The sequence below is a fragment of the Lepisosteus oculatus genome, unplaced genomic scaffold (assembly GCF_040954835.1).
Source record: "Lepisosteus oculatus isolate fLepOcu1 unplaced genomic scaffold, fLepOcu1.hap2 HAP2_SCAFFOLD_103, whole genome shotgun sequence".
NCBI classification, from domain to species: domain Eukaryota; kingdom Metazoa; phylum Chordata; class Actinopteri; order Semionotiformes; family Lepisosteidae; genus Lepisosteus; species Lepisosteus oculatus.
In genome coordinates, this window is record NW_027167655.1 from 309,648 (window position 1) to 376,968 (window position 67,321).

Below are 67,321 nucleotides of genomic sequence, written 5' to 3' on the forward strand. Positions count from 1 at the left end.
GATGTCTAGAAACGGAAGAGTGGTGGAAGATATGTTAACCGTATATTTGAGGGACGGGTGGAAGTTGGTGAAATGGTGCAGGAAGAACTCAAGCTGATCGCTGGAGCATGTGGCGGCACCGACGCAGTCATCAATATATCACTTGTAGAGGTCAGGGACATAGCCAGTGTAGGAAGCGAAGAAGCGTTCTTCTACCCAGCTGACAAAAATGTTGGCATAGCTGGGTCCCATTCTGGTGCCCATGGCCACTCCACTGACCTGTTGGTAAAAAAGATTATTGAAAGAGAATGCGTTCAGTGTGAGGACCAATTCTGCAAGGCGTACCAGGGTGTGGGTGGGTGGATCAAGCACTGTGCGTTTGTCCAGCGTGTGCTTGAGGGCTGTAAGGCCGTCATTATGGGGAATGACGGTGTACAGAGATGTGATGTCCATGGTAAAAATGTGGCATTCGGTACCCTGAAATTGGAAATCATTGAAAAGTTGGAGCGCGTGGTTGGTGTCTTTGATGTATGAGGGAAGATCTTCAACCAGCGGTCTCATGAGGCTGTCGAGAAAGGCTGAGATGTAAGTAGTTGGACAGTTACATGTTGATACGATGGGGCGTCCAGGGGTGTCAGGTTTGTGGATTTTGGGGAGGAGGTAAAATTGAGATACCTGTGGATGTTCCATGATGAGCCGGTTCGCCTCCTGGGGGAGCTCGTTACTGCTGATAAGAAGGGAAATGGTGGATACCACTTCCTTTTGGTAGTCAGTGGTAGGGTCCTGTTGGAGAGGGAGGTAGGCAGAAGTGTCAGTTAGTTGTCTAGAGGCTTCAAAGATATATAGATCCTTACCCACACCACAACAGCACCTCCTTTGTTCGCTGGTTTGATGACGATATCATCCCTGTTGCGGAGAGACTGGAGCGCCTGATTTTCTCCTTGGGTGAGGTTAGACCTATGTTTACTGGGTATAGAGAGTGCCTTGGGAGCTTGATTAGTGCATTGGTTGATGAAATAATCAACTGGTGGAAAACGGCCAGAGGAGGGAGTCCAACAGCTCTGTTTGGGATTAATGTTGTTAATGACTTCAATAACCGGGTTATAAAGGAACAAGTAACAGTGTTCCTGCACCTTTGACCTCATCCGGAATGTATCGTTTTTTTAAAGGGATTGCTGTCAGAATGCACAACTGAATCCCAAATAGAATCTCTAGTCAAATATGATCATTTGTGAAACAGGCAAATGAGTCTCTCAGGTGCCCATTGCTCATTTTCAGACACATTTAGGCAATACTTTCACCATGCGTTGAGCAATAAGGATTAAAGATACCAGAGGTAAGGTTTAAAAGTGATTCTGAGGTGCAACACATCAGCGATACAGCTAGGCATTTGAAATGCGGGGTTTGAGAGCCCTTCAGGGAACACCGTACCCTAAAGGTACCAGAAGTCCACTAGTATAAGCATTAAGTCACTGTCACCCCTGTTACAATGTGATTGCTACATATCTTCATTTCTTTGGTTTTTAAGGAGTAAGAGTGCAGGGGGTCTAAATCTGTGATCCAGTGTGTTGAAGTATTTCACAACACTACCTGTAGCCCGTCTGGAAATAAATCCTCATTCTGATTGTTGCCCTGGGCATGTACCAATAAATCACTGAGCATATATATATATAGCACTGTGTTGAAGCTAGAGACCTGTATGTAATAATATGATGCTAAAATGTTATTTTCACATATATTAATGTAATCAATTATTGCTTATGCTTTATAAACAAATCGAATTTAAATAAAAGCTTAAGTTTTGTATTTATCTTGTACCATAGAACATGATTTTCTTTGTATTTCAAGCCCACAAAGTGTCCAAATGACGCACTACATGATATAAGGAAGATTATCACATGCATATCGGTATTATCTTTCTTATGAAAATGCATTCCTTTCATTACCTTTTACTTTTTAAAATGAACTCAAATTGTGCATAATGTAATAATTTAAGTAGAATAGATTCTAATAATATAATGATCCAGTGTGTTGCACTACTTCACTGCTTCACTGCTCTATGCCGTCTGGAAATAAATCCTCAGACTGCTTACTGCCCTGGGCATGAACCAATAAATTACAGGAGCACATCTATATATCACTGCATTGAAGCAGGAGACACACAATCACTGCAAACACATCCTAAATACAGTGTTCCATCACCTTTGACCTCATCCAGAACATATCATTTCTTGAAAGGGATTGCTGTCCGAATGCACATTCAAATCCCAAACAGAATCTCTAGTAATATACGATCGTTTGTGAAACATGCAAATGACTGTCTCAGGGGCCCATTCCTCATTGTCAGACACATGTATGCAATGCTTTCACCGTGCATTGAGCAATAGGGATTAAAGACGCCACAGGTAAGGTTAGATGTCATGTTCTATGATCATTTCTTTCAGCATTAGGGACTAAATATACTAAACGTATGATGCTTAAATGTTATTTTCACATATATTAATGTAATAAATGATTGCTTATGCTTTATAAACAAATCTAATTAAAATAAAAGCTTAAGTTTTGTATTTATCTTGTACCATAGAACATGATTTGCTTTGTATTTCAAGCCCACAAAGTGTCCAAATGTTCTATGATCATTTCTTTCAGCATTAGGGACTAAATATACCAAACGTATGATGCTAAAATCCTGAAAAAAAAATGTGCTCCATCTCGTCAGTAGATTGGATTCCAAAACTGATTTGGGTCAATATACATTACCTTTGAAGATAAGGTACAGTCTACTGTAGGGAACCATCAACTTAGAAAGCATTGGCCTTCCCTGGGGGTCAGGTAGGTGCAAAAGATAAACCTTTATCCTATCTTTATCTTAAGATAAGTGGCCAAGCAGTATTTTTCCAAGTTTCACCAAGCTCATCATGTTGCCATAGTAGACAAAGTTCTATAAAATGTTAAATAACTTTTAAAAAAAGCATCTTGGTCTTTCAGTACTGTACAAGGTGAATTAAACTGTCCCTGGTAATAAAAAGTAATTAGAAGCATCCCAGAAACTTTATCTCTAGAAACATTAGCTGTTTTATATCATGTAATTTAGTGTGATGTTGTCAGAATTCAAGGACATTATCACACACAGAAATTGGTTCAGTTAAATCTAAAAAACACACCTAAACATGGGTTTAAATGTAAAATAGAAGTCTTACCTCTTGTCAAAAGATTTAATTCAAGAAGCGATGTAATAAATGATTGCTTATGCTTTATAAACAAATCTAATTAAAATAAAAGCTTAAGTTTGGTATTTATCTTGTACCATAGAACATGATTTTCTTTGTATTTCAAGCCCACAAAGTGTCCAAATGACGCACTACATGATATAAGGAAGATTATCACATGCATATCGGTATTATCTTTCTTATAAAAATGCATTCCTTTCATTACCTTTTACTTTTTAAAATGAACTCAAATTGTGTATAATGTAATAATTTAAGTAGAATAGATTCAGGTAGGAAATATAGAGTCATGATGTTTATGGCTGACATCATTTCACATGTGTGAATTTTAAGCTAAGAAATAAAAACATTTACAATGAATATACCATTGCTTAATTTTTAATGCCTTTAAAAAATAAATACCTCCTGAGAATAATTTGCCACTCCCAGATCCTTGGTAAGGTACTGTTTGAATCCAATCAGGAGAGGAGCATCCAGGGAGTGCTTTCTATAGAGTCCAGCTTGGGCCACTCTCTTCCGGCCTGCTGATACTTTTTAACTACTCAGGGCCTGTAAGGATATAAAACACCGGCTTAAACATTTTATACCTATAAGACAAATTAGAATTTTAGTAAAAAAAGATACATCTGAAAAATAAAAAGTCTTACTGCTGATAGAGTTCTTCAGAGCTCACATCTTTCCCTTCCTTATCCGCTTCTGTTTCAGTTTCTAGAGGAGCCTCTGGCATCTTTTCCTCCTGGACAGCGGCCTCTTGCTCAGGGCCGCTGGAATGCAGGTAGATTCTTTTCAACATGCTTTTACATAATATGTTGTAACAATGATTTCAAAAAGAAACTACAGAAGCCTTACAGATTAAAAATATCTCACCTTGCCGATGTGTCTTCAGGCTTCCCGTGTACAAAAAGGCCCAAGGACTCTAGCAGTCTTACAACCACTATCCTGTTTGCCTCACCAGACACGATCTCTGTTCTGTGGTAATCCACGATGACCCCGTTCTTCAGGTGATTCATCATGTCGTCCCTCGCCTGTTGAGAGGCCATCCTGATCTCTTCTGCCGTGGCGTGCTTCATACATGCCCTCTTCAAGTGAGCAGGAAGCTGATCAAAAGTATTCAGGCACATCTTGCACACCAGGGGAATCCTCACGGGTTTCCTTTGAAAATAAATAATACCATCTGTGTATAGAAACAAGCTAAGACTGATTTCTTAAATTATCCTTAAAATTCTCTCTCATAGTTTGAGCATAATGATTTTATTGCATTTATATAAGAATTGCTCATTGCTCCAAAATAAATAATGGTTTCATAAAAAAGTGAACACTTACTTGGTCTCAGTCACAGACTTTCCAATAGAAGCCATTGTGGAGTTCAGCAACTGCAGGTCCTAGAAGTGGGGAAGGAATTTTAAAAGAGAAATTGAATTACAATACAGAAGGAATGGCTGAGGGATCACTGAAACATATATATATATACAAATTCCAAAGACTGAGTCCATATAGAAACACCTACCTTTCATTTTCAGTATAAGAAAAAAAAAACATTATCTTCCAAAGCATCATAAAATTGTCCCTTCTTCCAGACTCTACTTCTCTCTTGTAGTAGTACAGCAGACCTTTCCAGGTGAGCAGATCACAGAGTCCGAAATGAGCTTCCTCCATCAACCAAAGTACCTGAACATGACTCTGTCTTCATAAAAGCGCCCCTGTAATAAAGAAATTCAATCCGAAATAAAGAGGGCAGTTGCCTACTGAAATACAAGAAGTCATCAATTTTAACCTAGCAACACATTAAAGGCTGCATCTATACAAGTACGATTCTAGAAATGCTCACCAGATTACGTTTTAAGAAGGAACTGCGCCTCAGGTTCCGCCGAGATCTTAACTCGGATGGCAGGATTCAGAGTCCGGAGTGTGGACTGATGGCGCACGGAGGGTCCACATACTGTGGATCCCTCAGTGATCTTCCGCGTATTCAAACCGCCAGCGTGTGACTCCCCTGTCCCCGTGACCTCATTGCTCTGCTCTCTCCTCTGTGCAGCCGAGCCCGACTCACGGTAAAGTGAAAAAAAACTATGCCCTCAACGTAAGATTTACTCTGGAGCGAGGATAGATGTTACCTTTTTATCAATGAACAGGATGTATGTGATGTGGCGACTAGGTTCAATTTTGTATCCTCTTTAAAAGATTAAGGACTGGGGTGAGCGTGATTTACCAACCTTTCAGCTAAGAACCTGACGTGCGCACCGTTTAAGCTGCATAGACTCGGTCGTTTAACTCTTCTCCATTAGCAGGGTTAAGGTTAAAGAAAAAAAACATTGCTGACTTCTTTTTTTTTTTGCCTGCCGCTAGCGCTGATTAGCCAGGTTTGTATTTCATGTTTTGCAAGTTGCATCCATTTTAAGAAAAACAAGTCGCGTTAAAGACAGGAAATGAATACTTGTATTTAATTAAGTCTAGCCGTAGGCGGTTGTCCGTAAGGACCAGTTCTGTTAGAGAAGACAGAACAAAGAAGGCACTGCTGGGATTCGGACCCAGGATCTCCTGTTTACTAGACAGGAGCGCGTTACCCAACAAGTTTCGACGAGGTGGCCGAGTGGCCAAGGTGATGGACCGCTAATCCATTGTGTTCTGCACGCATGGGTTCAAATCCCGTTCTTGTCGCTTTCCATGTCTGATATGTGTGCCTGTTCGACGTTGGCCCTCCTGTTGTTTGCTCTGGTACTAGAGCCATACATTTTCTAGCGGTGGCTGAAGAAGGTATAGTAGGCTAACGTCGGTATCGAGCAGTGGCAGTACCAGTATTTACGTGCCGCTGCTGCCAAGTGGCTCTGGGTTGAGACCGCGTTTTCACTTACTTGCAACGCAAACGGAGAAAGCGATTTTTGACAGTCTCTCGAGAGACTGCGCTAGGTGTTTAGGGATAGACTTTGTCAGTTCCCCCTGGGATGATGGCCTCTCAAATAGTTTGTGATTCCTCTAGACGTTTATACACTAGAAGCCTGCTTCGTGGCTTAAATCCAAGCTAAGGAAACGAGTTAGAGGTCTGATGCAGAACTGAGAAATTCAATGAACGGGAACACTACAGTACATTGCACTCTATGTGTGAGGAAAGCTGCCCCCTTCTGTCCCTTGTCGACCGAATAGAGGACTGTAAATGGTACCGCCAAGAAACTTTAGGATGCTGGTTGGAATCCAGCTCCAAAGAAGCCCCTTTGGGTGTTATGTGATCAAAAGCGCAACAGAACTGTTTTCCGTGGAGCAGGTTTCAGCCCGTAGACCTGTTTTATTTGTAGGGCAGGGAGCATTCCCAAACGCGAATCTCCTGTTTTAGAAATGCTTTGGGCGGCGTGAAGTGAAAATAAGAAATGGGCTCCAGATGCACATGGAAGCAATCAAGTGTTTCATCCGAGCTGTTTCAAAGACTGTTCAAGAGCTTTCCTTTCACAGAGGCGCAACGATTAATGATGGGGGTGCACCCTTCAATGCGCCTTACAACTCTAGGGAGTGATTGAGACGATTCGTAGCGTGTGCTCATTTCCCTCTATTCCCCGTGTTGCAGTGGTAGGATGACGTAAATTACTGCTTCGACACGTAACAGCATTATAATCAAGTGCAAGAGCTGAGGGCTTTAGTTTTGTTTCGTTTTCCATGGCGTTCGTAAGCGCGCAAATCAAAGGCAATTCCTGCGGCTAACACGAATGTAAATGCTTTTGAAAGTGCAGTGTGGTGCAGCTTGTAAAATCCTTGTCCACATTTGTGGTTTGTTGATGTTTTTTCTGTCTGCCAAAGTTGCATTTTGACATCCGGACGGGGAGACTTTATCATTTGAACGTGAAGCCAGCCTTAAACCCTCTGAGGCGTGTCTGTCTGCCGGCACGAATCTTGTGAAAGGTATTTTTTTTTAACGGAGAGCGACTTTAAAAAGGTTTCCGCAGCCACCTCGCACTCCGTGTTAGATTATAGGAGGAATGCGGCAGCGGCGAGCTCGCTGTAGTCGTAGCCGAGTGGTTAAGGTGATGGACTCGAAATGCATTGGGGACTCCCCGTACAGATTCGAATCCTGCAGACTACGGCGTCTGCCGCACGTCGCTTTGTGCCTGCGCGGAAAAGGCGTAGTGCTGCTTCTCCTTTCCTCGTGCTATAAAAACGCTAAATCAATTGTCCCCGCTGCCATGGAAATCAATTCTTCAAGTAACCACACACTTTGTGTTCGCACCTCTGGTGCTCTACTTATGCCTTTGAAAACGTAATGAATAAAGCTGAAAGAACCGACACAATATGTAGGTGCTCGTAAAGCACGCAGTAAAGAACTGTTAACAGCAAGGGTTTCAGTGGGTTAACTGAGGAGAAGGCGTGATCGTTAATTGTTGACTTTGTATTTGGTGTTAGAAACACTCTTACTGTGCATGACGTGCAACTAATGTAGCCACAGAAATTGCATCACGCTTTCATGTATGCTATTGCAGACACCAACGTTGCCTAGATAGAAAACCGAAATAGCCGTGGGTTTGCTTGCTGGTCTGAAGGATCTCTCTTCGAATATCTATCATTTGTCAATGGAAGTAAAAGGCGCTGCAATCTCATACGTTCAGAATCAATCTCGCAGCTGTTGTTCGACTTTATTTCTTGATTAATTACAACTGAGTGTTGCATGAGCAGTTACGTAAACTTTTCTGGTATATTTGAACACAGATGCCGTTCTTCAATTAAAACTAACAGTACATTGTCAGGGACATTCAGTTCTATAAAAACATGAGACAGACAAGAGAATATTTCTACCTTTCATGTGGACTACGTGTTGACTTACTGATCGGAATAATTGAAAAGTTCGGGTCATAGCCGATGCAGTGCGTGCTAATAAGAACAACAGCAACGCTGAGCTCTCAGCACCGTACTGAGCCCAGGTGTTTTTCTAAAGCTGTCAGGTGCAGTTCATTTACAGTACGCCCCCTGTCTCAACGGTAGGACGGAGTCAAATACTGCCTCGACACGCAACAGCATTATAATAAACCGCAGGACTTGAGGGCTGTTCTCTTTGAATGTTCCAAGTCATTCGTAAGAGCGTAGGTCAAGGGCCATTCGTGCATCTCCTGTAACTCGAGTAAAAATGCTATTCAAAGTGCAGTGACTGAAATCGTCATCCACATGTCTCCGTTGTTGATTTCTTTCTGTCTAAGAAAGTTCTATTTTCATGTCCGAACGGGGAGACTTTATCATTCCAACTTGAAGCCACCCTTAAGTACTCTGAGGTGTGTGTCTGCTTACACGTATGGCGTAAAAGGTTTCTTAAACGGAGAGCGAACTTGAAAAAAGTTGCCGCCGCCGCCTTGCACTCCTTGTTCGATTGTAGCAAGAAGCCAACAGCTAGCGTACTTACTGTAATCGTGGCCGAGTGGTTAAGGCAACACACTTGAAATCTGTTTGGGTCTCCCTGCGCAGGTTCAAATCCTTTGCATTTGCTCTCGTGCGTGCATGAAAAAGGACCAGCGCTGTTTTGTTTTCGCTGGGACCTTTAACACTCTAAATCGCCTATACCCGCAGCCTGTGAAATCGATTCTTCAGCACCCACGAGTGACGCTTTGCAGCTGGACGCAGATAACGATGCTTTTCTGCAACAAGCTTTCCAGCTGAATTTTCTCGGCAGCTCCGTACTGAACCTGTTCTCCATTGCAACATAGCGGAGGCTCGTCACGTCTATAACAAGGCTGTGTAGGACCGCATACGCCACAGTGACTTGTACACAGACCACATGAAAGGCAAGCAAAATACACTTTTAAAATTCCAAAGACTCACAAGGTCAGAGGAACAGCGATGACCTGAACAGATCTGTTACAGAAGTCTAGGTTGACCTTTTTAGAGCTGTAATTGCATTTTTGTTTAATAGAAGATCAAATCTACTCGCATGTACCAGCACCTTACAGTTTATTGATGTTTATTCTATTTAAGTAATAAGATTGCTAACGATGTTTGACTTTAGCCGGTGTTTTTTAGAACAAATTGCTTACTCTTCTGTAAGGAATACGCAGTACGTGCCTTTGTTAGTCATTGCTCACCGTACCTGTAACTTTCTTATCTAACTCACTTCCTCAAATGGTGGCTCACTTCCTAGTGGCTTAAAGTGCCTGCCTAGTAAGCAGGCGATCCTGGGTCTGAATACCAGCGGTGCCTCTCTCCGTGTCTTGTTGTGCCGAATGTCTCATTTCAGACAAACATGTACAGCTTGGTTCAGTTTAATGCAAGAATTCATTTCCTTTCTGGAATAACTTGTTTTTGAAGAAATCCATACAGCTTGTGAAAGATGAAATCCATTTCTTGGTTGTCAGTGGAAAAAGATTGCCGGCTGCAAGAAGCGCAAGTGATTGTTTTCTTTGACCATAAACCTGCAAATGTAGGGCGCACAAAAGACTGTCAGACTCTGTGGTGCTGAAAAGTTGGTGGTTCAAGCCCCTCCAGTATGCGTGTCTCAGTTTTTCCAATGTAAACATCATCACCATCGCTAAAGAAGATGGCACAGAAGACTCCACAGCCGAAACGTTGTGCTTCTTTTCTTCTCTTTTCAGCATGGAGTAAACCTTTGCTTTATCCTTTGCAGCCTACGCATGCTGACACAGCTACCTTTCTCTTAACGCGCCTCAATCATTATTCACCAAAACCATCAGCAGAATGTGTCGCCTTTGTGGTGATGTCACTCCTCTGCTTCACAAATGTCCTTAGTGACGGGCCATTTCTTTCTGCCATTTTTCCGGAGCAGTTATTGATTGCTCCATCATTTCCCTCTTACTTTCCATCACTAGATTGAAAAGAAAAACAGAAACAGGCTGACAGGACGACAATCAAATTGCAAAAACTCATCAAAGCACTCGATAGAGTATTTGAATCCACAAGTAGCTACGAGCAACTTTGTCCTGGCTTGCATGAAAGTCGGAAAATGTCAAAAAGAAAAAGATGGTGGCTTTTTCATATTCGTTCTTTTATTTTTAGTTCGTTGCTTCTTCTGTCCATTGTCCTCCTGCCTGGCTCTTGACCTGTGACTGTTTGAACGCACACAGTAGACTTTCATGCAGGGGATTTGTCCTGAGCCTCTGTGAAAGACCCACCCACCCCCATAAATAACTGCTCTAGAAACACATGAATGCAAAACTAAACCACAGCTTAAAGAGGAGCTTGTCATGACCGCCAGGCAGTTAAGACCAACTCTTAAGCAATCTAAACAGCACCAGCAGCGGGTGATTATTAACAAACGCCGCCGCACGAGTTAACCCACCTGCACACACTCCACCGTGCGGTACGCAGTGCTATTTTTACCATCTTTACCTGCTTCCCGCTGGTATTGAGTCTACTCCTTGAGAGCTCTACCTGGCGTTTTTTCCATTACCTCGTTTATTCTGGATATTGGACTCCCCTTCTGCCTTTTCGACTTTGGACCTCGCCTCTCACCTCGGACTGTTTGCCACCAGTGTTCTCCCTGGATTACGACTTACCTTACGCCTCTTGACCATGAAACAAAGCAAAGCAGAGCAAAACAAAATGAACAAACGAAAACCCTCACGTCCCGCACTTGCATATAACGCCGTTATGTGCCCAAGCGGTATTGTACGTCATCCTAGCACTGCACCCCGGGGCGTACGGTATATGGGAACGAGCACACGCCACGAATCATCTCGAATCACTCCCTACAGCTGTAAGGCACCTTGAAGCGTGCACCCCCAACATTCTTCTTTGCGCATCTGTGTAAGGTAAACTCTTGAGGAAACTCTGAACCAGCTCTAAGGAAACTAATCCGATTAGACGTTACTTTGACTCATCCTTTAAGGGACCCTTGTTAATTGGAGAAATCAATGATTTCGAATGAATTCTGTATGCGTTAAAAGACAGCTATACACAGAAAACATGCAGGACACTTCTCATGATGTTTCCCAAGCCGAAACACAGTGCGTTTTTCCAAGCCATCTGACAAAGCCCGCCCACTGAAAACTGCAGCAAATCGTGTAAAGACGTTCAACTTTGTAACTACTGCACACACAGGAAGCAGAATAAATTCCTCTTTTCAAACTGTCAAAGGTTTGCTTTGCGAACACTGCAGGACATCGCACAATCTCTTTTGAACGGGGACAAACGATTTCTTATGGGGCACAGTAAGTACAGATGTTTAAAAAGCTCCACTCATGCCGACGATGCAGCATGAAGAAGCGCAACCTAACGTTTGCATTCCTAGCAAATTCCTTTTATTTTTTGATAAATAAAGACAGTCTTGTTTAACAAACAACACACACAACATTTTACATTGTCAATTCAATTCAAATCAATGTATTTCTATATAGCGCCTTTCACAACAAGGTTGTCCCAAGGCACTTAACAATGCAAGTTGTTAAGAGCCTTGTGTCTAATATGCCGCCTAGGTTACGTGCTGTCTCTTTGAGGCAAATGTTTAAATCCTCTGAGTTAAGTGCTGAAGTTATAGTAGTCTTATCAGTATTGTTGCCTCCGATCAACAGATCCTCATTTTTCTCAGAGTTGAGTAACAAAAAGTTTTCACACATCCAAGTATTTCCTTCCTTAATGCATTTAACTAAACTGATAATAGAAGAGTTGTTGTTTGGTGTAAACAAAATGTTTATTTGAGTGTCATCAGCATATGAATGAAAGTTCATATTATTTTTTCATATTATCCTACCTAGCAGCAGCATGTAGAGAGAGAGAGCAATATTGGTCCCAGCACTGATCTTCTGGTACCCCAAATTGAACTGGTGACATTGATGAAGCAGTACAATTATTAGATATTTGAACATAATGAAAACGATGAGTAAAATGTGAAGTAAACCACTGAAGGACGGTTCCAGATAAGCCAACCTCAAACTCAAGCCTGTGTAACAAAACAGAGAGGTCAACCGTGTCAAAGGCAGCTCTAAGATCTAGAAGCACAAGCACTGTTGCATTCCCCGCATCAGTAGCTAAGAGAATATCATTTACGACTCTTGTTAATGCAGTTTCAGAAACCAGAATGAAATTTCTCAAGCATATTATTTGAATCCAGATACGATTGACGTTGGGCAACAACTATTCTCCCAAGACTTTTAGATTGAAATGGGACCTTTGAGACAGGCCTGTAGTTGTTAAGAACTTGTGGATCCAAATTTGACTTCTTAAGGAGCGGTCTAACAACCGCTACCTTAAATTGATCAGGTACAACGCCTGACGCAAGCGATGCATTCATCATACTAATTATAGGTCCTGCCAGTCCTTCGAGGGAATCTTTGACTAGCTGAGTGGGGATGGGATCTAGCGAACAGGTGGTTGACTTTGTCTTACGTCTGTGTTCATGAGTCCACCATAAGAAGAAATCTGAACAGGAGTGGTGATCATGCGAGGTCACCATGGAGGAAACCACTGCTCTCCCCCCAAAAAAAACCACCACTGCCCCTCTCAAGTTTGTTAAAGACCACATGGATGTTCCACAGCAACTCCTGGAACAATGTTCTGTGGACAGATGTGACAAAAGTTGAACTTGTTGGTAAATGTGCACAGCGTTATGTTTGGAGATAACAAAACACTGCATACCAACTCCAAAACCTCATCCCACCTGGGAAGCATAGCGGAGGCTGTACGGCTTGCAATCATCGAGGGACCGATGAATTCCAAGATGTATCAGGAAATTCTACAGCAGAATGTCAGGGTGTCTGCCTGTGATCTAAAACTCTAAAGACGCTGGGTCATGCAGCATGACAAAAACAAAGGAGTACATCAACAACAGAGTGGCTGAAACAATAGAAATTCCGTATTTTGGGATGGCCAAGTAAGAGTCCTGACCCCAATCCCATTGAAGTGCTGTGGCGTGATCTGAAGCAGGCCGTTCAGTGCAAGACATCCCAAAAATATACATGAACTGAAACAGTTTTTCATAGAGGAATAGGCCAAAATACCTCCTAACCGCTGCTCAGGTCTGACCAGCCGCTACAGAAAGTGGGGGTTGAGGTTTTTGTCATAAAGGAGGTTCCACTAGCTCCTTAATATAAGGGTTCATGTACTTTTTCCATCAATGACCTTGATTGTTTAAACCATTTGGTCAATAAAGAAACAGCAATGTCAAATGTTGGGCGTGTGTTGTTTGTTAAATCAGACTCTCTTTATTAATTATTATGACTTAGATAAAGATAAGATCACATGTTAGGAGCCATTCATGCAGAAATCCACATCATTCCAAAGGGCTGTTTACAAAAGTTTTTCTCCCAACTGTATGTGAGAGAAAAGCAGAGACGCTCACTGAGTAAGGTGGGGTTGCAGCTTCACAAATCACAAGGACATTTGTACACTCAAAAAGGGACAGGAGCACCCCAGATGGGACTCGAACCCACAATCCCTGGCTTAGGAGGCCAGTGCCTTATCCATTAGGCCACTGGGGCACATTGGGTTGGGTCGATCACGCTGATGAAGAGCCAGTTTTTTTTTTCCTTTGCTTTTTCAAAGGGATCCCCAAAATTAGGAAAGTTAGGCAGCAGAAGGTTTACTGTGACCTGAGAAGGACCGGCATCCAATCACGGTGGTACACACACACACGCTCTCACTCATCTGAGCTACACGGCTACCAAGATGATCTCAGGTGCGCCGAGCTGGTACGGAACATATTGAACTGATTGACGGCGAATTGTCTCTCAGACAGGCTTTTCACCTCTGAGCTCCCTGACTGACAGTAATCAGCTAGGTAGTGAAACAGTCAGCTGCTTCTAAGCCTTAAACAGCTGCATCTCGGCGCTTCCACAGAGAGATGATTTGAAAGCCAAACATCGCCCATTGGGAACACCTTACTATCACTAGTTTAAGAGACTCTTAAGGTCTTGCAGAGGTGCCTGTCTAATAGCATGCGCTTTGCAAGCTATAGGTGTTTAGGCTGAGGCAGAATGCCTGTTAACAAAATGTTTTTCTAAAGGGGCTGTAGTGGAAATCTAATGAGTTAATTGATTCTTAAAAATGTAGAGAGCTTTACAAAAAAATATATTGGTGCTTTTAGATAATATTTCAAGGATATAACTGCTATGCTACAGTACGTGCAGAATTTTAGAAAACAGTTCGTCAACAAAGTACACTGTTTAGGTTAGTTTAGAAGACAATGTACCAAAACAATATATGCTGTCTGGGTCATTAGAATTAGCTGAAAGTAACTGATAAACTTTGAATAACAAATCTAGTGTTTTTCTCTCGCTCTATGATGTAATTTGTTTTCTTTTAGAGAAAGGGGAAGTTTTAGAAAGGACCAAGTGCTGAACTTTTTTACAGCGCAACGTCTTATAAAAACCCTGTACTGCTTGTAACAAATTGAGTCTCTGATGCACTTTGCGAAGTGGCAGCAGGGCTCCCAATATTGCAATATTGAAATAAAGACCTTACTCAGGTGAGAACTCTCTCTTGTGGCTTCCTTGATAGTTAAATTTCCATGACAATTTGGGGGCTCGTCCGGGATCACAAACCTGAACGCGAACGGCTGCTGAAACTCCATCCGGACCCGGACAATTTTAGCAAATTGGACGAACCTCGGAGGATAAACTGTTTATCCTTCCAGAGACGCGTCTGGAGAATTGGCAGCTGTCTGACGTCAGTAAGTGATCCTTAAAAATTAATAGTTTGAGAAGCGAGCCACAGGGGTGTTCTCACGCGGGTTTGATGAGTCTGGGACTCATATAAAGAACTTATCTTAACACAGACGTGTGGTTTTTGCTCTGCGGAGTAGTTAATGTGATAAGGTTCTAAGTAAGGCACCGATCGGTAAAAATGGGAAATTAAAATTCAGAGACGAAAATGGGACCGAGCAGTCCAGCAAAAGTACATGTACGACAAATTCGGAGAAACAATTATAGCCTGGGTTAGGGAAAAAAATTATGTTCATGAACTGTAAAGCTAGGGTAATAGGTGTAAGGGAACTTGCACATAATTTATATATGATAATTAGGGGCCCATAACTATGAAGGATCTTTGTAAGTGAATCAGAATGGACAGAGGAAAGTTGAATTAGGAAAAAGAAGTTTCCTGAAGAAGGGGAAACTTAGAAGAGAAGGAGAAGAAATGAAAGAAAATGAATTGGAAAACTTATTTAATGGAAAGAGGAATCACAGAAATAATGGGAAGCTTAAAAAAAGACTAGTCTTGAAACTAAAGAACAGCAAACTGCAGCTAAAGTCATGGCCATGCGTACTAAAAAGAAAAAGTCTCCACCGAAATTAGAAAGCGGTCCGGAGCCACTTGTTTGTGAAATACCAATGTGCACTTTTTCAGGTCCAGAAAGAACTCCACCATATGTACAGTACATTGACATTGGTCTCCTAGTGAATTATTTGCATTAGTTAAGTCTTTTCCTTAATTGCCTGATGATCGTAAAGAATTTAGAAGAAAGGCAAGCGCCTTGTTCTTGATTGTCTTAAGCCTAATTACAGTGACATAACCTTGTTGCTAGATCATATTGTTCCTAAAGGTTTTCAACATCCTCTAAAAAGGAGGAGGCAGATTGGCGGATACGTGACCCAAATGATGAAGAAGTATCCATCTAAATTAAACCACACGGACATGGGGAGGAAAAGTTAGGCGGCCGCTTCTAAAAAGAGGTAAGGACTCCTCTTTTCTAAAAAGTCCCTTGTCCTCTCCATGTTGCTGTGGTGGGTTCAGGGTTTTCCTGAAGCTGAAGCGAGTACAACAGAAAAATGAGTTAATGGTGTATGTGTTTTAGATGCCTGTTTTGTGAAGGTGGGGTAGAAAAGGAGGGATTGCTGAAGGAATAGCATCTCGCCCTGCCCGTGCGAAAAAATCCAGGTGTTGCATCCTGGTACACGACTGCAGTACGGCTGAAGGTAGCAACTAGAACTGTACTCGAGGAAGAGCCGAAAATGGTAACTCGATTCAACTGTGTGTTTAAAGCCAGGATTTGGAACCTGGTCCGTGTTCCCGAATTGTGATAGTTCGTCAGTTTGTCTCGACTGGGGGATTCCGCGGGGCGCGTGGGAGACGTGAAAATGGTTTGGTGTGAAGGAAAAAAAAGTTTGATTAATCCAAAGTGAAACTTAAAAGAAATATTGACTGTCAGACGGAATTTAGGCTGAACAGGAATGTAGAAAAGTGTATGAACCTTTGGATAAAAATATTTAGAGGAATATTTGAGAATTCAACAGAATATCATAGATGAGACGCAAAAATCCCTGATGGAAAAGCTAAAAGCAATGGCTGAACGAAACGAAGTTGTATATGTAGAAAAAGAGAAAGCAAAAGAAGAAATAGAACGCCTTAAGAGAGAATCTGGGAGAAGGGTGGGAATTAGTGTGGAGATTTTTGAAAGAGCATTACCCACCGAAAACTGATTAGAGAAAATTAACAGCATGTCAGCAGAAGGAAGTGAGGATGTTTTCAGATTTTACAGAAAGGTTTATAGCTTTATGGATAGTATACTCGGGGTTAGCCGATGAAAAGGAAGTGAATGAAGATACTTCCACAGTAATAAAACAAATTTACTTGAGTGGGTTAAAACCTGATGTTGCCAAGAATGTGCAACTATGCTTTCCTGATATTACGAACAGAGACAGATGTGATTTAATAACTCGCGAAGCATGCATGCAGAACTGCGAGCGCTGCAAATGGGTGGTAAAAAGACTCCCAAGGAGGAGAAAAGGGAGCCGCCAGTTTGTCGAAATTATTGTGCGACTTTAATGTTATACCGAGATATAAAACCTCAAAGACAGAACTACTAATAAGCTGGTGTGCAGTTACTAAAAAAAAAAATGTGTTTTTTGGAGAAATTGTAAGAAAGAGGCTTGATTTCACAATTAAAGAACTTGTCAGAAGCTGAAACGAGAGCCGTGTGTGAACTAACAGTTTTAATCTAGTAAGCCCCTCTGTAGCCTTCCTAAATTTATCTCAGGATTTAAATAAAAGTGAAATAATCTTACAGTGTGCAGTAACTGTGGGGCACAGGAGCACAGCTGTCCTGTTTTTAGACTAAAACAGCATAAAGATGTGATATAACGTTTTCTAACGGATAACAGGAGGCTACAGGAGAAGGAGTGTAAGGGTTGTGTTTAAAGCAAATATAAGCTGTCACAGTCTGCTTGGGTAAAGATGTACAGTTTCAACTACTGATGTGGGTGGGGGACACCCCAGACCTATTTTAGGCCCAGACTGCAGCATTTTATAAGGAATAACTGCATGAAATAGCATTTATGTAAACTAACTCAATAGAGTTATGTGATATTGTGATTGTTTTACCTAATGAGGGAATCCATAAGGCCGGACTACTCCAAGTATTGGATCTTGAGAGGAAAAAAAGGAGTATAAAACCAACTACATGATAAAGCCAGGGTGAATGCCTTCTCAGAACGAGCTTGTCTAGTGACGTACTGGTTTAAGGGGGGTAGTGCAGTCTAAAGACAAAATTGCCTTGACCCCTGCAGCAGAAACCGTTTTTGATGTTTTGAAACAAGCTTTCTTGCAGGCACTGGCTCTGGACTGGATTCCCTCAGACGGATCATCTGTATGTAATCTGTATGTAAGTGAAAGAAATGGGTCGTGAGCTGTTGTGCTGGTGCAGGAGCATGGAGATAGGCATCGTCTGGTGGGTGGCCCGGTGGCCAAGGGGCCGTGTTTATGTGTTGTGCAGGCTACCTGCCTGGCTGTATAAACTGTGAATAATCTGGTGTAGAACTAGCAGACCGAATGAAAAGATTTAATTGAAACTTGTAAATATGCTAAATGGAAAATTGTAGCAATTTATATAGACTGTATATATACATTTGGTGTATGCCACAAGTTTGGATGGCAGTGAAGGAATAGGGATTTCCCCAACATGGCAGGGACTCCAGTTAAGAATGCTGGGTTTGTCTCTGAACTGTTAGAAGCTTTGCAGCTGCTGACTGAAGTAGCTGTGGTAAAGTGTAAATCACATAATAAAGAAATGTTTCCAGTAACTCGAGGGAACAACTTTGCAGATGTAGCTGTCAGGTGAGCAGTACTCGTAGAACAGGAGTCTGAGACCCCTGTGAGACCTCTGTTGGTGAAAAGGGGACAGCTACAGGATATTCAGGCTGAGGCCTCTAAAGCAGAGAAAAGGACATGGTTAGAAAAGAGTGTGGTGCTGCCAGCACACTGGACGCTCTGCATGCCCTCACAGCCTAATGCCCTTTATAGCTCGACAAATGCACTCTGTCGGACACCTGGGTGGGGACCGTGTTTGAAGCAGTACCCACTTATGTGGTATCTCAATGTGATGCTTATCAAAGGAACTCAACTACAGTTCAGGTGCAGGTGCTACAGCTCAAAAGGCCTGCTCCTGAGAAACCTTTCACGCAGTAGCAAATGTTTACAATTTACAATTGTAAAGGGAAACCTTGGCTCTTATCATCTGTTTTCCCAGTGGGTTGCTGTCACTGCCTCTGTGTCTACCAAACACTTGATGATGGAGATAAGCCCTCAGTGGGCACTGACCTACCGCTTGTATTATGATCAAGGGACAGGCTGTGGCTGGATTATTCGGGGTGAGATGGACTGAGATCACCCTCAGTCTGCTGGAACAGTGGAATGAAGGAACAGAACTCTAAAAGATCGACTAGACATCAGAATGAAGGAACGCCATGGAATGCGGGCTGGATCAAACAGAACTGTGTAATAGAGCCTGTTTGATATCATCACAAGCCAATCAACAAAACTTCCTGGAGGGATGAATTTGGCTAATGGATTGTTAAATTTGCTAATTCTCTATTGTAATATTGTAGGTTGTTAATTGAAGTGGTGCATGGGGCTGGTGAACAGGTGCTGGACACTTGGAGACCTCCAGTAGAGGGAAGACACGACCTGATACCTGGCGAGTGGGTATGGTGAGGAAGATATACCCTGCCAGATGTTGCAACCCTGCTGGGAAGGACCATATCAAGTGCAACTGACTACCGACTCTGCCATCTGAGTGACAGGACGAGATCGCTGGATCTACGCATTGCGCCGACACCGAACCACTGCACCAGAGACTGAGTGAACATTAATTATTATATTGTAACTGTTTCTGTGTTTGTTGAGCTTCCTGAGGGGGGGCGACAGTGTACCTGTTAAGTGTAATGAGTTTTACTTTGATAAAATGGGGATATGGAATCAATACTTTATCAGTCAGCCACAAATAATAATCAGAGCTCATGTTGGGATTGTATTGCTATAGAAGATGCTCATGGGAGTAATCCCCTTTGATAGAGGTGATTATTTAGGTTTATTGGCATGGGTAAATAGCCCTTCTTTTAGTCTGAGTGTAACTCAGATATATTAAAATGGAAATAACTGTATGCTCCTCGCTATAATCACAGTTTTAGGCCATTCTCTATTAGGGTGATAGACAGCTGTTTAGGTGAGCAAAGACTAAACAGTACTTGTATTCTAGACAATTATTAGCAAATGAATGACTTAGCAAAGCACATCTATGATGAAGAAAAATATATATCATAATTATAATCCAGATAATTGGGGCATTGGTGCATGGCTACAGTCTGTGCTAGGAACCTGGAGAGGGTCTCTGGTTCAATACATATTTGTGTGTCTGGTATTATTCGTTATGATCATACTGTTAATAACCTGCTTGAAAAACATGTGGACTAAAGCTGCTGCTTCTGTGCTAATTGTACGCCCTGAAGGGATCATGAAGGTCAAAAAATGATTTCATGGGAAAGGTTCTCTTATCTAGTGGCAGAACCTGATGGGTAGAACAATATAGTTTTAAGGGGGGTTACCCTTGGGAGTGATTCCCCTAGATGCACATTATTATTATGGTTTGTTTGTTCTTAATAAGATGTTTTGCAGGAACTGACCAAAGAGAAATTTTACAACTTCAGCTAGAATTGTTCTGCAAAACGGCACAGCTGAGGCAGTGGAACAATGTGTAGATTTTTCTAAGAGTTATTACCCAGCTGTTGACCAATCTTGTAAAAAAAACCCTAAGAAAAATGCTGGGCTCCAGCCCACAGGGATTTACCTGTGCTGTAAGAACTAATGCGTGAATAAGGAGACTGGATTCTGGTGAAAGACAGGAAAAAGAAATGGTGTTCACTCAGGTGGAGGGGGCCGTGCCAGGTGCCCTGAATTCATGCTTCCCACTGTAAAAAGGTCACAAACGAACTGAGCAAAGAGCAGGAGTGATGTCTCCACAGGGATAGATGGGGATCACCTGCTTGGGACTGATGTGCACAGCCTTTTTCCTTTTTATGTGGAAGCCTGTCACCACCCAGAAAGAGGAAGAATCTAAACGTGAAGCCTCTTTGTATACAAACTGGCTGAATGAAACTGATAATGAGGGGGATATGAGTAATTTGTGGTACAAATTTATAAATTATACTGTAAAGTTAAAGAAATTTAATGCATCTTGTTATGTATGTGCTTTAATGCCTCATTCTACAGCCTCACCCATGCAACTTTTCCCCCGACCAGTTGATAGTCACATTTCTGAATGCATAAGTCTAGTGGCAGGATTTCCAAAGCCAGATCCAAGATCTTTTCCCACCTTCACCATAACGTATTTGACCTACTCAAAGGGGCATCCATATGCAGCCGGCCTGAAGATAAATAAGTCTACTACAGTAGCATTAGGCTTTGTTTCTCCCAGTGATCCAGCAGTGCATTTTGCTATTCACTTCAATGTTACCAGTAAAAAAGCAGAATGTCCTCCTTTGTGGGATTACCTAAAGAATCACATTACCTGGACTGATTCTCCTGTTAAAATAGCAGTTTACCTGCCTTCTAAGGTTAATCACTCTTATTGCTATGAGAATAAAGGTCGTGGCCCCTCAGTAGGAAGAACAGGAGGCTGTAGCGCCACGGTTACTAACCATACTTTATCTAATGGAACTATGGTTTTGATGGATTGGTATTGGCAATGTGCTACAAAAGTTTATGATAGCCTTCCTCCCCAGTGGAGAGGAGTGTGTGCTCTAGTCACGCTACACCACTCCATTCTCATTGTCCCAGTAAACTCTTACTTGTTAAATTCAATGAAGCCCCTTCAGAGGGAGTCAAGGGTTAAACGCGCTCTCAGTTGGGCTGACAGATATGGTCCAGATATTTCTAAAGTACCAGAAGACCATAGACTATTTACTGCAGCTGAAATGATTTTTTCCTCAGGACTGAGTATTCAGGCAGTAGATAATGCCCGCTGGTTACAAATTACTCGCTATGAAATGTACTCGTTTATTAACATCACGTTAGAAGGCTTAGACGCTATCAAACAAGAATTAAGGGGAGTTAGATTAATGGCACTTCAGAACAGGTTCGTGCTGGATCTACAAAATGCAGCATCTGGAGGAGTCTGTGCTTTAATAGGAGACTCCTGTTGCACATTTATTCCAGCAAATGAAAATGATTACGGAAATCTTACGCTTGCTATTCAACATTTGAAAGAACTGAGAGACAAGGTGGACAAAGAAAGAGGCATTAAAGATACACCTGCTTTTCTCTCTTGGTTAGAATCACTGTTTGGGCCGGGGGGAATGTGTTTTTTCAAGTTACTAACACCAATTATAGTAGCTGTGATACTTGTCTTCCTGTTTTTGTGTTGCTGTTCGACTTGTATTATTCCAATGCTTCGCAATATGATAATGAATATGTTTGCGCATCAGTATGTTCTGATAAAAACGGAAGAATCTGAAGTATGGGAGCCTCCTGGGAGTCCATATGAAGAATCTAACTTTTAATCATTTTCAAGAATAAAAAGGAGGGAATTGTAGTGGAAATCTAATGAGTTAATTGATTCTTAAAAATGTAGAGAGCTTTGCAAAAAAATATATTGGTGCTTTTAGATAATATTTCAAGGATATAACTGCTATGCTACAGTACGTGCAGAATTTTAGAAAACAGTTCGTCAACAAAGTACACTGTTTAGGTTAGTTTAGAAGACAATGTACCAAAACAATATATGCTGTCTGGGTCATTAGAATTAGCTGAAAGTAACTGATAAACTTTCAATAACAAATCTAGTGTTTTTCTCTCGCTCTATGAGGTAATTTGTTTTCTTTTAGAGAAAGGGGAAGTTTTAGAAGGGACCAAGTGCTGAACTTTTTTTACAGCGCAACGTCTTATAAAAGCCCTGTACTGCTTGTAACTAATTGAGTCTCTGATGCACTTTGCGAAGTGGCAGCAGGGCTCCCAATATTGCAATATTGAAATAAAGACCTTACTCAGGTGAGAACTCTCTCTTGTGGCTTCCTTGATAGTTAAATTTCCACGACAACCCCCTTCCTTGAAATGGACTCCGTGAATGCTTTTACTGCTGCCACCCTGATGAAGGCTCATTCAGAGGATGGCTGGCAGGAAATTGGTAAGAAGAAAAAGAAAAAGAAGAAGGTAACAGGTGAGACCGAAGAGAAATGTGTTTTGTAAAGACTGGTTCCACTTTCTTATGTAATATGGATCTAAACATAAGGCGTGCTGGTCTATGGAGAGAGAGCACGGTCCATCAGCGCTCCCCAATAAAGGCACTGGAAGCAGCTGAATCGCATTGGCGAAGCTCAGCGCTGGGCCGCTGGGCACATCTGACCACAGTTTCCGTAGTGTAGTGGTTATCACGTTCGCCTCACACGCCAAAGGTCCCCGGATCGAAACCGGGCGGAAACAGACCAGACTTCTTCTGTCGCCACGCACAAAAGGGGATTTGGGATTCGCCTAGCGCTGTGATCGAACAGACCCACTCACCTCTTAGTGTGGCGGGATCTGCACAGTGCATGTCGCAGCGCATCCTGCTTTCACTTCAATGCGCGTCCTGATGTACCCCGGTCTCCCGCGTGACAGGTGGGGACAGGTGACAGGTCCACGTGACAGGTCCTATACTAACGAGGAAGACATCTCTCTCTCCGACCCCCGGCATCGTGTCCCGACCCAACGTGCTGGAAGCCGACTCGTGCTGTGATTCCTTTACGGAGCAGAAATGACAACCGAGGAGCCGAGAGATCATTTCAGCATTTCGCGTCTGAACGGAAAACACAAACGACCAACTCGGAATGATTTGCCTTTGACGCTTATCAAAGCGTTCTTTGTGCATCGAACAGACCCACTCACCTCTTAGTGTGGCGGGATCTGCACAGTGCATGTCGCAGCGCTCCCTGCTTTCACTTCAATATGCTTCCTGATGTCGAGTCGTGTGCCGTGCGGAGGCTCTGAAAGCGAGAGCAATGAAAAGGTGCACGACGCTGTGTTAGAAAACAGAGAAGTGAAAGGCAGTCCTTTCTCTAAGGAGGTAAAAGAAAAGCTACTCCCCGTCGGGGAATCGAACCCCGGTCTCCCGCGTGACAGGCGGGGATACTTGCCACTATACTAACGAGGAAGACATCACACGCTCCGACCCCCGGCATCGTGTCCCGACCCAGCGTGCTGGAAGGCGACGCGTGCTGTGATTCCTTTACGGAGCAGAAATGACAACCGAGGAGCCGAGAGATCATTTCAGCATTTCGCGTCTGAACGGAAAACACAAACGACCAACTCGGAATGACTTGCTTTGGACGCTTTTCAAAGCGTTCTTTGTGCACGACAACTGCGCCGCCTAGCAGATACAAATGGGTTGTACAACTTTGAAGTAGCAAATGGAAGAGGGCTAAGCCTCCTCTCTCTTAGCCCAGGTTCGATCTGTCTCCCAGAATCACCAGGGCGCACGCACACACACACACCCGTGCCGTTGAAGTACTCTGCTTCATTTCTAAGGGCAACTCAACATTCACTCCTACCCCGAGTGCAGAAAAGACAGCGTCTGCAGCAACAGCAGCTCAGGTCTCTGCACAGGAGCTAAGCTGCCCCCATCTCCTCTGCTCTGCGGCTCCTACGGAGTGGAGTCCTGCCTGGAGCCGTGTTTGCAGGCGGCGGCTCCCCGCACCCTGTCTGTGCGTCGTGTCCAAGAGCTCCTGGGAGGAAGAGAGAGCCCTCCGACTCGGGGGCTTTTCCACGGTCTGTGTGAGGAGGGGCGGGTGTGTCCAGCAGCTTATCAAGCGGAAGCCTGGGGCGGCGGAGAGCTGTGATCGTGCAGACCTTGAGGTGTCACCTCTTTGTCTGCTTTCCCGCCCTCCCTCCACCCAAGCTCTGCTCCAAAGTAGCCCGGCAACCCCTCACACCTGCACGTGTCACAACCTAAGGTGTGGTCATGAGACACCCATGGGGTGTTGTTCTGTTCTTGCTAATTGTTTCCTGCCCGTCGCAGGCAGGAGTCCATGCGAGGAAGAAGCGCTGGACAGAGCTCAGAGGGCGCACCTGGGTGGCTTTCCTTCTGAGTGACGTTCCTGCAACACTCTCCCGCTACTCTTGGTGCGCTCATGCCGCAACACAGGAAGGCTGGAGCAGGTGGCTGTGGGCTCTGTGCACCGCCGAAATAGCTCAGCTGGGAGAGCGTTAGACTGAAGATCTAAAGATCCCGGGTTTCGGTGTTTTGTTTCATCGCGCCCTTTGTTCCTCTCTCCAGCGCCCCCTGCCTAAAGTGACGCGTCCCTTTCTCAGCCCGAAACGCAAGCGAGACACCAGCAGCAGTCCCTGCAGGTTTCCGTGGTGTAGCGGCTATCACGTTCGCCTAACACGCGAAAGGTCCCCGGTTCGAGACCGGGCGGAAACAGCCTCGTTTTGCACGCTCCTGTACTTCACAGAGGTATTGAGCGACCGGTCATTTGTTCCCAATGTATTTCCGGTGCCTTCATGCACTCTTGTACCAAACGCACGTTCCTTCTGTATGCGGAGCCGATCATTTGCAATTGGGCTGTGCCGACAGATCAGGACGAGCTCTGTCGGCTCAAAAGCAGCGCAGGACCTGCAACAACAACAGAAAGATTAGCATCCAGCGGGGGCTTCTTAGTGAGCCCAAGATCTCATCAAGAATCGGCTCCAGCAACAGGGCTGGGCGCATTGTTCCATTCTCCGACCACTCTCGGTGTAAACAAGTCCCTCCTGGTCTCTGCTTGAATTGCACTTTCCTGCGTTTGCTTTGGTGTAACTGGCTTCCCCTGCATGGGTGAATGTGAAGAAGATCCTTAGTAAGTCATTGAAGAAACCCGAGAAGAGGTCGGAGTGGTCTCTGTCGTTCATCAACGATCCAGTCAGGCAGTACTCCTCTGTAAAGCGCCGTTCGTTCACATCAATTGGCTTTTTTTTGCCTTCATTCGTGCAAGTAGTAAAAGCAGACACCCCTATTCTGCCTTGACCCGGATTCGAACCGGGGTTGTTGCGGCCACAACACAAAGTACTGACCACTATACGATCACGGCGAGTTACCGATACACACGTGGCAGGGCGGAAAAGGCTGTGCTCTCTTCGTGTGACATAATTCGGGAAAGTCCTGACGTTGCATTTCAACTGAGCCCCAGTATACATCGACCCTTCGACACTCTGAGTGACAACTCTCTTGCGTGTTTTCTCATATTTCTGTAGTTTGCTTGCATGATGCCCGGAACAGAAGGGTTGTGCACTCCCATATGGTCTAGCGGTTAGGATTCCTGGTTTTCACCCAGGCGGCCCGGGTTCGACTCCCGGTATGGGAACGTGTAAATTTTGCCTCCTGCTTTCCAAAAGATCAGCACTGTGTACGAAGGAGCCGCATTAAAACTACTCAACGTGCAAAACGTGCGAGAAGAGGGGGCGCTTGTTTCCAGCCGAAACTTCTCTCGTGTGAGACGAGCTGACCATCGCTGCAGGAGGTGGGAGGGTCACTCTGGTAGACAGGGCTGACCTTCGGCAATAGGATTTATACTCTCCAAGATGATATTTGCACTTTCTGGAGAGGCGATTTTCTCCACTTCAGTAGCCCGATTTCGTCGATTGCGTGGAGAGGGCTGTAGAATGTGGCGCCATCTTTCCTGCTCCGTCCATGACAGGCGTGCTGGTCTCTGGAGAGACAGCACGGTCCATCAGCGCACCCCAATAAAGGCACTGGAAGCAGCTGAATCGCATTGGCGAAGCTCAGCGCTGGGCCGCTGGGCACATCTGACCACAGTTTCCGTAGTGTAGTGGTTATCACGTTCGCCTCACACGCGAAAGGTCCCCGGATCGAAACCGGGCGGAAACAGACCAGACTTCTTCTGTCGCCACGCACAAAAGGGGATTGGGGATTCGCCTAGTGCTGTGATCGAACAGACCCACTCACCTCTTAGTGTGGCGGGATCTGCACAGTGCATGTCGCAGCGCATCCTGCTTTCACTTCAATGCGCGTCCTGATATACCCCGGTCTCCCGCGTGACAGGTGGGGACAGGTGACAGGTCCTGTACTAACGAGGAAGACATCGCTCTCCGACCCCCGGCATTGTGTCCCGACCCACCGTGCTGGAAGCCGACTCGTGCTGTGATTACTTTACGGAGCAGAAATGACAACCGAGGAGCCGAGAGATCATTTCAGCATTTCGCGTCTGAACGGAAAACACAAACGACCAACTCGGAATGACTTGCCTTTGACGCTTATATACCTCTTAGTGTGGCGGGATCTGCACAGTGCATGTCGCAGCGCTCCCTGCTTTCACTTCAATGTGCTTCCTGATGTCGAGTCGTGTGCCGTGCGGAGGCTCTGAAAGCGAGAGCAATGAAAAGGTGCACGACACTGTGAAATAAACATTAATAAACGCATATATAACGTCGAAAACACATCTAACACTAGGAGTATACAGCACTCTGCACAGTGTACGAAGTAAATTATTTTCGCAGTAATTAATTATATTTACTATATTTATTATACACGTGTAAATTAATTACTGCGAAAATAATTTACTTCGTACACTGTGCAGAGTGCCGTATACTCCTAGTGTTAGATGTGTTTTCGACGTTATATATGCATTTATTAATGTCGTCGATTTTACGGTTGCAATTCGACGTTGATTATACGTCGAGGCGACGTATATATACGTATAGCCGTATTTTCGGTGTGAATATACGTATATTCGACGAATCAATGCCCACAGCTTGGCATACAAGGGTTTTGCGGAGGGGTCTTGCCACCTGCCTGAAAAAAAAAACAGTAAAATGTTTGAGTGCCTATAGAGTTTCTATTTTTATTTTCTTGAGAAAAGTTGATACCATTTCCTGGAAACCCCGTCCCCCATCAGTGCGCGGTGCCCGGGGAAAAATCTGTAGGGGGGCGTCTGATATTCTGAGCGGGGGTGATATTTCGGTTGAAACGGAGCTGTACGGTGCAGCTACCCAAATGAAATCTCGCAGCTATGCCATTAATTAGTGCTTTATGATAGAAGATATCGACTAGCAATCTGGTATTTGCGATGAAGTTCAGTTTCACATTTTTCGTCACTCTCACTGGAGAGTATTGCCTGGAGCGAAAAGTACCATAAGCGTTCATTTTTGCAGCTACATGGACGTTCTGAATTGTTAAGAAAAAATGTTGTAAAACCAACAGAAAGCACAGACTGCTATAACTAGTCCTAGTTATATAACGATTTTAAGTATAATGATAAACTACTGCAAGGAATCGGTCCACCTGAGCAAACAGGATCGTAATGTTGACACTCAATAACGACACTGATATGTGCAGCTCCTGGACGGATAGCCCTCCTGCCCATCAAACAGACTGAGTGACTGTTCGTGTCATTTAGTGTTGTCTGACCATTGACAAAGTACAACTATTTTTTAGGGCGCAAATTAAGTTAGGTAAATCTTTTTGCCCAAAACTGAAGGGGCAACATTCCCCCCTCCCCCCGTGATGCCAGGCCTGTCCCCATCCTATTCCATAATGTCATTATATATAATACCATACAACAGTGACCGATCCTTACTAACTACATGCGTTAAAATTGCACATCAGCTCATAGCAGGGGGCACATAGCCGCGATGTATTATCAATGTTATATTTCAACCATAATATCGACAACATTAATAAACGCATACGTTGAGAAAATATCGAACCCAGCATATTTTCCGGTTATATACCACAATGCATTGCTAGTATTCGTTGGTCACAATTTTGGACACGTTTTTCAAACATAGAAGTATATCCGCAAATATCTCAGCAATCCTCTTTTGACGAGTAAGTATGAACAATAATAATACTATCTGAATACATACAGATCTTTCTTAATATTATTTTGATAAAAATAGTACGTGAATAAGCAAAAAATGGCACATAAAATAGTGTGAATGGGGAAGATGACACAAAATTGTTTTGCCGTTTCTCTATTCTTATTCTATGTTGTACTTTCAAACTTTGGGTACTCTTTAATTAGGACAGACTTTATTGCTCAACTGCTATGATGCAAGCCAAATTTTATACATTTATTTCAGTTTTGAGCTTAGTAAACCGTTCACTTTTTAGATTATACTAAAGAAGATAATCATCATTTATTTGGGAAGTAATATTATACAATTTTCTCCTAGCTGCGGTGCTGAAGTCCCACCCTACATCAACAGAAAAAGAAATAAAGGAGCATGCAATGTGTTACTTGAAGAATGCATATGAAAGACGGGGGGCCAGGAGATCTGGACACTGAAAATAATAGGTTTTTGGTTCTAACTGTTAGGACAATTAGACAGGGTTTGCAAATAGTGGACAAAAATCGTCTTAACTTCCATTGTAATATTTTTTTTCTTGGAAATATAGAAGTTGTACATTTTAAAATGTATATTTGAATCAAAATGTGGTTTTGAGTTAGTGTGTTAATGTAATTAGTTTTGTGTTTGTCATTACTATACTGTATATTGCCATGTTACCAGAATTTGTAGCTGAAGTTTAAGACTAGTTGTGTTTTTTATGATTATTGCCCATATGTTGATTGTTGATTGATTGTATACAATGTATAATTTGAAATACATATGTTTCAGGTGTGAATGTGTATTTTCAGAATACATTTCTAAACCTAATCATTGGCTTGGTTTACTTGTTTCTACGCCTATAAAATCTATCTTTGATGTATAATAGACCTCTACCCATATACGTATAATAGACCTTTAATGTTATCCGTATAACAGACCTCTACCCATATACGTATAATAGACCTCTAAAGTTATACGTATAATAGACCTCTAAAGGTATACGTATAATAGACCTCTAACCATATTCGTATAATAGTCCTCTAAAGTTATCCGTATAATAGACCTCTAAAGTTATCCGGAACTCCAACCATATATGTATAATAGTCCTCTAAATTTATCCGTATAATAGAACTCCAACCATTTATGTATAATGAACGTCTAAACATAGACGTATAATTGACGTATAACTTTAGACGTATATTAGAATTTCATTCTAGACGAATTGTAGACCACATTTAGACGTCTAAGGTATGCGTTTAATAGACGTATATTATACGTCTTTTGCCCACTGGGACTACTGAATGGCGTAGACCTGAAAATAAAACTCACGCGCAACAGAGATGCTTTCTGCTTAATGAACAACATCGGAGAACACAAACTGAGCGTACTCTCTGCATCTTTGTTTGTGAACGCCGAAGCACTCCTGACGGTCGCACCACTAAATACCTAAATACCCCATAGACCGCGTACAGATGAAAGTCTTCAGCCTGCCTGCAGGGAGCCATGTGTGTAACCAAGAAAACCTCTTTCTCGGACAGTTACCCAAAGTGGTAATTTTGGGGTTTGTGGACAAAGCGGCATTCAGCGGCAGTTTTACACAAAACCCCTTCAAATTTAAACACTACAACATTAACTTTCTGGCTCTCTACACGGACGGTGAACAAATCCCGACTAAACCGCTTCAACCGCTTCAACCAGACTTCCAGAATGGACATTGCGTCGGTGAATATTTTAATCTGGTGGAAACATCCGGGAAGCCTCTGAAAGTCTTTTTTTGTGTGTAACAAAGTTGCATTTTCATGTCCGGACGGGGAGACTTTATCATTCCGACATGAAGCCACCCTTAAGTCCTCTGAGGCGTGTCTGTCTGCAAGGCTTGTATTTTGGAAATGTTTTTTTGAAACGGAGAACGACTTTGAAATAGGCTTCCGCCGGCGCCTCGCGATCCAGGTAAGATTGTAGCAAGAACGCAGCGGTGGCGGGGTTTGCTGTAGTCGTGGCCGAGTGCTTAAGGCGATGGACTAGAAATCTATTGGGGTCTCCCCGCGCAGGTTTGAATCCTGCCGACTACGTTGTCCACCTCCTGTCGTTGTGTTCTGGCGCAAGCAAAGAAGCGCACCTCTTTGCTGTTCCTGGTGGTTTTAAAACGCCAAATCGCTTGTACCCGCTGCCTTGGAAATAAATTCTTCAGCGTCTGCAAATGGCATTTTGCAGCTGGAAGCAGATGTCGACGCGTTTTGCACAGAGCACCAAAAAAGCGTCTTTTTTGAAGGTCCAGGCACTGAGCATTGGTGATTTAGTGGTAGAATTCTCGCCTGCCACGCGGGAGGCTCGGGTTCGATTCCCGGCCAATGCAGTAGCTTTTGCAGCGAGCGGCTCCATCACTTGCATCCCCTTGCAACTTGCAACTGAAAACCCACTGAAGCTAAGCAGGTGTGAGCCAGGTCAGTACCCGGATGAGGGTGAGCTACAGGGAAAAACAAAGCTTCCAGCTGGAAGCGGTGTTAATGGTGCCGGCGGGGGGGCATTCACCCTGAGGTCTGTGCGGGTCCCAATTCCCCAGCATAGTGACAGAGAAATAAACATATTTTGGCAACTTTGGTCACCCCCATTTAACTTCTGGGGCAGGAAAAGCACACTTTTCAAAACTTGTTTTTCAGCTCGAAATAAACGTATTTTTTCAAACCTTGGAATCCCAATGTAGCTGCCTGGCTCATTAGAGCCCACTGAGTCAGCCCTTAACCCCACTGTGCAGAAGCTGTCAAAACGGGTTTTTCAGCAGAAATAAACACGTTTGGGCAACTTTGGTCACCCCCATTTAACTTCTGGGGCAGGAAAAGCACACTTTTCAAAACGTGTTTTTCAGCTCGCTGTGACCTCTGTTTTACATCTCATCCAAAAGACAGCGCCCTTTTACAACACAGCGTCTCTGTCACTATCATAAGTGACTGCCATCATAAGAATATGAGTCCAATATTTTAGAATATAGTCGGAATGACTTCTAACCTTACCTGTGGTGTCTTTAATCCCTATTGCTCAATGCATGGTGTACGTACTGCATAGATGTGTCTTGAGAATGAGGAATGGGCCCCTGAGACCGTCATTTACCTGTTTCACAAATGATCGTATTTTACTAGAGATTCTGTTTGGGATTCAGATGTGCATTCGGACAGCAATCCCTTTCAAGAAATGATACGTACTGGATGAGGTCAAAGGTGCTGGAACACTGTATTTAGGATGTGTTTGCAGTGATTGTGTGTCTCCTGCTTCATCGCAGTGATATATAGATGTGCTCCTGTAATTTATTGGTACATGCCCAGGGCAGTAAGCAGTCTGAGGATTTATTTCCAGACGGCATAGAGCAGTGAAGCAGTGAAGTAGTGCAACACACTGGATCATTATATTATTAGAATCTATTCTACTTAAATTATTACATTATACACAATTTGAGTTCATTTTAAAAAGTAAAAGGTAATGAAAGGAATGCATTTTCATAAGAAAGATAATACCGATATGCATGTGATAATCTTCCTTATATCATGTAGTGCGTCAGTTGGACACTTTGTGGGCTTGAAATACAAAGCAAATCATGTTCTATGGTACAAGTTAAATACAAAACGTAAGCTTTTATTTTAATTAGATTTGTTTATAAAGCATAAGCAATCATTTATTACATTAATATATGTGAAAATGACATTTTAGCATCATAATATTACATAAAGGTCTCTAGCTTCAACACAGTGATATATATATATATATGCTCAGTGATTTATTGGTACATGCCCAGGTCAATAATCAGAATGAGGATTTATTTCCAGAAGGGCTACAGGTAGTGTTGTGAAATACTTCAACACACTGGATCGCAGATTTAGACCCCCTGCACTCTTACTCCTTAAAAACCAAAGAAATGAAGATATGTAGCAATCACATTGTAACAGGGGTGACAGTGACTTAATGCTTATACTAGTGGACTTTTGGTACCTTTAGGGTACGGTGTTCCCTGAAGGGCTCTCAAACCCCGCATTTCAGATGCCTAGCTGTATCACTGATGTGTTGCACCTCAGAATCACTTTTAACCTTACCTCTGGTATCTTTAATCCCTATTGCTCAACGCATGGTGAAAGTATTGCATAATTGTGTCTGAAAATGAGCAATGGGCACCTGAGAGACTCATTTGCCTGTTTCACAAATGATCATATTTGACTAGAGATTCTGTTTGGGATTCAGTTGTGCATTCTGACAGCAATCCCTTTCAAAAAACGATACATTCTGGATGAGGTCAAAGGTGCAGGAACACTGTATGTGTTTGCACTTATTCTGTGTCTCTAGCTTCAACACAGTGATATATATATATATATGCTCAGTGATTTTTTGGTACATGCCCAGGGCAATAATCATTATGAGGATTTATTTCCAGATGTGCTAGGGGTAGTGTTGTGAAATACTTCAACACACTGGATCGCAGGTTTAGACCCCCTGCACTCTTACTCCTTAAAAACCTGAAGCGTCTGGCGTCTCGCCGACGTCGAACACCCCCCTCAGGCTGTACTCGTACTCGGCTAACTGCTGTGGAACCCTGTGTGAGAAGCCGTTGGCCACGGTGACGGCTGGCGACCCACGGACGCCCCACTATCGGCCGGCTCCAGCCCCAGCTGGTCCTCTAGAGCCTCCCCACACGGCTCCTCCTCCCGGGCCTGGTAGGGGGCCAGCCGGTCTTGGTGCAGGACCACCACTCTCCCCCGTGTTCGCAACCGGACACGGTAGCAGACCTCGCCCACCACCCAGAGTACCTCAGCGGGCCCCTCCCACGACGGCGCCAGCTTAGGGCTGAGGCATTTGCGGCGGCGCGGGTTGTACACCCAAACCGAGTCCCCGGGCTGGAAGGCAGGCCCCCTGCAGCGCAGGTCGTAGTGCCGCTTCTGCCGGACCCCCGCCTGTGTCAGGTGGGTCCGTGCAAAGCTGTGCACCTGCTGCATCCGCTGCCGCAGGTCCCATTCGTAGTCCGGTCCAGCCAGCGGTGCCGACCCGTCTCCGGGCGACGGGCCGAAGACCAGGTCCACCGGGGTTCACATTTCCCGGCCCAGCATGAGTGAGGCTGGGGTGCACCCGGTGGATTCCTGGACCACGGTCCTATACGCCCAGAGTGCAAGGGGGAGGTGGCGGTCCCAGTCCCGTTGGTGCCGGGACACCAGGGTGGCCAGCTGGGTGGTGAGCGTACGATTAAACCGCGCCACCAACCCGTTGCTCTGGGGATGCAGAGGTGTGGTCCGCGTCTTAGTGATCCCCAGGCACTGGCACACTCTGGCGAAGACCTGGGACTCGAAGTTACGCCCCTAGTCACTATGTAACTCCTCCGGCACCCCCAGCCTGGCAAACATCCCCTCCAGCAGTGCATCGGCCACCGTGGGGGCACTCTGGTCCGGGAGGGCGTAGGCCTCCGGCCACTTCATAAAATAATCCATGGCCACCAAGACGTAGAGGTTCCCGGCCTCGGTGCGCAGAAACGGGCCCAAAACGTCCACCCCCACCCGCTCCATAGGAGCCCCCACCTGGTGTTGTTGGAGGGGGGCCCGAGAGCGCTCGGGGGGACCCTTCTGCGCCACGCACACTGCATACGTTCGGCAGTACCACTCCACGTCCCGGTGGCAAAGACCCCAATAAAAATGGCCTCGGAGGCGCTACAGGGTTTTTTTACCGCCAAAGTGCCCCACGCCCGGCTGGCCATGCACTGCTCGGAGCACCGCCCCGCGGAGCGACCAAGGCACCATCAGCTGCCACCGTACCTCGCCACTGGAGGGTACCCGGCACCCCCGGCGCAGCACCCCGTCCTTTACCTCCAAGGCCTCCCACAGGGCGCAGGGGGCCTTGACGGACTTTGGGTGTGGGGCGAGCTTCTCTCGCGTAGACCGCACTCCGGCTACCACTCCTAGCATGCCCAGCGGTACTACGAGCGCCTAGGGGCGCTTCCTCCTCACCACCAGGCGAGGGCGTTACAATACATAGAATATGCATGTAAAACGAACAGATCTTATCGAGAGGGTTATCAGAATACAAAAGGTATATATTCAGTCAGTTACAAAGTGTTACACATATCAAGAGGACATACATTCAGTATATCATTCATTTAGACCATTTCATAAATGAACCTGGTAATAACTTCTACATTAGATACTGAAAACAAGTACATAACTCTTAGGAATTAAATTGATATCAACTGGTTGGGATAACAATTGAATTCGCGAGCAGTAATGCAGTGAAGTTGAATACTCATCCAATCTCTGGGGATTCAGATCTCCTGCGGGCACAAAGAAACAGTTGCAGGCTTGTTGCTGTCCAATCCGTGCTCTCTGTCTAGGTGCCAGGCTGTGCTGTGCGGGTTGTGACGGTGCGCTGCTGATGCTCACTGACCGGCTAGTTAGTGTTGGCTTTAACTAGCAAAGTTTGTGCACAGGAGAAAAGATGACTGTGGGTCCCAGCAAGTCAAGAAGAAGACCGGTTCGTTCCTGATGAAGAGCTAGTTCTGAATAGTGATTCAACTGTCCACAGTTCCGACCTGTTCACGAGGCCTGCTGCTGGTGCTAACCTCGGGTGGATCCTCTGGTTACTCTCTGGCAACCTCCGCTTTAGACTCTTAGAACAAAGGAAAGTTCTGGCACTCGGACACACTGGCCGTTCCGTGGTTGTCCGGGCTGAGTCTCAGGATGGTCAGGAGGCGCGCTGTGAGAATGTCCTGCCCTTGGGAGCCTTCTGCTCCTGGGCTGTCCTGCCCTGGAATTCTCCTTTGAATTCCCTTTAGAAAACTCCACAGAAATCTCTACTGAATTCCCACTGAATCTCTCAGGCTCTCTGTGTTGCCTGTTTTTACCTGGAGGAACTTCAGCTCGTTGATTGGCTGAAAGTTCCATGGGCATCAGAGTCCCACGTGGGTTACTCGGCCCTACCAGTCCCTGATTGGTTGATCAAGGTGAGATATGAGTCACTTACTCCTGACACTTAGGAATGCAGTCCAGATGTCCATCTGGCACTCCCTAGACAGATAGGCGCCAATGGATGACCATTGATCATGATAGCCAGGCTTAGCTAAGTGCATCCCCCTTTGGGAGCTGTCCCTTATCAAGGGAAACCTTAAATCAGCCTGCATGAATAGTTTCTCTGTGGCTGCACCACAGAGATGAACAGAGAGATGAGGCCTAATTTGGGAAAGCTCAGAAACACTTAATTCTTTCTTATTAATAAGCCTCGCCGCTACACCGCCCAAAGCACTTCTAAAACAGGAGATTCGCGTTTGGGAAAACAGGTCTACGGGTCTGAAACCTGCTCCACGGAAAACAGCTCTGTTGCGCTTTTGATCAAAGGGAGATTCGCTGTTCTTACTTTTTGATGACATAACACCCAAAGGGGCTTCTTTGGAGCTGGATTCCAACCAGCATCCTTAAGTTTCTTGGCAGTATCCTTTACAGTCCTCTGTTCGGTCGACAAGGGACTGAAGGGGGCAGCTTTCCTCACACATACAGTGCAATGTACTGTAGTGTTCCCCTTAATTGAATTCGCAGTTCTGCATCAAACCTCTAACTCGTTTCCTTAGCTTGGATTTAAGCCACGAAGCAGGCTTCTACTGTATAAACGTCTAGAGGAATCACAAACTATTTGAGAGGCCACCATCCCAGGGGGAACTGACAAGTCTATCCCTAAACACCTAGCGCAGTCTCTCGAGAGACCGTCAAAAATCGCTTTCTCCGTTTGCGTTGCAAGTAAGTGAAAACGCGGTCTCAACCCAGAGCCACTTGGCAGCAGCGGCACGTAAATACCGTTACTGTTACTGCTCGATACCGACGTTAGCCTACTATACCATGTTCAGCCACCGCTAGAAAATGCACGGCTCTAGAACCGGAGCAAATGACAGGAGGGCCAACGCCGAACGGGCACACGTGTCAGACATGGAGCGCGACGAGGATGGGATTCGAACCCATGCGTGCAGAGCACAACGGACTAGCAGTCCATCGCCTTAACCACTCGGCCACCTCGTCGAGGGATCTGGGCTGTCCGGACATGGGTTGGCGCGCTCCAGATGATCTTTTTCTTTTTTTTCCCTCGTACTCGAGGGTCATTTTCCTGTTCCACGTGCGATTTCAACATTTTCCTTGGGAGATGCCAAGCCAGGAATTAATTCTCCAGGACCTTAATTCTCTTCTCTTGCAGCCTGAGATCATGTCCTTCTTTTGGCTCCCTCCAGTTCTGATAAAAAATCTCATTCTTAGATTTGTTAATTTTTGCAGAGGAAGCCAAAGAGAAACGCTCACAACACTGCAGAGCTCTGCTAATTGAGGTACTGTCAGAGAGGAGCAGGGTGACGTCATCCATGTATAGAGATGTCTTTACCTCTCCTCCCCCACTTCCAGGCACTGGTATCCCATTAATGGCCTGATCCTGGCGCAAGGCACAGGCTAAGGGCTCCGTAGCCAAAACGAATAACAAAGGGGATAATGGGCAGCGCTGCCTCACTACTGAACAGACTTCAAAGGGGTGTGATCTATTGCCATTAACCATTACTCTGCTGTTGCTACCTGTGTACAGCAGGTTAATCCACTTTCTCATGATGGGGCCAAAATTCATGTGCTCAAGTACCGATGTTAAGTACTGCCGGTTTAGGCGGTCAAAGGCCTTTTCTAGGTCTACACCTAAAACGCACAGAGGGAGGGAGCGATCCTCTGAGTACAGACAGACATCCCTCAACAAGGCCAGGTTGTCGCTCATCAGGCGTCCTACTATCCCACAAGTCTGTTCTTTCCCTACCAGTGAGGCCACTACATTTTGTAGGCGCAGGAAAAGGGCTTTGGACAGGATCTTAGTGTCCACGCCTAACAGGCTGAGGGGTCTCCAGTTCTTTATGTCATTCTTTGCTCCTTTCTTAAACAAGAGAGAGATAGTGCCTTCTCTTAAAGAGTCAGGCAGCAATTCTGTCTTATAGCTTTCCTCGAATAGGAGCAGTAGCGGATCCTGAAGCAGATCCCAAAAGGTGCAATAAAATTCTTTAGGGAGCCCGTCAGCACCCGGAGTTTTCCCCTTCTGTAAGCTCTCCATAGCCTGTCTCAGCTCTTCTACTGTCAAATCCCTCTCAAGTACTTCCCTATCTTCTTCACTCAAAACGTTTTCTAGCTTTGAGGTAAAAAAATGAATTTCTTCATCCTTTACCTCTGTAGAGCTGTACAGTCTTGAGTAGAAGGCCTCGGTGCAGGAGAGGATAGCACTCGGCTCTGTTCTCTCTCGTCCCTCCTCATCAACTACACTTTCCATGACAGACTTGGAGCCTACCACTTTCCTGAAAACGAAGCGAGTACACTTCTCATTTTCTTCCAAGAACTGCACTCTGCTTCTTAACAGCACTCCTCGACTACTTTCTTGGCTATGCTCCGGATGTCCTTTTTTAAAAGGGTGATATCCTCGAGCACATCGAAGCCACTGTGCAGCATCGTGTAGAGACGCTGCAGCTGCCTCTGTTTCCTGGCTAGCACTCCTCTCCGTCTGGCAGCAGCCTTCCTTCCCTCAGCCATGAAAAAGGCCTTTGTCCTCATCTTCACCTCCTCCCACCACTCTCCTACTGACCCGTACAGACACTGCAAGGACAGCCACTGTGATAGTTTCTCCTTGTAGCGGGATACTACCCCCTCGTTCTCTAGCAGCTTTGTGTTGAGTTTCCAGAGGCCTGGGCCAAAGACAGTCCCGCCCTGGAGTTCCACTCTACACCCTAAAGCCTGATGATCTGAGAAGAAGACAGGCTGAAGAGTGACCCCAACAACTTTCACTCTCTCTGAGACAAAGCAATAGTCAATTCTGGAGCTGCTATTCCTCCCTGACCATGTATATCCTGCTGTTGTGGGATATATACATCTATATGTGTCTGAGAGTTTAAAGTCTTGAACTAAGTTTTGCAGGGCCAGTGAGCTGGAATCCAATTTTATCGGAGAGCTAGACTGCCTGTCTGTGTGCTCTAAGATACAATTAAAATCCCCTCCCACTATCACGTCTGTGCTACTTAACAATAGGGGAGAGAGTGCCTTGAGTAGCTCCACCCTTCCTCCCACGTCAGTAGGACAATACACATTGATTAGCGGCAGGTTAACGGTCCCCCATTCCACATCCACACACAGCAACCTGCCATCTATGACCCTCTGAATACTTTTCAATTTGAAAGCCCATCCTTTGAAAAGAATGGCCACGCCAGAGGCTCTGTTGTTATTGTCCCCTGACCAAAAAGAAGGCCCTTTATCCCACCTATCTTCAAAGCTTTTATACCTCTCTTGATAGGCTAAAGCACACTCCTGCAACATCAACACATCTCCCTCTCTCTGCTGGAGGTAATCAAAGACACACTGGCATTTAACTCTGTCATTGATACCTCTGGTGTTAAGAGAAATTATGTTTAGAGCCATATTACATAAGAAAGTGGAACCAGTCTTTACAAAACACATTTCTCTTCGGTCTCACCTGTTACCTTCTCTTTTTCTTTTTCTTCTTACCAATTTCCTGCCAGCCATCCTCTGAATGAGCCTTCATCAGGGTGGCAGCAGTAAAAGCGTTCACGGAGTCCATTTCAAGGAAGGGGGTAGAAGGAGGGGTGGAGGGGTTCCAGCTGTCCCCATCGCCATGCTCTCCTTCCTCCTCGCTCGGGGAGAAAACAGAGTCATTTTTCCTTTTCCTCAAGTCCAGCTCCTGGGAGCACCGAGGGGAAAGGGGTGCAGCCGATGCACCAGTCTCCTCTTCCCCCTCAACCACCAGCTGTTGCAGATCCTCCGTGATGGACTGGATGGAGGAGAGGAGGGCATCTGTAGCACTTGCAGAGTCTGAGAAAAGCAGCTCCGCTGAATCCTGGGTATCCTCGCTGGACCCGCTCCACCGGGGGGCCCCACACTGGCCCTCGTTCTGAGGAGCAGGAGTGGGGGAGGGGTCCTCGCTGTTCTCTGGGGTTTTCAAACCCTCGTGCTTGTCTGGTGCAGTCTGCGGTTGTGGGGGCGTAGTGGATTTCTCTTCCACCGGCCCCGGAGCCACAGCAGGACTGATCCTGGCTGGAGGCTGAGACTCTTTGTCCAACAAGGGTTCTTTGTTTGACTTGTTGTTTGCTTTGGCTTTTTCAGGCCGGTTTGGCTGAAACAAGCACTGCCTCATCCTTTCTCATTTTGAGTTTATAGGCGTAGGCGTGAGGGCAGTTCTTAAAAACGTGTCCTTCCGAGCCACATAAATTGCACTTTGGCAGCATTGAACAGTCAGAGGCTTAATGTCCCTGTTTGCCACAGGTCTTGCAGCATTTCACAGTGCAGGACGATGCCAGGTGTCCCACAGCACCACAGCGCCGACACACCTTTGGTTGTCCCACATAAAAAACATAGCCATTGCAGGCGCCCAGCCGGATTGTAGAGGGCAGGTGCCTTAAGCCTCCATTTACATTGTCCGGTAGCAAGCGAACCTCGAATTTCCTTGTTCCTGTTTTTATACCGTCAACATCTCTAACCTCAGTTCCATGGTGGACGGTGCAGTACTGCTTAAGCCAGGTGTGAATGTCCTCCGTCTTTGCCATTTCCGAGAACATAACAACCTCTCTCTCTGTGTCAGAGGCTGCAAGTTGATCTTCTCAAGGGCAGGAACTTTCCCTCTTTTTGCCTCAAACACATCCACACATTGTTCAAACGGAGAATAGGTAGCAAAAACAACCTCAAATGCTTTCTGACCTGGGAGAGCGAAGATGAAATCCAAGTGCCGAGGTTCAAAGCCAAGTTCCTTCTGTAACACTTTTCTGCTGAACTGCATACGATCCATGAAGAGGTCATCCAAAAGCTCAAAACGTACAGCATTCTTGCGGGATCCAAAGGTTGCCATCTCAAACTGCAAAACAAACACTGCTTCCACAAAACAAGAAAACAATCCAACTACTCCAACTACAGGCTGATCAAGGTATCTCCCCTGCCAGATAAGCAGAGAGCCGCAGGCGATGAGCCCGGAGCTGAACGGGCCCCACTGGCTCGTTTGTAAGGCCAGGTGCATTGCCAACCACGACCGGCAGGGCAGAGGACTTGAAGGCGGCCTGGGCTCCTGCAGCTGTCCAGCCACGCACTCTGGTTTCTCTTCATCTCGTACAAATCTTTTGCCTTTTACTAAAGATTTCCATGGAGAGGAGCATGAATGAGTTCCATACAATTTTTGTGCTTCCCTGCCTTTGGGTGGGGCGCAGCTGGGCTGGTCAAAGAGAGAAAACAAAACCGCTCACAATCGCTCTTATTACGGCGACTGTGGCCTTCTGCTCTGCGAGTCCTCGGTCTCAGCCTGTCTGATTGGCGCTCTTTTCTTTGGGGGGCGGGAAGTGTCCGGCCGCAAATATGAAGCGTTACAGCAACGACATGCCATGAGACGATTGATAACGATTTCCATAGGATCCCCGCGGTTGCCTGGCTACCGTCAGCTTTGCGCAGTGGCAGTATCGTAGCCTGTGAGGTTTAGCCGAGGCGCGATTATTGCTAGTTGAAAACTTTTCCCAATACCCCGCTTCCGCCGGTTTCCAATACAATCGGCGAAAGCAATTTTTGAGCAAGGTGTTTAAAGACAGATTTTGTCATGGTAACATCATGGTAGAAAGAAACAAGCTTGTTACGTCTCAACAGAAACGCTCTTTAGCTCTTTCAGCGTTATGCAGAGAACAGCGTCTGTCGAGATCACTTTTGAGTCAGCGCGAAACGCCGTGTGCTGTCAGTTTGATTTCATATTGCTCGTAGCGGCGCCCGGCTTTTGTCTGTCAAACGTTAGGTTGCGCTTCTTCATGCTGCATCGTCGGCATGAGTGGAGCTCTTTAAACGTCTGTACTTACTGCGCCCCATAAGAAATTGTTTGTCCCCGTTCAAAAGAGATTGTGCGATGTCCTGCAGCGTTCACAAAGCAAACCTTTGACAGTTTGAAAAGAGGAATTTATTCTGCTTCCTGTGCGTGCAGTAGTTACAAAGTTGAACGTCTTTACACGATCTGCTGCAGTTTTCAGTGGGCGGGCTTTGTCAGATGGCTTTGAAAAACGCACTGTGTTTCGGCTCGGGAAACATCATGAGCAGTGTCCTGCATGTTTTCTGTGTATAGCTGTCTTTTAACGCATACAGAATTCATTCGAAATCATTGATTTCTCCAATTAACAAGGGTCCCTTTTTGAACCTGCGAGAAGCATTCTTTCAATGTAACAGATTTACTCCGAGGAAAGGCAGCATGACATTAAGAGTAGCTCAAGCTTTCAGCACCCGTATCGGACTGCGTGTATGCAGACACCGCTCAGAATCCCCTGTAAGATTCTCCCTCAATTCCGTTGTGCAGTGCTTTACCTCTTTCAAAAGGCTTCACTTTCCTAGTCACATTCCAAGACTCATCGAACCCGGGCTGTTTCCTCCAGCGGTATAGTATTGCAGTGAGACAGCACGATGCCTGCAAGACTATGTCACGCTAAACGCCACAGATTGTTTGTCCCTTCGTGTCAGTCGTCCTGCAGCCACGGGAAGTGGGACACAAACATGCTGCAATGCTTTCAGGACGTTTGGATTTGTTTGTGCAACATCCGAGAAGAGTACTTGTGGCTTGAATGTGAACTGTACGTGCCCGCCCCCTTTCCTCTGTAGTGCATGAGTTCCTCCCGGCATGCCCTTCGTCATTGTTCTGTCATCTTGTATTTAAAGGGTTGTATTTCTGCTGCTGAAAATAAGCAACGGTTTTCTCACAACGCCCTTTGTTCCCGACGGAGCCCTTGTCTGTCATGAAATTCTTTAAAACCTCAAGCTAGAAGAAGAAGACGACAAATATGAAGCGTTACAGCAACGACATGCCATGAGACGATTGATAACGATTTCCATAGGATCCCCGCGGTTGCCTGGCAACCGTCAGCTTTGCGCATTGGCAGTATCGTAGCCTGTGAAGTTTAGCCGAGGCGCGATTATTGCTAGTTGAAAACTTTTCCCAATACCCCGCTTCCGCCGGTTTGCAATACAATCGGCGAAAGCAATTTTTGACAGTCTCGTCAGAGCGCGACATAGTCTTGCAGGCATCGTGCTGTCTAACTGCAATACTATACCGCTGGAGGAAACAGCCAGGGTTCAATGAGCCATGGAATGTGACTAGGAAAGTGAAGCCTTTTGAAAGAGGTAATGTCGACGCTTTTTTTTTTTTGACGTGGTACTAATAACGCCAAGGCTGGGGTTCGAGCCCCGTACGGGCCAGGTCCTTTTCTCCTCTCTTACAAAAGCTGTTAGGTTCCTTTCCGTGGTGAGATGGGTTGTGATGCAACGCTACCACATAGTGCCGACAGACAATTAAATGACAAAAATGAAGAGAGTTAAAGCAGCTGGAGAGGTTTTCTTACAACTTTTGAGCTGACACAGTTTTGGAAAATGTTTTCTTCACGCTGCACTGTACCACATAGGCAGCCAAGAGTCTCCAAAACAAAACAGAATTGACAGTCATATAATGTCCATTAACCCCGGTTTTAAACACAGTATCATGTCTGCCATCATAAGAATATAAGTCCAATATTTTAGAATATAGTCAGAATGTCTTCTAACCTTACCTGTGGTGTCTTTAATACCTATTGCTCAATGCATGGTGTACGTACTGCATACATGTGTCTTGAGAATGAGGAATGGGCCCCTGAGACATTTACCTGTTTCACAAATGATCGTATTTTACTAGAGATTCTGTTTGGGATTCAGATGTGCATTCGGACAGCAATTCCTTTCAAGAAATGATACGTTCTGGATGAGGTCAAAGGTGCTGGAACACTGTATTTAGGATGTGTTTGCAGTGATTGTGTCTCCTGCTTCAACGCAATGATATATAGATGTGTTCCTGTAATTTACTGGTACATGCCCAGGGCAGTAAGCAGTCTGAGGATTTATTTCCAGACGACATAGAGCAGTGAAGCAGTGAAGTAGTGCAACACACTGGATCATTATATTATTAGAATCTATTCTACTTAAATTATTACATTATACACAACTTGAGCTCTCAGCACCGTACTGAGCCCAGGTGTTTTTCTAAAGCTGTCAGGTGCAGTTCATTTACATGAAGGAAATCTCTTACTGGGTACGATTACAATGCAGTAAGTAGCACAGGCTACTTAGGGAGTAGGCTGATGTGTTTAAAAACGACCCGAGCCAGCAGGAGTCGAACCTGCAATCTCCTGATCCGTAGTCAGACGCGTTATCCATTGCGCCACTGGCCCTGGTGTGACACTGCAGGACTGTAACCCAGTGAGCTTAGCACTGCAACTAGTAAAATATTACCCCCGGTCCATTCTTTTCCAAAAGTGAGAAACACCTGTTTTCTACATTTTGTCTGTTTTAAAACCATATCTCTTTAAACCAAACCAAGAGTTTGTCTTTTGCACTGATATTCTGATTCATTTCGATTTCAAAGAAAAAAGAAACATTACCTTCCAAAGCATCATAAAATTGTCCCTTCCTCCAGACTCTACTTCTCTCTTGTAGTAGTACAGCAGACCTTTCCAGGTGAGCAGATCACAGAGTCCAAAATGAGCTTCCTCCATCAAGCAAAGTACCTGAACATGACTCTTTCATCATAAAAGCGCCCCTGTAATAAAGAAATTAAATCCGAAATCAAGAGGGCAGTTGCCTACTGAAGTTCAAGAAGTCATAAATTTTAACCTAGCAACACATTAAAGGCTGCATCTATACAAGTACGATTCTAGAAATGCTCACCAGATTACGTTTTAAGAAAGAACTGCGCCTCAGGTTCCGCCGAGATCTTAACTCGGATGGCAGGATTCAGAGTCTGGTGTGGAATGATGGCGCACGGAGGGTCCACATACTGTGGATCCCTCAGTGTTCTTCCGCGTGTTCAAACCGCCAGCGTGTGACTCCCCTGTCCCCGTGACCTCATTGCTCTGCTCTCGCCTCTGTGCAGCTGAGCCCGACTCATGGTAAAGTGGAAAAAAATATGCCCTCAACGTGAGATTTACTCTGGAGTGAGGATAGTTGTTACCTTCTTATCGTTGAAACGGATGTATGTGATATGGCGACTAGGTTCTTCTCCATTAGCAGGCTTAAGGTTAAAGAAAAAAACATTGCTGACTTCTTTTTTTTTTGCCAGCTGCGAGCGCTGATTAGCGAGGTTTGTATTTCATGTTTTGCAAGTTGCATCCATTTTAAGAAAAACAAGTCGTTCAAGACAGGAAATGAATACTTGCATTTAATTAAGTCTAGACGTATGCGGTTGTCCATAATGACCAGTTCTGTTTGAGAACACAGAACAAAAAAAGGCACCGCTGGGATTCGGACCCAGGATTTCCTGTTTACTAGACAGGCGCTTTAACCAACTAAGCCACGGCGCCCCGGAAGTGCTGTCCTTTTGCAGCCACTTGGACACACCACTCAGACACATCTGCATTCGGTGTGTGCTCCGCCTGCTCGCTGAGCAAGTTGCCACCTTTACATACAATAGCAACATCGACACCAAGAGAAAGGATGACAAATGGCTTTTATTGGACTTTTCATGTCCAAGGAGCTCAATGTGCTTTCTGTGTACAGCAGGGCCACTGAACTCCACACTGGCCACTGAACCACAGCAGTGGCTTGCTGGCTTGACATCTCCCAAGGAAAATGTTGAAATCGCATGTGGAACAGGAAAATGACCCTCGAGTATGAGGGAAAAAAAAGAAAAAGATCAACTGGAGTGCGCCAACCCATGTCAGGACAGCCCAGTTTTGTTGACGAGGTGGCCGAGTGGTTAAGGCATGGGGTCGAATCCCATCCTTGTCGCTCTCCATGTCTGACACGTGTGCCCGTTCGGTGTTGGCCCTCCTGTTCTTTGCTCCGGTACTAGAGCTGCACATTTTCTAGCGGTGGCTGAACATGTTATAGTAGGCTAACGTCGGTATCGAGCAGTCACAGTAACAGTATTTACATGCCGCTGCTGCCAAGTGGCTCTGGGTTGAGACCGCGTTTTCACTTACTTGCAACGCAAACGGAGAAAGCGATTTTTGACAGTCTCTCGAGAGACTGCACTAGGTGTTTAGGGATAGACTTTGTCAGTTCCCCCTGGGATGATGGCCTCTCAAATAGTTTGTGATTCCTCTAGACGTTTATACAGTAGAAGCCTGCTTCGTGGCTTAAATCCAAGCTAAGGAAACGAGTTAGAGGTCTGATGCAGAACTGCGAATTCAATGAACGGGAACACTACAGTACATTGCACTGTGTGTGTGAGGAAAGCTGCCCCCTTCTGTCCCTTGTCGACCGAACAGAGGACTGTAAAGGATACCGCCAAGAAACTTTAGGATGCTGGTTGGAATCCAGCTCCAAAGAAGCCCCTTTGGGTGTTATGTCATCAAAAAGTAAGAACAGCGAATCTCCCTTTGATCAAAAGCGCAACAGAACTGTTTTCCGTGGAGCAGGTTTCTGACCCGTAGACCTGTTTTATTCGTAGGGCAGGGCGCATTCCCAAACGCGAATCTCATGTTTTAGAAATGCTTTGGGCGGCGTGAAGTGAAAATTAGAAATGGGCTCCAGATGCACATGGAAGCAATCAAGTGTTTAATCCGAGCTGTTTCAAAGACTGCTCAAGAGCTTTCCTTTCACAGAGGCGCAACGATTAATGATGGGGGTGCACCCTTCAATGCGCCTTACGACTCTAGGGAGTGATTGAGACGTACGTAGCGTGTGCTCATTTCCCTCTATTCCCCGTGTTGCAGTGGTAGGATGACGTAAATTCCTGCTTCGACACGTAACGGCATTATAATCAAGTGCAGGAGCTGAGGGCTTTAGTTTTGTTTCGTTTTTCATGGCGTTCGTAAGCGCGCAAATCAAAGGCAATTCCTGCGTCTAACAGGAATGTAAATGCTTTGGAAAGTGCAGTGTGGTGCAGCTTGTAAAATCCTTGTCCACATTTGTGGTTTGTTGATGTTTTTTCTGTCTGCCAAAGTTGCATTTTGACATCCGGACGGGGAGACTTTATCATTTGAAAGTGAAGCCAGCCTTAAACCCTCTGAGGCATGTCTGTCTGCCGGCACGTATTTTGTCAAAGGTATTTATTTTTTTTTAACAGAGAGCGACTTTGAAAACGTTTCCGCAGCCACCTCGCACTCCGTGTTAGATTATAGGAGGAATGCGGCGGGGGTGAGCTCGCTGTAGTCGTGGCCGAGTGGTTAAGGCGATGGACTCGAAATCCGTTGAGAACTCCCTGCGCAGGTTTGAATCCTGCCGACTATGGCGTTTGCCACACGTATCCTTGTGCCTCTGTGGCAAAGGCGAAGTGCCGCTTCTCCTTTCCTGGTACTATAAATACGCTAAATCACTTGGCCCTGCTGCCATGGAAATGAGTTCTTCAGACCTCTGGTGCTCTACTTATGCCTTTGAAAACCTAATGAATAAAGCTGAAAGAACCGACACGATATGTAGGTGCTCGTAAAGCACGCAGTAAAGAACTGTTAACAGCAAGGGTTTCAGTGGGTTAACTGAGGAGAAGGCGTGATCGTTAATCGTTGACTTTTTATTTGGTGTTAGAAACACTCTTACTGTGCATGACGTGCAACAAATGTACCCACAGAAATTGCATCACGCTTTCATGTATGCTATTGCAGACACCAACGTTGCCTAGATAGAAAACCGAAATAGCCGTGGGTTTGCTTGCTGGTCTGAAGGATCTCTCTTCGAATCGCTATCATTTGTCAATAGAAGTAAAAGGCGCTGCACAGAGAGGATCACTGTCGTGAGGCCGGTTAGCTCAGTTGGTTAGAGCATGGTGCTAATAACGCCAAAGTCGTGGGTTCGAGCCCCTTACTGGCCAGGTCCTTTTCTCCTCTCTTACCAAAGCTGTTAGGTTCCTTTCCGTGGTGAGATGGGTTGTCATGCAACGCTGCCACATCGTGCCGACAGACAATTAAATGACAAAAATGAAGAGAGTTAAAGCAGCTGGAGAGGTTCTCTTACAACTTTTGAGCTGACACAGTTTTGGAAAATGTTTCCTTCACGCTGCACTGTACCATATAGGCAGCCAAGTGTCTCCAAAACAAAACAGAATTGACAGTCATATAATGTCCATTAACCCCGGTTTTAAACGCAGCATCATGTCTGCCATCATAAGAATATGAGTCCAATATTTTAGAATATAGTCAGAATGACTTCTAACCTTACCTGTGGTGTCTTTGATCCCTTTTGCTCAATGCATGGTGTACGTACTGCATACATGTGTCTTGAGAATGAGTAATGGGCCCCTGAGACAGTCATTTGCCTGTTTCACAAATGATCGTATTTTACTAGAGATTCTGTTTGGGATTCAGATGTGCATTCAGACAGCAATCCCTTTCAAGAAATGATACGTTCTGGATGAGGTCAAAGGTGCTGGAACACTGTATTTAGGATGTGTTTGCAGTGATTGTCTGTCTCCTGCTTCAACGCAGTGATATATAGATGTGCTCCTGTAATTTATTGGTACAAGCCCAGGGCAGTAAGCAGTCTGAGGATTTATTTCCATACGGCATAGAACAGTGAAGCAGTGAAGTAGTGCAACACACTGGATCATTATATTATTAGAATCTATTCTACTTAAATTATTACATTATACACAACTTGAGTTCATTTTAAAAATTAAAAGGTAATGAAAGGAATGCATTTTCATGAGAAAGATAATACCGATTTTTCATGTGATAATCTTCCTTATATCATGTCGTGCATCATTTGGACACTTTGTGGGCTTGAAATACAAAGAAAATCATGTTCTATGGTACAAAACAAATACAAAACTTAAGTTTTTATTTTAATTAGATTTGTTTATTAAGCATAAGCAATCATTTATTACATTAATATATGTGAAAATGACATTTTAGCACCATAATATTACATACAGGTCTCTAGCTTCAACACAGTGATATATGCTCAGTGATTTATTGGTACATGCCCAGGGCAATAATCAGAATTAGTATTTATTTCCATACGGGCTACAGGTAGTGTTGTGAAATACTTCAACACACTGGATCGCAGATTTAGACCCCCTGCACTCTTACTCCTTAAAAACCAAAGAAATGAAGATATGTAGCAATCACATTGTAACAGGGGTGACAGTGACTTAATGCTTATACTAGTGGACTTCTGGTACCTTTAGGGTACGGTGTTCCCTGAAGGGCTCTCAAACCCCGCATTTCAGATGCCTAGCTGTATCGCTGATGTGTTGCACCTCAGAATCACTTTTAAACCTTACCTCTGGTATCTTTAATCCCTATTGCTCAACGCATGGTGAAAGTATTGCATAAATGTGTCTGAAAATGAGCAATGGGCACCTGAGAGACTCATTTGCCTGTTTCACAAATGATCATATTTGACTAGAGATTCTGTTTGGGATTCAGTTGTGCATTCTGACAGCAATCTCTTTCAAAAAATGATTTTACCTTATCGCAGCTTTGCCCTTCTTGCCTCTTTGGACAATATCTCCATCTTGTGGTCGTTGTTGGTAATGTCTAGACAATATCTCCATCTTGTGGTCGTTGTTGGCAATGTTTTCTTATGCCCTTTTTTATTTCAATTCTCTATTAGTTGATTCTAGAATCTCTACAATAGAGTTGAAAACATCAGTTTTATAGCAGACAATATGACATTATTTATAGTCCAATTAGAAATTTATTACCCTGTTTTTAACATAATAACAAATTAAAATTGATTAAAACTAAGTTTGGAACACCAGGGAACATAAAAAATGATTTTTAGGAAAACCATGAGGTTCTCTGTGTCCGATGCCTGCAAGGGGAGAAAGCTAGAATCCTTTGATTTTTCAAAATTTGAAAATAAACATTATATAACAACAGCTTTCATTCCTAGGAGTGAAAAACAACCATTTTTGAAGACATATTAGTTTCTAAAACACTACAATAAAGTTAAAAACATCCATTTTATATCACATTATTTTTTGTGAAATAATTAAATTGGCTTATTTCTCTCGCATTAAATTGGCTACAAATGCAAGAATTCAACCAGATATTCTTGTAAAATGTATACTGTTGCATTGCAGTTAGTTAATGTAGTTAGTCCATAGTCAGCAATCTAAACTTTATTGTTAAGCTTTAATGATTGATGTTGTACCAGTAACCTTTAGAAATACTATAGTACTTCACAAATGCTTTGTGTGTTTGGAAATCTTTTGAGTAAAAGCCTTATAAAAATAGGTTTAGTTTTTACAGGACATCACAAAGAAATAGGATGGTATAATTCTTATAATTGCTTAGTGATTGTATTTGGAAGATTATGCACTAAACAGACTTCAGGAATGCCAGTGGATCATTGTGCTATTTGGAATTATTCCAAAAATCAAGTGACCTCTTTGCTGAAGTATTTTTAGTATTATTTATTTAGTATTAATAAAGAATAGATTTATTAAAGTCATGCGATGTGCAAGCGGGATATGTAAAATAATTGAAAATAAAGTTTTTTATTATTGTTATAGAGAAACATGATCAGATTTTCCCTGGTTCAGAAAAAAAAACGATTAAAATCTGTAATCTTTCCACTTGTATGTCATCAGACATTAACGAGTACAACCCCCCTCTCTGCCGGAGTGCTGGCTGTGACGAATTAAACCAATTTCACAGGTATTTTCAAAGTAGGAAGTACAGTGTTAACTAGTAGATGGCCTCCTCAATGAAATCGCTTCAACATGCTAATGCGTTGGTGTAACAGTCCGGGCGTGGCAAGCTTCCAATGTCAACTCGACTCGATTGGAAGACAATGAACGTATTTTAGCCCTAAATGAATTAATAGCAAACATGGTTTACATAAAAGACATTTTTCCAAGAAAGTTCATAATAATACGATCTATAGTTGAAATCTGAGCCTAAATATAAAGAAAAAAGCATTTTCAGAGAGCAATCACGCTGTGTTTATGTAGAAAAAGCGATTAGGTTTATGAGCAATCTAATTATCTATTCGCTTAAAACGCTATATAAAATAAAGTTTATTTAAAGATGAATGATAAGTGTCGCAGTTTAAATAATTTTCGTAGTAGGGCTTGGACAGATTCCAAGTGCATTTTTGCAATTTACGTTGCATTGTCCAATGTGATGTTGTAATACAGTTTAGAATACAGTAAGTCTAAACTGTATCAGCTTTATTTATGGGTTGCAATTTAGAAAAAGTCAAAAACCGCACTCAAAATGCAATTTAGAGCTTTCTGGCAAGAGGAGACACCCAAATTATAATGTAACATGCCACTGTTTGTGCATGAACAAAGTTATACTGCAATTTTCCTTAGATTCGCAATTAAAAAAAATAATTTTTTTGAATCCCCGGCCGAACACATTCCATTAGAATCAGCACTTTTATACAGTATATCGCCTTTAAACACATATATTTAAACACGCGTTTACGATTTAAATCAAAACGCGATTCAAATCAATATAAATGTTTATTTTGTAACGCATAGGTGACTATTCATTGTTATTAAAAAGACGTAAATTCGATCATGTTGTGATATTTAGAAATATAAATTTGTTTTGATGCGAGTGAGGTTTTATTTAATCTCTGACCAAGGGAAATGTTTCATTTTTTCAAAGAAATGTTTGTTAAAAATTAAAGTCATAGTTCCATGAGATTCAACCACAGACCATGTGACATAGGAGTCAGGAACCTAACCCACAGCACCACCAGCGCAGACACATGCTGAGGGCTGAAAAAGCACTACAGAAACATTATCGACTATAAAATAATGTAATTAGGCACAGAAGAAGTTTACAGCACAGTACAATAATAAATGCTGACCATGACTTTAGAAGCATAAATTACCTTACACTCAATTTAAACACAAGCTGTCTTTAGCCCTCTAAGCTGGTTCATACAGAAATGTAGAGAACCAGGCTCAGAACACACAGCTTCATTAGCGAATACATATGCAGAACAACTAGAGAAGATGTTTTACAGAGGATGGATTTTTAGAAACATCCCATCAGTGACATCACTGAAGTCAACTCCTAGGTAACTGTCGTGTGGATAGTTTCACAAGAATCAGACAAAGGTTTAAGCATCGCTTATTTTAGATAAAACTGCAAAAAAACAACAACAACCCATAATGTACTTCTTTGCGGCTCTGTTTGCCCAAATCATATATTCACAACGTGAAATTAGAAAATAATATTACGTAACCAAAAACCGCAATATGGAAACAGAACCTGTGTAATTGTTGACAGATGATGTACTCGTAACATTTTTACAAGACGAACTACAACATTTAAAAAATGACTTGTATGTACTTGATATCTCTAATCAATCCACTGCACTGCATTAAAACAAAACGAAAACTAAAACGCCCTGGGCATACCGTTTCGCGCTTCTTATCAGTTGCTCAAAAGCAATTTGACCGTATGAAATGCATAATATAAACCTAGAAACATATACGTGAGGAGTATTTACGTAGTATCGGTGTCAAGACATACCTCTCAAATACTGTAAATCAAGTTAAAAATATCTCAAGACCGATTCTGGTCATAATGAAACCATGTTTCGTGTATGTTTTCTTTAAAGTACCGAGACCAGCCATATACTGTATGTTTATGTTCCAAAATTAATATCGTTTATGGCCTTCACACGTGTTGCAGTATGCTCCTATTCTTTTTATGCTCAGGCACTAAGATTTCCCTTCAGTGGTAAAATTCCAAATAAATATTCAATACTTAAACGGGCACAGTTAAGACATTACATATACATATACATATACATATACAAACTGTATACAGTACAGTTTGCATACGGTAATATGTTTATGTTCCTAAATCAACCTCTTTTATGAGCATGTGAAAGGCATGGTGAATCGATTCTCAAAAATTACTGTACTTTGCATGATTGGAAAAAAATGCGTGATTGCGAAATGCTGTGGTGTTACTTTTACAAAGACGGTCAATGAAAAAAATAATGTGGACCAGGGCAATACTTTGAGTTTACAGCTTGTCCAAGTTCATTTATTATTAATACTATTAGTAATATCTTCATTAAAGACTTTGATGGCTACAGCTCAAACATGAGAAGTTGAGCTTTATTAGCGCCACCTTGCGGAAATTCCGGATACTATTATTTTGCTAGCGGTATTTACCGGTAACTCGCGGTATTTACCGGTAACTTGTGGTAGACTGCGTACAGCGTACGCCCGCGCATTTTGAATGGCTGCATCTGTAGCAATCATATTGTAGCAGACACTCAATTGCCTGTTTCACAAATGATCATATTTTACTAGAGATTCTGTTTGGGATACGGATGTGCATTCTGACAGCAATCTCTTACAAAAAATGATTTTACCTTATCGCGGCTTTGCCCTTCTTGCCTCTTTGGACAATATCTCCATCTTGTGGTCGTTGTTGGTAATGTCTAGACAATATCTCCATCTTGTGGTCGTTGTTGGTAATGTCTTCTTATAGATAGATACTTTATTGATCCCGTGAGGGAAATTGCAGTGCAACAGCAGCTTAACACACACAACACAGCCACAGTGTAACGAATTATATAATAATAGTACAATACTGTATATATACTGTATATATATATATGAAACAGAAATAGAAACAGAAACAGGAATCGCTTACTACCTGGAGAATCTCTGTAGGAATATCTAGCATTTATCAATGGAAATAAAAGCTGCTTTAATACAGTGCATGTTCAAACTCAAACCCTCAGCTGCTGTTCTTGTTTGTTTTGGGACAAATTGCAACTGAGCATCGCATGAGCCGTTACGTACCCTTATCTGTTAGGGAATTTCAAGGGAGGAGTTAGGTCAGAATGGGTAGGCTGCAAAACAACAAGTAAAGATTTATTCCGAGATGAAACGTTGTGGCGGTTTTCTTATCTTTTCAGCATGGACTAAACTTTTACGTGTTCCTTATATGCTATATATGTATATATTAGCACCAATGTCGTTCTTAAAAACTAACATGAAATTGTCAGGGACATTCACCTATATACAAAGACGAGACAGACAAAGTAATAATTCTATATTAACGTGGCCTACATATTGACGCAATGATCGAACTAAGTGACGTGTTCTGATTCAGATCCCCTGCAGTTCATGCCAATTAGAACAATAGCAATGCTGAGTCCTCCCCACCCTACTGAGCACAAATTCAGCTGCTCTCCAGTTCTGTTCTGCATGTTTTTTCATTGCAATTGAGCTCGGAGCTGGAGATGATCTCCATACAGTTCTGTGTTAACTAGCCCGCACTTGCGTGCTAATTTACGGGTTGTGGCAGATGCTTTTCTATAGTTCATATACATGACGGCAACCTGTTACCGAGGAACCTGAGAGGTTTAAAAGCCTCACAAACCAGGCAGGACTCGAACCTACAATCTTCTGATCCAAAGTCAGACGCGTAATCCATTACGCCACTGGCCCATAGAACATGTGTTTGCATTCCACCACAGAGAGCTCTACACTGCTACCAGTAGTACACTTCCCCATCTAAATTTTCACAGCAAGAAACTTGTGTTTCCTACTATTTTTATCAGGTTTAAAATATCATCTCCTTAAAACAGAAAAAGTGTTGGTGTGTCGTGCTGAAATTCTGATTGATTTTGAATTCAAAGAAAAAAGGTTTTCTTCCAAAACACCGTGAAATTGTCACATCTTGCAGACAATAGGTGTATTCCATGTTGAAAAGAGAAGAAAGAAAACCATGGAGCCTTTTACAGGTGTGAGGCTTCTTCAGGTGTGAGAAGACCTCACGGCCGAAACGCTGTGTTTCCGTTCTTCTCTTTTCAGCATGCAATAAACCTATTACTTGTTCCTTTGCAGCCGAGGCATGCTGACGTAGCTACCCAGCTGAACATCTTGCAGACTCTACAGTACTTCTCTCCTGTAGAAGTAAAGCAGGGCTTGCTGGGTGAGCTTTTGCTCCGGTAAATTAGGTCACGTGTCATGTTAAATCACTTCTTCTAAACACAACATTTGCTGGTGCTAGCTTTCCCCATGAAAACAGACATTTCCCTTACAGTACATGACATATCGTTTTTATTCTATCAATAAGTATAGAAATAAAACAAAAGAAAAAATGTTGTCGCCAAAGAATGCACAGTCCTGTCGCCTTGGGGAGGTGTCAAGGGCATTGAGCTCCTTGGACATGAGAAGTGCCAGATAAATGCCATTTCTCATCATTTCTCTTGGCGTCAGTTCTGCTATTAAATGGGACGGAGGCAACGGGCTCAGAGAGCAGGTTAAGTGCACACCGAACGCAGATGTGTCCAAGTGTCTGTAAAAGCACGGTGCTCTGCTGGCGCTGTTCCCTAGTGGCTTAAAGTGCCTGCCTAGTAAGCAGGCGATCCTGGGTCTGAATACCAGCGGTGCCTCTCTCCGTGTCTTGTTGTGCCGCATGTCTCATTTCAGACAAACATGTACAGCTTGGTTCAGTTTAATGCAAGAATTCATTTCCTTTCTGGAATAACTTGTTTTTGAAGAAATCCATACAGCTTGTGAAAGATGAAATCCATTTCTTGGTTGTCAGTGGAAAAAGATTGCCGGCTGCAAGAAGCGCAAGTGATTGTTTTCTTTGACCATAAACCTGCAAATGTAGGGCGCACAAAAGACTGTCAGACTCTGTGGTGCTGAAAAGTTGGTGGTTCAAGCCCCTCCAGTATGCGTGTCTCAGTTTTTCCAATGTAAACATCATCACCATTGCTAAAGAAGATGGCGCAGAAGGCTCCACAGCCGAAACGTTGTGCTTCTTTTCTTCTCTTTTCAGCATGGAGTAAACCTTTGCTTTATCCTTTGCAGCCTACGCATGCTGACGCAGCTACCTTTCTCTTAACACGCCTCAATCATTATTCACCAAAACGATCAGCAGAATAAGTCGCCTTTGTGGTGATGTCACTCCTCTGCTTCACAAATGTCCTTAGTGACGGGCCATTTCTTTCTGCCATTTTTCCGGAGCGGTTATTGATTGCTCCATCATTTCCCTCTTACTTTCCATCACTAGATTGAAAAAAAAAAACAGAAACAGGCTGACAGGACGACAATCAAATTGCAAAAACTCATCAAAGCACTCGATAGAGTATTTGAATCCACAAGTAGCTACGAGCAACTTTGTCCTGGCTTGCATGAAAGTCGGAAAATGTCAAAAAGAAAAAGATGGTGGCTTTTTCATATTCGTTCTTTTATTTTTAGTTCGTTGCTTCTTCTGTCCATTGTCCTCCTGCCTGGCTCTTGACCTGTGACTGTTTGAACGCACACAGTAGACTTTCATGCAGGGGATTTGTCCTGAGCCTCTGTGAAAGACCCACCCACCCCCATAAATAACTGCTCTAGAAACACATGAATGCAAAACTAAACCACAGCTTAAAGAGGAGCTTGTCATGACCGCCAGGCAGTTAAGACCAACTCTTAAGCAATCTAAACAGCACCAGCAGCGGGTGATTATTAACAAACGCCGCCGCACGAGTTAACCCACCTGCACACACTCCACCGTGCGGTACGCAGTGCTATTTTTACCATCTTTACCTGCTTCCCGCTGGTATTGAGTCTACTCCTTGAGAGCTCTACCTGGCGTTTTTTCCATTACCTCGTTTATTCTGGATATTGGACTCCCCTTCTGCCTTTTCGACTTTGGACCTCGCCTCTCACCTCGGACTGTTTGCCACCAGTGTTCTCCCTGGATTACGACTTACCTTACGCCTCTTGACCACGAAACAAAGCAAAGCAGAGCAAAACAAAATGAACAAACGAAAACCCTCACGTCCCGCACTTGCATATAACGCCGTTACGTGCCCAAGCGGTATTTTACGTCATCCTAGCACTGCACCCCGGGGCGTACGGTATATGGGAACGAGCACACGCCACGAATCATCTCGAATCACTCCCTACAGCTGTAAGGCACCTTGAAGCATGCACCCCCAACATTCTTCTTTGCGCATCTGTGAAAGGTAAACTCTTGAGCAAACTCTGAACCAGCTCTAAGGAAACTAATCTGATTAGACGTTACTTTGACTCATCTTCTAAGGGACCCTTGTTAATTGGAGAAATCAATGATTTCGAATGAATTCTGTATGCGTTAAAAGACAGCTATACACAGAAAACATGCAGGACACTTCTCATGATGTTTCCCGAGCCGAAACACAGTGCGTTTTTCCAAGCCATCTGACAAAGCCCGCCCACTGAAAACTGCAGCAAATCGTGTAAAGACGTTCAACTTTGTAACTACTGCACGCACAGGAAGCAGAATAAATTCCTCTTTTCAAACTGTCAAAGGTTTGCTTTGCGAACACTGCAGGACATCGCACAATCTCTTTTGAACGGGGACAAACGATTTCTTATGGGGCACAGTAAGTACAGACGTTTAAAAAGCTCCACTCATGCCGACGATGCAGCATGAAGAAGCGCAACCTAACGTTTGCATTCCTAGCAAATTCCTTTTATTTTTTGATAAATAAAGACAGTCTTGTTTAACAAACAACACACACAACATTTTACATTGTCAATTCAATTCAAATCAATGTATTTCTATATAGCGCCTTTCACAACAAGGTTGTCCCAAGGCACTTAACAATGCAAGTTGTTAAGAGCCTTGTGTCTAATATGCCGCCTAGGTAACGTGCTGTCTCTTTGAGGCAAATGTTTAAATCCTCTGAGTTAAGTGCTGAAGTTATAGTAGTCCTATCAGTATTGTTGCCTCCGATCAACAGATCCTCATTTTTCTCAGAGTTGAGTAACAAAAAGTTTTCACACATCCAAGTATTTCCTTCCTTAATGCATTTAACTAAACTGATAATAGAAGAGTTGTCGTTTGGTGTAAACAAAATGTTTATTTGAGTGTCATCAGCATATGAATGAAAGTTCATATTATTTTTTCATATTATCCTACCTAGCAGCAGCATGTAGAGAGAGAGAGCAATATTGGTCCCAGCACTGATCTTCTGGTACCCCAAATTGAACTGGTGACATTGATGAAGCAGTACAATTATTAGATATTTGAACATAATGAAAACGATGAGTAAAATGTGAAGTAAACCACTGAAGGACGGTTCCAGATAAGCCAACCTCAAACTCAAGCCTGTGTAACAAAACAGAGAGGTCAACCGTGTCAAAGGCAGCTCTAAGATCTAGAAGCACAAGCACTGTTGCATTCCCCGCATCAGTAGCTAAGAGAATATCATTTACGACTCTTGTTAATGCAGTTTCAGAAACCAGACTGAAATTTCTCAAGTATATTATTTGAATCCAGATACGATTGACGTTGGGCAACAACTATTCTCCCAAGACTTTTAGATTGAAATGGGACCTTTGAGACAGGCCTGTAGTTGTTAAGAACTTGTGGATCCAAATTTGACTTCTTAAGGAGCGGTCTAACAACCGCTACCTTAAATTGATCAGGTACAACGCCTGACGCAAGCGATGCATTCATCATACTAATTATAGGTCCTGCCAGTCCTTCGAGGGAATCTTTGACTAGCTGAGTGGGGATGGGATCTAGCGAACAGGTGGTTGACTTTGTGTTACGTCTGTGTTCATGAGTCCACCATAAGAAAAAATCTGAACAGGAGTGGTGATCATGTGAGGTCACCATGGAGGAAACCACTGCTCTCCCCCCAAAAAAAACCACCACTGCCCCTCTCAAGTTTGCTAAAGACCACATGGATGTTCCACAACTCCTGGAACAATGTTCTGTGGACAGACGTGACAAAAGTTGAACTTGTTGGTAAATGTGCACAGCGTTATGTTTGGAGATAACAAAACACTGCATACCAACTCCAAAACCTCATCCCACCTGGGAAGCATGGCGGAGGCTGTACTGCTTGCAATCATCGAGGGACCGATGAATTCCAAGATGTATCAGGAAAATCTACAGCAGAATGTCAGGGTGTCTGCCTGTGATCTAAAACTCGAAAGACGCTGGGTCATGCAGCATGACAAAAACAAAGGAGTACATCAACAACAGAGTGGCTGAAACAAAAGAAATTCCGTATTTTGGGATGGCCAAGTAAGAGTCCTGACCCCAATCCCATTGAAGTGCTGTGGCGTGATCTGAAGCAGGCCGTTCAGTGCAAGACATCCCAAAAATATACATGAACTGAAACAGTTTTTCATAGAGGAATAGGCCAAAATACCTCCTAACCGCTGCTCAGGTCTGACCAGCCGCTACAGAAAGTGGGGGTTGAGGTTTTTGTCATAAAGGAGGTTCCACTAGCTCCTTAATATAAGGGTTCACGTACTTTTTCCATCAATGACCTTGATTGTTTAAACCATTTGGTCAATAAAGAAACAGCAATGTCAAATGTTGGGCGTGTGTTGTTTGTTAAATCAGACTCTCTTTATTAATTATTATGACTTAGATAAAGATAAGATCACATGTTAGGAGCCATTCATGCAGAAATCCACATCATTCCGAAGGGCTGTTTACAAAAGTTTTTCTCCCAACTGTATGTGAGAGAAAAGCAGAGACGCTCACTGAGTAAGGTGGGGTTGCAGCTTTGCAAATCAAAAGGACATTTGTACGCTCAAAATGGGACAGGAGCACCCCAGATGGGACTCAAACCCACAATCCCTGGCTTAGGAGGCCAGTGCCTTATCCATTAGGCCACTGCGCCACACTGGGTTGGGTCGATCATGCTGATGAAGAGCCAGTTTTTTTTTCCTTTGCTTTTTCAAAGGGATCCCCAAAATTAGGAAAGTTAGGCAGCAGAAGGTTTACTGTGACCTGAGAAGGACCGGCATCCAATCACGGTGGTACACACAGACACGCTCTCACTCATCTGAGCTACACGGCTACCAAGATGATCTCAGGTGCGCCGAGCTGGTACGGAACATATTGAACTGATCGACGGCGAATTGTCTCTCAGACAGGCTTTTCACCTCTGAGCTCCCTGACTGACAGTAATCAGCTAGGTAGTGAAACAGTCAGCTGCTTCTAAGCCTTAAACAGCTGCATCTCGGCGCTTCCACAGACAGATGATTTGAAAGCCAAACATCGCCCATTGGGAACACCTTACTATCACTAGTTTAAGAGACTCTTAAGGTCTTGCAGAGGTGCCTGTCTAATAGCATGCGCTTTGCAAGCTATAGGTGTTTAGGCTGAGGCAGAATGCCTGTTAACAAAATGTTTTTCTAAAGGGGCCTCGCACTCTTTTCCAAGCAATGGTCACCATCCCCACCGAGTGTCACAACGTAGTCATGTCCTAGGACATCACCTGTTAGTCTCCATTTGTCTGCCACCAACACTTTAGGTTACGGAGTCACAACCGCACCCCGGAGACCAGAGGAGCCGTTGGCGTTCTGGCGGCGCAGATTGGGCTGAAGGTGGGGCGCTTGAATCTCGCTGTTGGAGGCCGTCTGAAACTGACCCAAGCCTTTCCCTTGAATTAAATGTAAATAAGAAATGAACCCCAGATGCACATGGAATCAATCACGTGTTTCCTTTGAGCCGTTTTAGAGACTGCTCCAGAGTTTACCTTGCACAGATGCGCAAAGATTAATGATGGGGGTGCACGCTTCCAGGCGTCTTACAACTGTAGGGACTGTTTAGAGACAATTCGTAGCTTGTGCTCATTTCCCTCTATTCCCCGTGTTGCAGTGGTAGGATGACGTAAATTCCTGCTTCGACACGTAACGGCATTATAATCAAGTGCAGGAGCTGAGGGCTTTAGTTTTGTTTCGTTTTCCATGGCGTTCGTAAGCGCGCAAATCAAAGGCAATTCCTGCGTCTAACACGAATGTAAATGCTTTTGAAAGTGCAGTGTGGTGCAGCTTGTAAAATCCTTTTCCACATTTGTGGTTTGTTGATGTTTTTTCTGTCTGCCAAAGTTGCATTTTGACATCCGGACTGGGGGACTTTATCATTTGAACGTGAAGCCAGCCTTAAACCCTCTGAGGCGTGTCTGTCTGCCGGCACGAATCTTGTGTAAGGTATTTTTTTTTTAACGGAGAGCGACTTTAAAAAGGTTTCCGCAGCAACCTCGCACTCCGTGTTAGATTATAGGAGGAATGCGGCGGCAGCGAGCTCGCTTTTGTCATGGCCGAGTGGTTAAGGCGATGGACTCGAAATGCGTTGGGGACTCCCCGCGCAGGTTCGGAACTTGCCGACTCCGGCGTCTGCCGCAAGTCGCCTTGTGCCTGCGCGGCAAAGGCAAAGTGCCGCTTCTCCTTTCCCGGTACTATAAAAACGCTAAATCGCTTGGACCCGCTGCCATGGAAAGCAGTTCTTCAGATTACCACACATTCTGCGTTCGCACCTCTGGTGCTCTACTTATGCCTTTGAAAACCTAATGAATAAAGCTGAAAGAACCGACACGATATGTAGGTGCTCGTAAAGCACGCAGTAAAGAACTGTTAACAGCAAGGGTTTCAGTGGGTTAACTGAGGAGAAGGCGTGATCGCTAATTGTTGACTTTTTATTTGGTGTTAGAATCACTCTTACTGTGCATGACGTGCAACAAATGTAGCCACAGAAATTGCATCACGCTTTCATGTATGCTATTGCAGACACCAACGTTGCCTAGATAGAAAACCGAAATAGCCGTGGGTTTGCTTGCTGGTCTGAAGGATCTCTCTTCGAATCTCTATCATTTGTCAATGGAAGTAAAAGGCGCTGCAATCTCATACGTTCAGAATCAAACCCGCAGCTGTTGTTCGACTTTATTTCTTGACTAATTACAACTGAGTGTCGCATGAGCAGTTACGTAAACTTGTCTGGTATATTTGAACACAAATGCCGTTCTTCAATTAAAACTAACAGTACATTGTCAGGGACATTCAGTTCTATACAAACAAGAGACAGACAAGAGAATATTTCTACCTTTCATGTGGACTACGTGTTGACTTACTGATCGGAATAATTGAAAAGTTCGGGTTCATAGCCGATGCAGTGCGTGCTAATTAGAACAACAGCAACGATGAGCTCTCAGCACCGTACTGAGCCCAGGTGTTTTTCTAAAGCTGTCAGGTGCAGTTCATTTACATGAAGGAAATCTCTTACTGGGTACGATTACAATACAGTAAGTAGCACAGGCTACTTAGGGAGTAGCCTGATGCGTTTAAAAACGACCCGAGCCAGGCAGAAGTCGAACCTACAATCTCCTGATCCGTAGTCAGATGTGTTATCCATTGCACCACTGACCCTGGTGCAACACTGCAGGACTGCAACCCGGTGAGCTCAGCACTGCAACTAGTAAAATACCCCCGGTCCATTCTTTTACAAAAGTGAGAAACACCTGTTTTCTACATTTTGTCTGTTTTAAAACCATATCTCTTTAAACCAAACCAAGAGTTTGTCTTTTGCTTTGATATTCTGATTCATTTCGATTTCAAAGAAAAAAAAACTACCTTCCAAAGCATCATAAAATTGTCCCTTCTTCCAGACTCTACTTCTCTCTTGTAGTAGTACAGCAGACCTTTCCAGGTGAGCAGATCACAGAGTCCGAAATGAGCTTCCTCCATCAAGCAAAGTACCTGAACATGACTCTGTCATCATAAAAGCGCCCCTGTAATAAAGAAATTCAATCTGAAATCAAGAGGGCAGTTGCCTACTGAAATACAAGAAGTCATCAATTTTAACCTAGCAACACATTAAAGGCTGCATCTATACAAGTACGATTCTAGAAATGCTCACCAGATTACGTTTTAAGAAGGAACTGCGCTTCAGGTTCTGCCGAGATCTTAACTCGGATGGCAGGATTCAGAGTCCGGAGTGCGGACTGATTGCTCACGGAGGGTCCATATACTGTGGATCCCTCAGTGATCTTCCGCGTGTTCAAACAGCCAGCGTGTGACTCCCCTGTCCCCGTGACCTCATTGCTCTGCTCTCTCCTCTGTGCAGCCGAGCCCGATTCACGGTAAAGTGAAAAAAAATATCCCCTCAACGTGAGATTTACTCTGGAGCGAGGATAGATGTTACCTTTTTATCATTGAACAGGATGTATGTGATGTGGCGACTAGGTTCAATTTTGTATCCTCTTTAAAAGATTAAGGACTGGGGTGAGCGTGATTTACCACCCTTTCAGCTAAGAACCCGACGTGCGCACCGTTTAAGCTGCATAGACTCGGTCGTTTAACTCTTCTCCATTAGCAGGGTTAAGGTTAAAGAAAAAAAACATTGCTGACTTCTTTTTTTTTTGCCAGCTGCTAGCGCTGATTAGCAAGGTTTGTATTTCATGTTTTGCAAGTTGCATCCATTTTAAGAAAAACAAGTCGTGTTAAAGACAGGAAATGAATACTTGCATTTAATTAAGTCTAGCCGTAGGCGGTTATCCACTGGGATTCAGACCCAGGGTCTCCTGTTTACTAGACAGGCGCTTTAACCAACTAAGCCACAGCGCCCCGGGAGTGCTGTCCTTTTGCAGCCACTTGGACACACCACTCAGACACATCTGCATTCGGTGTGTGCTCCGCCTGCTCGCTGAGCAAGTTGCCACCTTTACATACAATAGCAACATCGACACCAAGAGAAAGGATATCAAATGGCTTTTATCTGGAACTTTTCATGTCCAAGGAGCTCAATGTGCTTTCTGTGTACAACAGGGCCACTGAACTCCACGCTGGCCACTGAACCACAGCAGTGGCTTGCTGGCTTGACATCTCCCAAGGAAAATGTTGAAATCGCATGTGGAACAGGAAAATGACCCTCGAGTACGAGGGAAAAAAAAGAAAAAGATCATCTGGAGCGCGCCAACCCAGTTGGGACAGCCCAGTTTTGTTGACGAAGTGGCCGAGTGGTTAAGGCGATGGGTTGCTAATCCATTGTGCTTTGCACGCATGGGTTCAAATCCCATCCTCGTCTGTTTCCATTCTGTTTTTGATCCCTATTGCTCAATGCACAGTGAAAGCATTGCATACATGTGTCTGACAATGAGAAATGGGCCCCTGAGACAGTCATTTGCCTGTTTCACAAATGATCGTATTTTACTAGAGATTCTGTTTGGGATTCAGATGTGCATTCGGACAGCAATCCCTTTCAAGAAATGATACGTTCTGGATGAGGTCAAAGGTGCATCATTTGGACACTTTGTGGGCTTGAAATACAAAGAAAATCATGTTCTATGGTACAAGATAAATACAAAACTTAAGCTTTTATTATAATTAGATTTGTTTATAAAGCATAAGCAATCATTTATTACATTAATATATGTAAAAATAACATTTTAGCATCATACGTTTAGTATATTTAGTCCCTAATGCTGAAAGAAATGATCATAGAACATGACTTCTAACCTTACCTGCGGTGTTTTTGATCCCTATTGCTCAATGCACAGTGAAAGCATTGCATACATGTGTCTGACAATGAGAAATGGGCCCCTGAGACAGTCATTTGCCTGTTTCACAAATGATCGTATTTTACTAGAGATTCTGTTTGGGATTCAGATGTGCATTCGGACAGCAATCCCTTTCAAGAAATGATACGTTCTGGATGAGGTCAAAGGTGCTGGAACACTGTATTTAGGATGTGTTTGCAGTTATTCTGTGTTTCTAGCTTCAACCCAGTGATATATATACAGTGCCTTGCGAAAGTATTCGGCCCCCTTGAACTTTTCAACCTTTTGCCACATTTCAGGCTTCAAACATAAAGATATACATTTTTTATTTTATGTGAAGAATCACCAACAAGTGGGACACAATTGTGAAGTGGAACGAAATCTATTGGATTTTTGAAACTTTTTTAACTAATAAAAAAATGAAAAGTGGGGCGTGCAAAATTATTCGGCCCCTTTACTTTCAGTGCAGCAAACTCACTCCAGAAGTTCAGCGAGGATCTCTGAATGATCCAATGTTGTCCTAAATGACTGATGGTGATAAATAGAATCCACCTGTGTGTAATCAAGTCTCTGTATAAATGCACCTGCTCTGTGATAGTCTCAAGGTTCTGTTGAAAGCGCAGAGAGCATCATGAAGACCAAGGAACACACCAGGCAGGTCCGTAATACTGTTGTGGAGAAGTTTAAAGCCGGATTTGGATACAAAAAGATTTCCCAAGCTTCAAACATCCCAAGGAGCACTGTGCAAGCGATCATCTTGAAATGGAAGGAGTATCAGACCACTGCAAATCTACCAAGACCTGGCCGTCCCTCTAAACTTTCAGCTCAGACAAGGAGAAGACTGATCAGAGATGCAGCCAAGAGGCCCATGATCACTCTGGATGAACTGCAGAGAACTACAGCTGAGGTGGGAGAGTCTGTCCATAGGACAACAATCAGTCTTACACTGCACAAATCTGGCCTTTATGGAAGAGTAGCAAGAAGAAAGCCATTTCTCAAAGATATCCATAAAAAGTCTCGTCTAAAGTTTGCCACAAGCCACCTGGGAGACACCCCAAACATGTGGAAGAAGGTGCTCTGGTCAGATGAAACCAAAATCGAACTTTTTGCCCACAATGCAAAACGATATGTTTGGCGTAAAAGCAACACAGCTCATCACCCTCAACACACCATCCCCACTGTCAAACATGGTGGTGGCAGCATCATGGTTTGGGCCTGCTTTTCTTCAGCAGGGACAGGGAAGATGGTTAAAATTGAGGGGAAGATGGATGCAGCCAAATACAGGACCATTCTGGATGAAAACCTGTTGGAGTCTGCAAAAGACCTGAAACTGGGACGGAGATTTATCTTCCAACAAGACAATGATCCCAAACATACAGCAAAATCTACAAAGGAATGGTTCACAAATAAACGTATCCAGGTGTTTGAATGGCCAAGTCAAAGTCCAGACCTGAATCCAATCGAGAATCTGTGGAAAGAGCTGAAAACTGCTGTTCACAAACGCTCTCCATCCAACCTCACTGAGCTCGAGCTGTTTTGCAAGGAAGAATGGGCAAGAATTTCAGTCTCTCGATGTGCAAAACTGATAGAGACATACCCCAAGCGACTTGCAGCTGTAATCGCAGCAAAAGGTGGCTCTACAAAGTATTAACGCAAGGGGGCCGAATAATTTTGCACGCCCCACTTTTCATTTTTTTATTAGTTAAAAAAGTTTCAAAAATCCAATAGATTTCGTTCCACTTCACAATTGTGTCCCACTTGTTGGTGATTCTTCACATAAAATAAAAAATGTATATCTTTATGTTTGAAGCCTGAAATGTGGCAAAAGGTTGAAAAGTTCAAGGGGGCCGAATACTTTCGCAAGGCACTGTATATATGCTCACTGATTTTTTGGTACATGCCCAGGGCAATAATCATTATGAGGATTTATTTCCATATGTGCTAGAGGTAGTGTTGTGAAATTTTTCAACACACTGGATCGCAGGTTTAAACCTGCACTCTTACTCCTTAAATACCAACAAATGCAGATATGTAGCAATCATATTGTAGCGGACACTCATTTGCCTGTTTCACAAATGATCATATTTTACTAGAGATTCTGTTTGGGATACGGATGTGCATTCTGACAACAATCTCTTTCAAAAAATGATTTTACCTTATCGCAGCTTTGCCCCTCTTGCCTCTTTGGACAATATCTCCATCTTGTGGTCATTGTTGGTAATGTCTAGACAATATCTCCATCATGTGGTCGTTGTTGGTAATGTCTTCTTATGCCCTTTTTTTATTTCAATTCTTTATTAGTTGATTCTAGAATCTCTACAATAGAGCTGAAAATATCAGTTTTGTAGCAGACAATATGACATTAGTTATAGTCCAATTAAGACTTTATTACCCTGTTTGTAACATAACAAATTAAAATTGATTAAAACTAAGTTTGGAACACCAGGGAACATAAAAAATGATTTTTAGGAAAACCATGAGGTTCTCTGTGTCCAATGCCTGCAAGGGGAGAAAGCTAGAATCCTTTGCTTTTTCAAAATTTGAAAATAAACATCATATAACAACAGCTTTCATTCCTAGGAGTGAAAAACAACCATTTTTGAAGACATATTAGTTTCTAAAACACTACAATAAAGTTAAAAACATCCGTTTTATATTACTTTTAGTATTTTTAGTGAAATTAGTCATTTATTGCACTATTTTTAATATAATCTCTAATTAAAAGTGAATAGAATTAAGTTTGGAGCAACAAGGAACACAAAAAAAAAAGATTTTAAGGAAAAAAAATGATGTCTTCTGTGCCAGGTCCTGCAAGGGGAGAAAGCTAGAATCCTACCCAGGCTCCTGGAGCTCTGTCCTGGCTAAAGGAGGGTGAATCCATCCCCTTCAAAGCTCCATGAAAAAATGATCATTTAAAATTTGAAAAAATAAACATGATATAACAACAGCTTTCATTCCTAGGAGTGAAAAATAACCATTTTTGAAGACATAGTAGTTTCTAAAACACTACAATAAAGTTGAAAACATCCGTTTTATATTACATTATTTTTTGTGAAATTAGTCATTTATTGCACTATTTTTAATAAAATCTCTAATTAAAAGTGATTAAAATTAAGTTTGGAACAACAAGGAACACAAAAAAAAAAAAAGATTTTAAGGAAAAAAATGATGTCTTCTGTGCCAGGTGCCTGCAAGGGGAGAAAGCTAGAATCCTACCCAGGCTCCTGGAGCTCTGTCCTGGGTAAAGGAGGGTGAATCCATCCCCTTCAAAGCTCCATGAAAAAATGATATTTTTAAATCTGAAAAAAAACATTATAGAACAACATCTCTTGGTCCACAGAGTGCAAAAATCCAACTTTGAAGAAAATCCATTGACTGATCCCCGAATCCTGAAGTTTCTTCGCATGATATCGGGCTTGCAACCACTTTCTGGAAAATGAAAAATGCCAAAAATGAAAAAAAAGTTATCAATTCTAGAGCCTAAGAGGAAAATAAGACAAATGTATATCTCCAAATAATTTTATGTGCTTCAGAAGAGCCCAGGAAAGTTTTTTGCATACATGAAACCACGCCCGTTTGCACGTAAGCAGACATGGTTGCACACACGACTGCATGAAAGCACGCGTGCATGCAAAATCATCCTGTTAAGCATTTGAAAAGCCGCACCACGGCGCACTTGAAATAGCTCTTACATTAGTGGTAGACGCAGGAATCGCCTTTTTATTTACGCTCTTACCGACGCGATGGAAAGCAAAACAAAGCAAAGCAGAGCAAAATAAAATGAACAAACGAAAACCCTCACATCCCGCACTTGCATATAAAGCCGTTACGTGCCCAAGCGGTATTGTACATCATCCTAGCACTGCACCCCAGGGCGTACGGTATATGGGAACGAGCACACGCCACGAATCG

At 43.6% G+C, this 67,321-nt stretch overlaps 12 non-coding genes across 12 annotated transcripts; 7 read left to right on the plus strand and 5 right to left on the minus strand.

Moving 5' to 3' along the window:
- Positions 1-13,530: 13,530 nt before the first annotated feature.
- On the minus strand, positions 13,531-13,603 carry trnar-ccu (transfer RNA arginine (anticodon CCU)). Its single transcript has one exon. It is a non-coding gene; the product is annotated as a tRNA-Arg (tRNA).
- A 9,842-nt stretch (positions 13,604-23,445) lies between these two features.
- On the minus strand, positions 23,446-23,517 carry trnad-guc (transfer RNA aspartic acid (anticodon GUC)). The gene has a single exon. It is a non-coding gene; the product is annotated as a tRNA-Asp (tRNA).
- Positions 23,518-24,713: 1,196 nt separating this feature from the next.
- On the plus strand, positions 24,714-24,786 carry trnav-aac (transfer RNA valine (anticodon AAC)). The gene has a single exon. It is a non-coding gene; the product is annotated as a tRNA-Val (tRNA).
- An 847-nt stretch (positions 24,787-25,633) lies between these two features.
- Positions 25,634-25,705, plus strand: trnae-uuc (transfer RNA glutamic acid (anticodon UUC)). Its single transcript has one exon. It is a non-coding gene; the product is annotated as a tRNA-Glu (tRNA).
- A 451-nt stretch (positions 25,706-26,156) lies between these two features.
- Positions 26,157-26,229, plus strand: trnav-cac (transfer RNA valine (anticodon CAC)). The gene has a single exon. It is a non-coding gene; the product is annotated as a tRNA-Val (tRNA).
- A 9,906-nt stretch (positions 26,230-36,135) lies between these two features.
- Positions 36,136-36,217, minus strand: trnas-gcu (transfer RNA serine (anticodon GCU)). Its single transcript has one exon. It is a non-coding gene; the product is annotated as a tRNA-Ser (tRNA).
- Positions 36,218-40,292: 4,075 nt separating this feature from the next.
- Positions 40,293-40,409, plus strand: LOC138225733 (U5 spliceosomal RNA). Its single transcript, XR_011184205.1, has one exon. It is a non-coding gene; the product is annotated as a U5 spliceosomal RNA (small nuclear RNA).
- Positions 40,410-40,639: 230 nt separating this feature from the next.
- Positions 40,640-40,784, plus strand: LOC138225728 (U4 spliceosomal RNA). The gene has a single exon (XR_011184199.1). It is a non-coding gene; the product is annotated as a U4 spliceosomal RNA (small nuclear RNA).
- Positions 40,785-42,090: 1,306 nt separating this feature from the next.
- Positions 42,091-42,232, plus strand: LOC138225725 (U4 spliceosomal RNA). Its single transcript, XR_011184197.1, has one exon. It is a non-coding gene; the product is annotated as a U4 spliceosomal RNA (small nuclear RNA).
- Positions 42,233-44,479: 2,247 nt separating this feature from the next.
- On the minus strand, positions 44,480-44,553 carry trnat-agu (transfer RNA threonine (anticodon AGU)). Its single transcript has one exon. It is a non-coding gene; the product is annotated as a tRNA-Thr (tRNA).
- A 1,791-nt stretch (positions 44,554-46,344) lies between these two features.
- Positions 46,345-46,426, plus strand: trnas-cga (transfer RNA serine (anticodon CGA)). Its single transcript has one exon. It is a non-coding gene; the product is annotated as a tRNA-Ser (tRNA).
- A 7,074-nt stretch (positions 46,427-53,500) lies between these two features.
- On the minus strand, positions 53,501-53,573 carry trnaq-uug (transfer RNA glutamine (anticodon UUG)). The gene has a single exon. It is a non-coding gene; the product is annotated as a tRNA-Gln (tRNA).
- Between the last annotated feature and the right edge of the window lie 13,748 nt (positions 53,574-67,321).